The following is a 71,800-nucleotide window of genomic DNA, read 5'->3' on the forward strand; positions in this document are numbered from 1 at the left end:
TAGATGGTTGTGCTTCTGTTTAGCGAGCTCAAATTGTCTTCCATTTCATCCGGATTTGCTATTATCCTTCCTTACTGCTTCAGTCATTTTTGTTGTTGTTATTTGTTTTTGTTTTTCGCCATAGGGTTTCTCTGTGCAGCCCTGACTGTCCTGGAACTCACTGTGGAGACCAGGCTGGCCTTGAACTCGAAGAGATCCATTCATCTGCCTGTGTCTCCCAAGGGTTGGGTTAAAGGATGTGCCACTGCCACCCAGTTCATTTTAGTCATCTTGAAAAGCATTCCTTAAAAATGTTTAGTTACTCCTGTGTGTGTGTGTGTGTGTGTGTGTGTGTGTGTGTGTGTGTGTGTGCGCGCGCGCACGCATGCGCACGCTATGTAGGTATGTATGCATGTGTCAAGGTGCTATAAGGAGAGAGAGCAAGTTTTTGAAGTCAGTCTCGCCTCTTACCTTCATGTGTCTTCTGGAAATTGAACTCAGCCACCAGGCTTCCATGACAAGCACCTTTGCCTGCCAAGGCCTCTCACCCCCCACCCCCACCCCCAGTATTCCCAATTCAGCCTAAGGTTGTATTGTCTTGAAGACATCAGATCTGAGGATGTCCTCAGGTATTTACTAGCTATGCTGACAGCCTCTTTGCTGTTGATACTGTGCTGGGGAACCTGGGGCCTCTATAGGCTAAGGGTGTTCTGTGTACACCCCAGGCCTGAATAGCCTCTTTATGAGCATTTGTTCACAGTTTTGCTTCCTTTTTTTATTCAATTTTCCAGATGCCCAGGGATAAAGACGGAGTAGAGGCTGAGGGAACGGTCAACCCATGACTGCCCCAATTTGAGACCCATCCCAGGTAAGAGAGCCAAACCCCTGACACTATGAATGATGCTCTGCTATGCTTGCTGTCAGGAACCTGGCATAATTGTCTCCTGAGAGGCTTCATCCAGCAGCAGATGGAGACACATGAAGACCCACAGCCGAACATCAGGGAGAGCTCAGGGAGTCTTGTGGAAGAGTGGGAGATAGAAGTGAGTGAGCTGGGAGGGTCGAGGATGCTACAAGAAGACCTAAAGAGTTAACTAACCTAGGGCCATGGGAGCTCACAGAGACTGAAGCACCAATCAAAGAGCACGCAGAGACTGGACCTAGATAGACTGGACCCTGCACCCCCCCTCCCCATGTAGCAGATGTGAAGCTTGGTTTTTATGTGTGTCTCCTGACAATTGGAGCAGGGCTATCTCTCCTCCCCCTAACTGGACTGCCTGTTTGGGTCTTAGTGACAGAGGATATGCTTAGTCCTACTGGGACTAAATGTCCCAAGGTAGGCAGATATCCAAAAGGAGCTGCCATTTTTCTGAGGAGAAGGGGTAAGGGTAGTGGGGAAAGCGATTTGTAAGGATGGGACTGGGAGGGAAGGAAGGAGGGGGTTTTGATCAGGATGTAAAATGAATAAATAAATAAATTATTGGAAAAAAGACTTTTTCCTCTGATTTATAACATGTTTTATATATTTTGGCTAAGATGTGTATTTTTAAAGGTTTCTTTTGATAATGCAAAGTTAGTAATTTTTATGTAATTTCTTTCCTTTTAAGATTTAATTATTGAGAATTCACGTATGAGTATGGTTGTTACATCATTCAAATCTACAGTCTGTAGCTGAGACTTTTCTCTTTTTTCTTTTTTTTGTGAGTAGGTATCTGTGTTTTGGACAGCAAATTCTTTTGGGAAGGTGAATATATGCTTTTATTGTAGTTGCTTGTTTTTTACATTTACCTGTTCAGAAGAAATCCTTGCTTGGTTCTAGTCTAAAGTAGTTATATAGAGCTAGTTATTCAAATTTCCTTGTCTCTGAGCTGTTTTCTTGTTTTATTGGCTTGATTTTTTTTTCCCCTCACCTCTCTGCCTACGCAATGTGTGACCACATTCTACTGAAGTCAATAGACAGTGCACCGTGTGGCTCAGGGTGGGTTTCTTACTCTGAGCTATACTCAAACTGACCAGAGTTGCCAGTCACCTACTCTAATGAGCTAGTCTTCACATCCCTATGTCTAATTTTACCCTCAGTCTCTCTCCTGGTTATGGATTTGCAACAACTGTTGACCAGTTGTTCCAACCTTAGTTGGGGAAGGAGTGTTGCCTTATTTAGAACATGTCATAGCTAAACCTAGTTTTTACTGTGGCATGTCAAGGTTGAGTGAAGTGAGAGCTTTAGAGGTCACCTTAAACATTTTTTTTCCTGTACCAAAACAAGTTCTATCTTAGCATAAGCTACTCCGGCTGAGAGAATGTGAATGAGAGATCCAGGAAAGCTTGGGAACGTGCCGTCTTCACAGCCACTGTATTAGCTTCAAGTATCAGGAAGCATTATTGTGATATGTTTTGGAGAATTCACAATTATCATTAAGTAACACTAAAAATAAAACAAAAAACAAATAACAAAGCAAAAGAGAGAAAATAAAGGAAAAAAATCCTTTGTCTTTTCTCGGAGTGCTAGAAACAATTTTTGGTTGTGCGTGTAATGTGTGCGGATATGTTTGAATATATGTGAGCGTGTGTGTGTGTGTGTGTGTGTGTGTGTGTGTGTGTGTGTGTGTGTAGCTTTAAAGTTAACATCAGGATTTCTCTCTATTTGTTGAGGCAGAATCTCTTCATAAACCCAGAACTCACCAATCCTGGCTGGTATAACTGGCCAGTTTGTCCTGAGGATTCTCTATTTCTGCATCCTGATTTCTGAAATTATTGGTACCTCCAAACCTGCCTGGTTTTTCTGTGGGTTCTCCAGCCTCCACTTTACCCAGGGAGCCACTTTTATTCCCTGTCCTAGACAATTAATTTCACTGAACATTGAAGAATGTGTAGGCACCTATGCGATGATTCGTCTGATCACCATTTCCATCAGGATAAGCAGCCAATGGGCTGGGAATAAAGCTCGGTGGAAGAGAACCTGACTAGGAAGTGTGATGCCCTAATTTCACTTCCCAGCCTCCAGGCTGTGGAGTGGGGATGGAGGTGAATGCAGCAGATACAACGTTGAGTCCTCTTATGTGCTGTCCTCTACTCATGGCAAGGGGAAATGGTCAGGAAATCTTTATGTTATCAGTTAAATCTATATTGGTTCATCATCACCGGCCATCACTGAGGGCTTGCTATGGGCTAAGCGCCGTTCTTCATATTACTATGCTAATCTTCCCCCAAAGCCTGAGTTCTAGAGTTTACTTTTACTATTTCAGAAATAGGAAATAAACAGGGAGGCATTCTTCTGTGGTAATTTTGTTAGCGAGTAGAAGACTTGGGACATCTGGCATCAGTCCTGGCTTTTTAATCCTTTCATCTCACAAAAATTCCTGTTGTGAAGATCGGTGGTATGAAAAGAGAAGGAGGGGAACTCCCAAGTTCTCTCTGTAGCCGATGCTGTTCTAAACAGGTTCGATGCAATATTTCTTAATTTCAAAACTAACACTGAAACAGAGCTGTGGTTTCTATGTGAGGATGAAGACGGGCTTACAGAGATTAATCCACAACCTTCTATCGTAGTGCATAGGGAGTGGATGGTCTGACTGCAGACAGCTTGGCGTTCTAAGCTACTAACTACTATGCTCCATGAGGGAGATTTTGTCCAAGTCCTTTGGTAGTCAAGGATGAAAATTATATGTTGCTAATTGTGGGGTAGTGCTAACAGGGGGCGGAAGGTAGAAGAGGCCTTCCCTGTTATGATCTGTTGGGCCTCATCTGAAAGATGAGATACATACTTATTAGGTGAATGGACAATATATCTATATCTATATCTATATTTATATCTATATCTATATCGATATCTATGATTTTTACCTGAAATAATGGAAATTCAAAAAACCTTAAAGAGTATTTTTGAAGCTATATCCCAGTTTAATAAATTCCTTTGAGGGTAGGTGGACATGAATTTCCCAAGTTTAAATAATTTTGGGAAAGTACTTCTTTCTTAGGTGCCTGTAGGAAACTCTGTTATTAAAATATTCTCCTTAGTTTTTATTTACTCTCTTATATACTTATTCACGTATTTAGCCTTAGACAGGCTCTCCCGGTGGAGCCCTCATTGGCTGAGAGCTCACCGACCCCCTGAGCATCGTGTTTACAGATGAGCGCCTTCACAGCCGGCTTCTTAGTTCTTTCTTTCAGCTAACTTACAAATCAGCTTTTTAGACAAGACCTTAAGAAATCCAGTTTTATAGGTAACGAACTACTGAATGAGTCTTACATTTTGCAGATTTTGTGTCTCACGAGACTTTCAGATTTAAAGAGCATATAGTAATTGAAGTAGTCCTTGGGATGCAACCCGTCCATCCATGATGATTCTGCTAACTGAACAGTGACGTAAACAGTAAAATTAGGAGATGTGTGACGGCCACATTTTCATGCACTTTACATCCTGATTGTAACTCCCCTTTCTCCTCTCCTCCTGGTCCCATCCTGAGTTCAATTCTCAGCAACCACATGGTGGCTCACAAACATCTGTAATGGGATCCAAGGCCCTTTTCTGATATGCAGGTGTATGCACATACATAAAATAAATAAATCAATCAATCTTTAAAAAACAAAACAAAATCCACCCCCCCATTACCCTTTCCCCTTCTCAGAGCAGGGCAAGCCCCCCCTTAGGTATCATTTCACTTTGGGATATCTAGTCCCAGCAGGAATAAGCACATCTTCTTCCACTGAAGCCCAACCAGGCAGTCCAGTTAGGGGAAGGGGATCCAGTGGCAGGAACAGCTCCTGCTCCAATCATTAGGGGACACACATAAAGACCAAGCTGCACACCTGCTACATATGTGTGTGTGTGTGTGTGTGTGTGTGCGTGTGTGTGCGTGTGTGTGTGGTGGGGACTAGGTCTAGTCCCTGCATGCTCTTTGGTTGGTGGTTCAGTCTCTGGGAGCCCCCAAGGCCCCAGGTTAGTTGACTCTGTAGGTCTTCTTGTAGCATCCTCGACCCTCCCAGCTCACTCGCTTCTATCTCCCACTCTTCCACAAGACTCCCTGAGCTCCTCCTGATGTCTGGCTGCGGGTCTCTGCTTGTGCCTCCATCTGCTGCTGGATGAAGCCTCTCAGGAGACAGTTATGGTGGGTGCTGATGGGGCATGCCTTGCATCCCAGCACTCAGGAGGAAGAGGCAGTTGTGTCTCAGTGAGTTTCAGGCTAGCCTGATCTTCATAGTGATACCCTGTCTCAAAAAACAGAACAAAAAGGAAAGCAGGGGCTGAAGCCCAGCAACATACTTCTCCGTTTGCTGGAGGAATTGCTTATTATCAACACCTTTATCAATTCCGATGTAGTTTTTTTTTTTTTAGTTTGTCTGAGCATCTAGTACTCAATTTGTCCATGTTGCTGGTGTGTTGGTTTTCCAAGACACCTACACAGCTTAGAGGCATCTCGTGGTGACACCCACCTCAGACTCCTATGCATGGGTTTTCCTCCAACCTTTTCTGTCATTAACTCATTAGCTAGTTAATTAATAGCGAGCACTCTCCTTACAACCCTCAGAAAGACATTACTTCCTCATTCTAAAATGAGAAGCTAGATAGTCCACGAGCTTTTTTGTGAGTATACATTAACAACTGGCCCTGGGATTTTCATGACCAACAGTCTAAGCCATGGAAAAGCTTAGAGAGGTGCGTGGAATGAAATTCAGAGGGAAGAACGCTTGCTTTCCTAGTTCTCTATGAGGAAACATGTGCTCTGTCCCTCCTTCCCCTTCCAATCCAGACTGTCTTTAAACAGATAAAGGAGTATTTTATCTCACACAGCAGGGAGTCAGAGGCATAACTGATACAGTTGATTATCTGCTTTTTCCCCCTCATGGTCACGAGTTGGCTGCTCAAGGCTGAAGGCGGATCGTGACAAGGGCACAGGTCCGTCTTATCAGTGAGATTTCATTTGTCCCTCCTGATGATCTACTTTTTCCTCCTTCCGTTATTACCATTGGCTTTTGATTCTTGCAGCTTTGAAGCAAATCTTGACGATCGAAACTCTCCATCTTTCCCCTTTGTTCTTCTTCACTTTGCTTCAGAAGCTGTTAACAGAATTCCCCTTTCATTTTATTTGCCAGTATTTTAATAAATGAACTCCTTATTGAAAGTTTCAATGAGACACATTTAATTTTTAATTTAATATGAGAAGGATACACATGTTGGACTCATCATGTATGGAAGACATGATATCTACTATAACTGTAGATGTCAAGAAACTTCTGTGTGTGGAGGTCTATGGCATTGACAGCAAACATGCAAATGTACCCGTGAATGAGTTAGCCTGCGGCTCTCCCTACTGAAGGCTATCAACAATGGAAATCTAGACGCAGAGAAGAACCCAAACCGAACCTGTAGCAAACACTTGCCAGTTAGGAAGTCTTTTTTTTTTTTTTTACTCTGCAAAACTGTCTGTTTTTTTTTTTTTTTTTTTTATTAACTTGAGTATTTCTTATATACATTTCAAGTGTTATTCCCTTTCCCGGTTTCCGGGCAAACATCCCCCTCCCCCCTCCCCTTCCTTATGGGTGTTCCCCTCCCAACCCTCCCCCCATTGCCGCCCTCCGCCCATAGTCTAGTTCACTGGGGGTTCAGTCTTAGCAGGACCCAGGGCTTCCCCTTCCACTGGTGCTCTTACTAGGATATTCATTGCTACCTATGGGGTCAGAGTCCAGGGTCAGTCCATGTATAGTCTTTAGGTAGTGGCTTAGTCCCTGGAAGCTCTGGTTGCTTGACATTGTTGTACTTTTGGGGTCTCGAGCCCCTTCAAGCTCTTCCAGTTCTTTCTCTGATTCCTTCAACGGGGGACCTATTCTCAGTTCAGTGGTTTGCTGCTGGCATTCGCCTCTGTATTTGCTGTATTCTGGCTGTGTCTCTCAGGAGCGATCTACATCCGGCTCCTGTTGGTCTGCACTTCTTTGCTTCATCCATCTTGTCTAATTGGGTGGCTGTATATGTATGGGCCACATGTGGGGCAGGCTCTGAATGGGTGTTCCTTCAGTCTCTGTTTTAATCTTTGCCTCTCCCTTCCCTGCCAAGGGTATTCTTTTTCCTCATTTAAAGAAGGAATGAAGCATTCACATTTTGATCATCCGTCTTGAGTTTCGTTTGTTCTAGGGATCTAGGGTAATTCAAGCATTTGGGCTAATAGCCACTTATCAATGAGTGCATACCATGTATGTCTTTCTGTGATTGGGTTAGCTCACTCAGGATGATATTTTCCAGTTCCAACCATTTGCCTACGAATTTCATAAACTCGTTGTTTTTGATAGCTGAGTAATATTCCATTGTGTAGATGTACCACATTTTCTGTATCCATTCCTCTGTTGAAGGGCATCTGGGTTCTTTCCAGCTTCTGGCTATTATAAATAAGGCTGCAATGAACATAGTGGAGCACGTGTCTCTTTTATATGTTGAGGCATCTTTTGGGTATATGCCCAAGAGAGGTATAGCTGGATCCTCAGGCAGTTCAATGTCCAATTTTCTGAGGAACCTCCAGACTGATTTCCAGAATGGTTTTACCAGTCTGCAATCCCACCAACAATGGAGGAGTGTTCCTCTTTCTCCACATCCTCGCCAGCATCTGCTGTCACCTGAGTTTTTGATCTTAGCCATTCTCACTGGTGTGAGGTGAAATCTCAGGGTTGTTTTGATTTGCATTTCCCTTATGACTAAAGATGTTGAACATTTCTTTAGGTGTTTCTCAGCCATTCGGCATTCCTCAGCTGAGAATTCTTTGTTTAGCTCTGAACCCCATTTTTTAATAGGGTTATTTGTTTCCCTGCGGTCTAACTTCTTGAGTTCTTTGTATATTTTGGATATAAGGCCTCTATCTGTTGTAGGATTGGTAAAGATCTTTTCCCAATCTGTTGGTTGCCGTTTTGTCCTAACAACAGTGTCCTTTGCCTTACAGAAGCTTTGCAGTTTTATGAGATCCCATTTGTCGATTCTTGATCTTAGAGCATAAGCCATTGGTGTTTTGTTCAGGAAATTTTTTCCAGTGCCCATGTGTTCCAGATGCTTCCCTAGTTTTTCTTCTATTAGTTTGAGTGTGTCTGGTTTGATGTGGAGGTCCTTGATCCACTTGGACTTAAGCTTTGTACAGGGTGATAAGCATGGATCGATCTGCATTCTTCTACATGTTGCCCTCCAGTTGAACCAGCACCATTTGCTGAAAATGCTATCTTTTTTCCATTGGATGGTTTTGGCTCCTTTGTCAAAAATCAAGTGACCATAGGTGTGTGGGTTCATTTCTGGGTCTTCAATTCTATTCCATTGGTCTATCTGTCTGTCTCTGTACCAATACCATGCAGTTTTTATCACTATTGCTCTGTAATACTGCTTGAGTTCAGGGATAGTGATTCCCCCTGAAGTCCTTTTATTGTTGAGGATAGCTTTAGCTATCCTGGGTTTTTTGTTATTCCAGATGAATTTGCAAATTGTTCTGTCTAACTCTTTGAAGAATTGGATTGGTATTTTGATGGGGATTGCATTGAATCTGTAGATTGCTTTTGGTAAAATGGCCATTTTTACTATATTAATCCTGCCAATCCATGAGCATGGGAGATCTTTCCATCTTCTGAGGTCTTCTTCAATTTCTTTCCTCAGTGTCTTGAAGTTCTTATTGTACAGATCTTTTACTTGCTTGGTTAAAGTCACACCGAGGTACTTTATATTATTTGGGTCTATTATGAAGGGTGTCGTTTCCCTAATTTCTTTCTCGGCTTGTTTCTCTTTTGTATAGAGGAAGGCAACTGATTTATTTGAGTTAATTTTATACCCAGCCACTTTGCTGAAGTTGTTTATCAGCTTTAGTAGTTCTCTGGTGGAACTTTTGGGATCACTTAAATATACTATCATGTCATCTGCAAATAGTGATATTTTGACCTCTTCTTTTCCGATCTGTATCCCCTTGATCTCCTTTTGTTGTCTGATTGCTCTGGCTAGAACTTCAAGAACTATATTGAATAAGTAGGGAGAGAGTGGGCAGCCTTGTCTAGTCCCTGATTTTAGTGGGATTGCTTCAAGTTTCTCTCCATTTAGTTTAATGTTAGCAACTGGTTTGCTGTATATATGGCTTTTACTATGTTTAGGTATGGGCCTTGAATTCCTATTCTTTCCAGGACTTTTATCATGAAGGGGTGTTGAATTTTGTCAAATGCTTTCTCAGCATCTAATGAAATGATCATGTGGTTTTGTTCTTTCAGTTTGTTTATATAATGGATCACGTTGATGGTTTTCCGTATATTAAACCATCCCTGCATGCCTGGGATGAAGCCTACTTGATCATGGTGGATGATTGTTTTGATGTGCTCTTGGATTCGGTTTGCCAGAATTTTATTGAGTATTTTTGCGTCGATATTCATAAGGGAAATTGGTCTGAAGTTCTCTTTCTTTGTTGTGTCTTTGTGTGGTTTAGGTATAAGAGTAATTGTGGCTTCATAGAAGGAATTCGGTAGTGTTCCATCTCTTTAAATTTTGTGGAATAGTTTGGATAATATTGGTATGAGGTCTTCTATGACGGTCTGATAGAATTCTGCACTAAACCCGTCTGGACCTGGGCTCTTTTTGGTTGGGAGACCTTTAATGACTGCTTCTATTTCCTTAGGAGTTATGGGGTTGTTTAACTGGTTTATCTGTTCCTGATTTAACTTCGATACCTGGTATCTGTCTAGGAAATTGTCCATTTCCTGAAGATTTTCAAGTTTTGTTGAATATAGGTTTTTATAGTAAGATCTGATGATTTTTTGAATTTCCTCTGAATCTGTAGTTATGTCTCCCTTTTCATTTCTGATTTTGTTAATTTGAACGCACTCTCTGTGTCCTCTCGTTAGTCTGGCTAAGGGTTTATCTATCTTGTTGATTTTCTCAAAGAACCAACTTTTGGTTCTGTTGATTCTTTCTATGGTCCTTTTTGTTTCTACTTGGTTGATTTCAGCTCTGAGTTTGATTATTTCCTGCCTTCTACTCCTCCTGGGTGTATTTGCTTCTTTTTGTTCTAGAGCTTTTAGGTGTGCTGTCAAGCTGCTGACATATGCTCTTTCCTGTTTCTTTCTGCAGGCACTCAGCGCTATGAGTTTTCCTCTTAGCACAGCTTTCATTGTGTCCCATAAGTTTGGGTATGTTGTACCTTCATTTTCATTAAATTCTAAAAAGTTTTTAATTTCTTTCTTTATTTCTTCCTTGACCAGGTTATCATTGAGTAGAGCATTGTTCAATTTCCACGTATATGTGGGCATTCTTCCCTTATTTTTATTGAAGACCAGTTTTAGGCCGTGGTGGTCCGATAGCACGCATGGGATTATTTCTATCTTTCTGTATGTGTTGAGGCCCGTTTTTTGACCAACTATATGGTCAATTTTGGAGAAAGTACCATGAGGAGCTGAGAAGAAGGTATATCCTTTTGCTTTAGGATAGAATGTTCTATAAATATCTGTTAAGTCCATTTGGCTCATGACTTCTCTTAGTCTGTCTACATCTCTGTTTAATTTCTGTTTCCATGATCTATCCATTGATGAGAGTGGGGTGTTGAAATCTCCCACTATTATTGTGTGAGGTGCAATGTGTGTTTTGAGCTTTAGTAAGGTTTCTTTTACGTATGTAGGTGCCCTTGTATTTGGGGCATAGATATTTAGGATTGAGAGTTCATCTTGGTGGATTTTTCCTTTGATGAATATGAAGTGTCCTTCCTTATCTTTTTTGATGACTTTTAGTTGGAAATTGATTTTATTTGATATTAGAATGGCTACTCCAGCTTGCTTCTTCTGACCATTTGCTTGGAAAGTTGTTTTCCAGCCTTTCACTCTGAGGTAGTGTCTGTCTTTGTCTCTGAGGTGTGTCCCTGTAGGCAGCAGAATGCAGGGTCCTCGTTGCGTATCCAGTTTGTTAATCTATGTCTTTTTATTGGGGAGTTGAGGCCATTGATATTGAGAGATATTAAGGAATAGTGATTATTGCTTCCCGTTATATTCATATTTGGATGTGAGGTTATGTTTGTGTGCTTTCATTCTCTTTGTTTTGTTGCCAAGACGATTAGTTTCTTGCTTCTTCTAGGGTATAGCTTGCCTCCTTATGTTGGGCTTTACCATTTATTATCCTTTGTAGTGCTGGATTTGTAGAAAGATATTGTGTAAATTTGGTTTTGTCATGAAATATCTTGGTTTCTCCATCAATGTTAATTGAGAGTTTTGCTGGATACAGTAACCTGGGCTGGCATTTGTGTTCTCTTAGGGTCTGTATGACATCAGTCCAGGATCTTCTGGCCTTCATAGTTTCTGGCGAGAAGTCTGGTGTGATTCTGATAGGTCTGCCTTTATATGTTACTTGACCTTTTTCCCTTACTGCTTTTAATATTCTTTCTTTATTTTGTGCGTTTGGTGTTTTGACTATTATGTGACGGGAGGTGTTTCTTTTCTGGTCCAATCTATTTGGAGTTCTGTAGGCTTCTTGTATGTCTATGGGTATCTCTTTTTTTAGGTTAGGGAAGTTTTCTTCTATGATTTTGTTGAAGATATTTACTGGTCCTTTGAGCTGGGAGTCTTCACTCTCTTCTATACCTATTATCCTTAGGTTTGATCTTCTCATTGAGTCCTGGATTTCCTGTATGTTTTGGACCAGTAGCCTTTTCTGCTTTACATTATCTTTGACAGTTGAGTCAATGATTTCTATGGAATCTTCTGCTCCTGAGATTCTCTCTTCCATCTCTTGTATTCTGTTGGTGAAGCTTGTATCTACAGCTCCTTGTCTCTTCTTTTGGTTTTCTATATCCAGGGTTGTTTCCATGTGTTCTTTCTTGATTGCTTCTATTTCCATTTTTAATTCCTTCAACTGTTTGATTGTGTTTTCCTGGAATTCTTTCAGGGATTTTTGTGCCTCCTCTCTATGGGCTTCTACTTGTTCATTTATGTTTTCCTGGAATTCTTTCAGGGATTTTTGTGTCTCCTCTCTATTGGCTTCTACTTGTTTATTTATGTTTTCCTGGAATTCTTTCAGGCATTTTTGCGATTCCTCTCTGTAGGCTTCTACTTGTTCTCTAAGGGAGTTCTTCACATCTTTCTTGAAATCCTCCAGCATCATGATCAAAAATGATTTTGAAACTAGATCTTGCTTTTCTGGTGTGTTTGGATATTCCGTGTTTTCTTTGGTGGGAGAATTGGGCTCCGATGGTGCCATGTAGTCTTGGTTTCTGTTGCTTGGGTTCCTGTGCTTGCCTCTCGCCATCAGATTATCTCTAGTGTTACTTTGTTCTGCTATTTCTCACAGTGGCTAGACTGTCCTATAAGCCTGTGTGTCAGGAGTGCTGTAGACCTGTTTTCCTCTCTTTCAGTCAGTTATGGGGACAGAGTGTTCTGCTTTCGGGCGTGTAGTTTTTCCTCTCTACAGGTCTTCAGCTGTTCCTGTGGGCCTGTGTCTTGAGTTCACCAGGCAGCTTTCTTGCAGCAGAAAATTTGGTCTTACCTGTGGCCCCGAGGCTCAAGTTCGCTCGTGGGGTGCTGCCCACGGGCTCTCTGCAGCGGCAGTAACCAGGAAGACCTGTGCCGCCCCTTCTGGGAGCTTCAGTGCACCAGGGTTCCAGATGGTCTTTGGCTTTTTCCTCCTGCGCCCGAGATGTGTGTGCAGAGAGCAGTCTCTTCTGGTTTCCCAGGCTTGTCTGCCTCTCTGAAGGTTTAGCTCTCCCTCCCACGGGATTTGGGTGCAGAGAACTGTTTATCCGGTCTGTTTCCTTCAGGTTCCGGCGGTGTCTCAGGCAGGGGTCCTGCCGCTCCTGGGCCCTCCCCTACGGGAGCCCAGAGGCCTTATACAGTTTCCTCTTGGGCCAGGGATGTGGGCAGGGGTGGGCATTGTTGGTGGTCTCTTTTGCTCTGCAGCCTCAGGAGTGCCCACCTGACCTGGCGGTTGGGTTTCTCTGTCACGGGGTCTCAGGAAGTCTTTTTTCTAACTGGGCTCTCCCTCTGTCCACTGAGTGTCCTGACCATAGAGGAATAGAAGATGGAGGAGAAACTGGGAGTCTGAGTCACCACATGTCCGTCTCCCATCGATTATCCTGGAGAGGTATGCCTGAGCTGATGGAAGAGGAGAGGCTCTGAATTGGGTGGAACATTGATACTTCTAACTGTAATGGACTTTCTCTTTCATATTTTCTCTTCTCTTTTTGTTTTGTTTTTGTTAATGATACTCTGTTCTGCTTGCAGACAGGAGTCTGGCATGGCTGTCCTCTGAGAGGCTCAGAGCAGCTGACTCAGACAGATGGAGACAGCCACAGCCAAACAATGGATAGAGCTTGGTGACTGCTATGGAAGAGTACAAGGAAGGATTGCAGGCCACAGAGGGGATAGGAACTCCATAGAAACACCGATAGTGTCAACTAACCAGAACCGTTGAGGCTCTCAGAAACTGAACCATCAACCAATAAGCACACACGGGCTGGACCTAGGCCTCCCTGCACATATGTAGCCAATGTGCAGCTTGGTCTTCGTGTGGGTTCTGAACAACTGGAGCAGGGGCTGTCCCAAATGCTGTTGCCTATATGTGAGATATGTTCTTCTAGCTGGGTTGCCTTGTCTGGCCCCAGTGTGAATGAAAGAGCCTAGGCGCCTAGCCTTGCAGAGACTTGAAGGACAGTGTGTGTGTGTGTGTGTGTGTGTGTGTGTGTGTGGTGTGCCAGGCAGGATACCTAGCGGAGCCCCACTCGCTCAGAGGAGAAAGGGAAGAGGGAAGGGGGAAAGATTGTGGGAAGGGGCAACTGGGAGGTGAGCAGTGAGCAGGATGTAAAGTGAGTAAGTTAAAAGATTTAAAAAAAGGTAATGCGCCATCACCACCCGGCATTCTTTAGTATCTTTTTTTTTTTTTTTTTTTTTTTGGTTCATTTTTTCGGAGCTGGGGACCGAACCCAGGGCCTTGCACTTCCTAGGTAAGCGCTCTACCACTGAGCTAAATCCCCAGCCCCATTCTTTAGTATCTTAAATGAGGAGAAAGTGATGGTTTCTGCTGGATACTGTTAAAGGATAGGATGACCGCCACAGTATCACTCAGGAAAGGAAACCCATAGTAGTGTTTGAGCTTTGTCTAACAGGAGAAAAACAGTTCTTACAGTGTACATAAGAGGAACCGATGGTACCACGATAAAAATTTCTAGTTGGTTATCGATGGCCTTTGCAACTTTCTCTTAGCATTAGTCTAAAATAAATGGTTTGAGGAAAATGATAATTTATGATGGGGTTGTAATTTACTTAGTAGAGCGCTTGTTAACATGCACCAAAGCTGGGTTTGATACCTAACACCACAGAAAACAGAATGTCACGATTAGAACTTCGAGACTATCCTCAGCTACAGAACGAGTTTTCAAGGCCAGTTTCTGGTGAGATGTTGTATCCCAGAGGGAAGGAGAGAGAGGGAGGGAGAGGGAGGGAGGGAGGGAGGGAGAGAGAGAGAGAGAGAAAGAGAGAGAGAGAGAGAATATGAGGAGATATATATGTCTTTGAGAGATTGCTTTAGTTACTACAGCTGTCTCACATCTGAACCAGCTGATCCAGCCTCCTGCCAAGAGCTATTAACCAGGAGAAGATGTATTCTCCATGTTCGGCAGGCTAAGTCTCCTAGCAATGTTGAGTGAGGGGAGAGGAGTGCAAGCCGAGGGATGCTGGCACTGAGTATAGTCAGTAACTAAGAGAATGCTCTAACCCTGTGTTGTTGTAGGGCCCAGAAATGTCCTCCCCCATTTTTTCCTTTTTCTTGAGCCTGATGTTCAACTTGTCTTAATTTTCATAGGATTCTGTAAAAGGGACATTTATTTGCCACATGTAATTGTCGTCTCAGAGGCTTACTGCTGAATAAACTCACCATTTCTAGCTCTTTCTGACCTCTGGCTGTTCCAACTCAGTTGTTCTGGCTCAAAACTCCTGTCCAAACCGATGGATTCAAACTGGCTTCTCACTGAAGCCAGTGGCTCCTTCTCCTTCTCTGGCTCCTTATGTGTTCACCTGTGTCTAGCTTGTTCTCTCTGGAAACGCTGTCTTTAAAACTGCACCCCCTGACCCCCCAGATTGCTCTCTGAAGTCCTCTCTTTCTTTCTTTCTTTTTTGTTCTTTTTTTTCGGAGCTGGGGACCGAACCCAGGGCCTTGTGCTTCCTAGGCAAGCGCTCTACCACTGAGCTAAATCCCCAACCCCTAAGTCCTCTCTTTCTTGTGCTGTTCTCATGAGAGTTGGGCAATCTTTTCTGATGTGTCACTTTCAAACATGGCTTCTTCCTTCTATAAACTAACCTTACTTTCATTGTTTGGGATTTAAGGTGTACACTAAGGGCATGTCTGTGTTCCAGCCAGAGGGATTAAAGGTGTACCATGCCAGCTGGATCACACAGACCTTGGAGGGGATCCCTTGCCAGAGCACCCATGTTGCTGAATTAAAATTCTTTTTCAGGGTCCAGTAACTTCTTCACCTTGCTTAAGCATCCCAGAATGACTTACTATTTGTACTGGAAATTTCTTAAGAGTTTTTACTTTATTTTTTGTATCAATCATCATTTATTATTATTATTACTATTATTATCACTTGTTATTATTAGTCTTAGTCAAAGTTCTGTTGCTATGAAGACACCATGACCATGGCAAAAACATTTAGCTGGGGCTGGCTTACAGTTTCAGACGTTTAGTCCATTATCATTGTGGCAGGAAGCATGGCAGCATGCAAGCAGGCATGGTGCTGGAGAGGTCGCTGAGACTTCTACATCTGAGTCCACAGGCAGCAGGCAGAGAAAGCAACATGGGGCCTGCCTTGAGCATAAGAAACCTTAAGCCCCAGAACTTCCCAGAACAAGGCAACACACCTAGTTTGACAAGGACATAACTCCTAATATTTCCACATCCTATAAGCCTATGGGAGACATTTTCATTCAAACCACCACCACCACCACCACCACCACCACCACCACCACCACCACCACCACCACCACTACCACCACCTCCCCCATGTCACTGTCATCGTCGTCATATTTGGGGGCATGCACACACAGGCACATGCTTGCTAAGGCAGTCAGGTGATGGTTAGAGGACAACTTCTGTGGGTGTTGATTCTTTCTGTCACTGTGTGTTCTGAGTATTAAACTCAGGTCATCAGGTTTGTGTAGCAAGGACTTTCACTAACTGAGCGATCTTTTGGGCCCCCAAATATTTTTATTTTCTTCAAGTTTTTCGGTCCACTTCCCTATCAGTCTTGACCAGTGACAGATTTCCCCAGATGCTGTGAGCCACAGAGAACTGGCAGCTCCCACACTGGCGACCGGCAGTTTAGCGTTGCTGACCAGTAGACACTTCCTTTGGTGACATCAGGTTTTTATTTAGGTAAGTTTGCACTTGGAGGGTATTTTCAGTGCAATAGTTTTATATTTACTGGAAGTGTGAATGATGCTGATACTTAGAGAAATAGATTTTCATTTCAAGTACAAGAAATAAGGGGCAAGGTCGTATTTTCCCAGATCCAACATCAAAGGTGTTATTACCAAATACATACTGAGTAGAGTTAAGTAGATTCTCAGACTGACTTAATCACGGAAACCTCATGAGGCAGTTACATTGCGCTGATTGGATTTGGTTGGTATTTTGACTGAGACCAGCATTCTCTAGTTAACCCTCCTTTATAATTCTGAACATTAAACAGGTTAGATTCAAGTCAGGCAGTAGTGGTGCATGCCTTTAATCCTATCACTTGGGAGGCAGAGGCAGGTTCAAAGTCAGCCTGGCTTACAGAGTGAGTTCCAGGACAGCCGGGGCTACACAGAAAAACTCTGTCTCCCCACCCCACCCCCCAAATAAAGGTTAAATAAAAGTCCATGTGTTTTATACGTCATATCTTATTGTAATATAATTTGATTCTGAGAAGCTATTAAATGACTATTAATAGGCTATTAATATTATATTAGGCCAGGCAGTGTGATGGCTCAAGTGGATAAAGACATCTGCCACCAAGCCTGAGGATCCGAGTTTGAAACCTGGGAGACCCACAGTGTGGGAGGAGAGAACTGACTTCCATGGAGTTTTTCCTCTGACCTGCATGTGAATACCAAATCACATATACATAAGCTCCGGTAAATAAGTGAGATTAATTTAGGAAAATAACTTTAGACAAAAAAGCCTATCCAGAATACTAAAGTTTAAAAGTGCAACCATCCCCTTTAAAATGAAACTGGTTTTTCTTGCACTCTTCATTGTTCTTAAGACAGTTATTATAATGGACTTGTCAAAGTTAAAGGCATGCTACTCGGTGGCTAGGAAGGAAAGGAAACACTTTCTGTGAAGCTGAGTATTTAAGACTTTGAGCTGTAAGACTCTCAGAGAGAATCTTCCCTCAAGAGGGAGATCTTTAAGCCCAATGACCAGTCCGAGTCTACAGGCTGTAATCAGCAAGAGGATTTTTATTGATCAGGATATATAGGTATCTGTGGGCGTCTCAGTCAATTTGGAAGACTGGCGCGCCTAGCAGAGCCAGGGTGGGCTTTTTATAGTATTTTGGGGAGCAGAAGCAGGCTTACAGAAGCAGATGTATGGTTATAGGGATGTGATTGGTGGAGAAAATGAGGCATACGTGTATGTTACCTATTTTGGCTATAATCATAACAGTGAGTTAGCAAAAAGTACATGGTAGTCAGGGCTTCCGGGGGGTCAGGGACTTTTTCTTTTTCCTGCCAGGTGGCCCATGGAGCAGTGTCCATAATTTAGTCTGGTTTCTGCATTTTGTTTTCTTTTCTGGTCTGTTTCGTCTAAATGATGGGTCAGCTTGTCCCACATATCTAAAAACTTATTTTTTATTTTTATAGTTGAGGGCCTTGGGCTTGTACAATTTCCTTTCTGGGAGGGGGTCTTTCATTCTCTTATTTTTTTTTTTTTTTGTCTTTGAGTGGAATCTTCTATTTAACTTGGTTAAGGTACCTCTGTTTTTTTTTTTTTTTTTTTTTTTTTTTTTTTTTTTTTTGTTGTTTTATCATCTGATATTGTTGTCTCAGCAGTTGTTTCCTTTCTGAGAGGGGGTCTTTCAGAGCCAGGGAGAGACATGAACAAGCAGAGACTAACATGGGCTATGAGAGTAGTTCCGGAATTAACCTTCTGGCTAACTTTATGGCATGGTCCCAGTGTTTGTATTAATGGAGGCACTTTCCTTTATTCATTCACCAGCATAGCTCTGGGCTGGGCATGATTTTGTAATCCTCCTCATGCTGGGAACATTTCGAAATAACTGGAGATATTTTTGATCATTACAACTGGTGTGTGTGTGTGTGTGTGTGTGTGTGTGTGTGTGCATGCACAAGATATACTAATAAATATCCTATAATACCTAGGGCAGTCCAAAAAGAATTGTTCAGTTCAAATGCCAATGGTTCTACTGTTGAGAAACTTGGTTTAGAAAAATACTAGTTTCACATGTTTCTCAAAAAAAAAAACCCAAAAAACAAACAAACAAACAAAAAAAAAAAAAACCAAAAAACCAACCAAAACCAAAACCAAAAACCCAATAAAACATTAAAGAACTGGAGAGTCAAAGATCCTTAGATATAATCTGATTAGCCCAGCTTTGTTTTCTAAGATGTATACCTTGGATTTATTTTATCAGCAACTTTTGTAAATCACTTTCAGGATGTCAGGAAAAGTCTGAATAGTCCCAGATGAACTATCCCTCCTTTCTTTCTCCTTCTAAGTTTTCCCTCCGTCCATTCCTGTTTTCCTCAACTGCACAGCATTTCAGTAGATCAAGTAGTCTATGTAGTGACCAGAAGCAAATATAATAGGCACATACAAAGTCTGGAGAGAACATTTATGTGTTCTTTTTTGTGATCTTACTAATTCATTTCTTTTAGATCTTAAAAACATTGTCCTCAGGTGCTAGGCAGAGGTGAGCAAGCTTACATTTTACACTCATGTGCTGAGTCACGTGTCAGGGAGCCTGCGATATCTATGAGAAGGGCCAATAAAGCCTTGAGTGTTTCTTATTCTGTTATTTTTATAACGAACAAAGTGTGCCAGAAGCTAAAAAGAAATGTTTCTTTATAGAAAGTGTTTGCTTAGAAAAGCAGATCAAAATGTACTTTTATCAAGGCCAGCGTTACTTGACAGGTTACAAAATGAAAGTTGCTACCATTTTCTTACATTTTAAGTCTGGTGTTTAGGACGGTGCCTCCAGCCAGTAAAACTCTGGGTACAAAGCATGGATGTAAATAACGTTTGCTAAGTGGGTTAATAGTGAAGGTTGAATTCAGGAGAAACCGGCGTATGTTCTCTCTCAACAGCTCATGTGTTACCTATTCCAAGTAACAGCATGATCTGTTGACATGTCAAATAAAAAGGTGCCGAACTTACTTTTATTTTCCTACCCAGCCTCACTTTTTTTTTAAATCTCAAGTTCTTTTTGCAACTAATTTCAGCAGATTGCTCCTTTTCTTGTTTTTCCGAAACCTGGCTCCGTTTGCTGTCTTTACAGGTGGGGTTTGCATCCACTTTACTCCGCTTGCACCTGGGTGCCCTTAAGACCCACGTTTACAATCCTACCTTTTGTCTTGGACCAGTGAGTATATTTTTGATTTCCCTAGTCTCTTCTCATAAATCTTTGGTGCTGGATTGCAACTTCAGCCACCCGCCCATCTTCTTCACTGGATCAACCACTCGGCACAAAGATTGGGCTTTTGGTAAACAAGATTGAGCACAGTGTAGCGATTGATCAAGAGCTTAAACCGCCTGGTTTCACTGTGGAAGGTTTTTTTTTTTTTCATTTCTTTTCTAACTTCTTTTTTCAGGTTATAGTCTAGCCAAAATAACTTCTAACATTTATAGACTAGCTTTTAAAACCTTATGCATTTCCCTGCAATGATCTTCCGTAACCAACTGCCTGGGCATGGCATCCATACTTTTTGTGCTTTGTGAAATTCCGTCCTTAAAAAAAAAAGGTTCCCCTATAATACCCTATAATACCTAGGGCAGTCCAAAAAGAATTGTTCAGTTCACATGCCAATGGTTCTACTGTTGAGAAACTTGGTTTAGAAAAATACTAGTTTCAATGCATAAAGCATTACCATTTTATTTTTCATATCTTCACTAAGTAACCAATGAGTTACATCGTGTTAGTTCACGTTGTAGAAGACGAATGGCACCGGTTTACACAGAATCTGACTCTGAGCGTCGCCCCTTGGGTCAGTTGGCACTGACTGCAGCACTCAGAAAATGTCATACCTTTATTAGGAGAACCAGAGCCAGGGTATAATCCGCTGGCCCCGCCTCTCGTTCCGGCTCCCGCTCCGCCCCCGTCCCGGCCCCGCCCCCTAGGCACCAGGGCGCACGCGCAGGACTGGAGCTGGCGCGGCCGTCCCCTCCCCCATCCCCGCCGCCGGAGGGGAACCGGCCGCCGCGGCTGCTGGGGCCGGCGGGGTCGGTAGTCGTCATGGAGTACCCGTGGGATGATCTGACTCTGGCCTTCTCCCGCACGTCCATGTTTCCCTTTTTTGACATCGCCCACTACCTGGTGTCGGTGATGGCGCTGAAGCAGCGGCCAGGTGAGTGAAGGGGCCCGACGCGCTCCTGGTTCCGCGTCCTCACTGCCGGAGGCAGGGGCGCCGGGATCCCCTGCGGCCCACCCCTCAGTACAGGGCACCCGACTCAGACCCAGTCTTAGGAAAGTGATGTAGACCCCTGAACAGAGCGTCTCAGGTGGGACTTAGCACCTTGCTAGCGTGTTAAACCCGGAGAGTGGGTGGCTTTGCGTTTTCTGTCACTCGAGACGTGGTACAGGTAACAGTCACTTGGCTTTTGTAGTTCAGCATCCGTGAAACGTGTGGGATGGGATGTGATTTTCACAACGTTGAGTTCTGGGAACCATGTGATCAAAGAGCAATGTTTGTTCTCCTGTCTCTCACACTGAATGTGGCTTGACTTTTAAAGTTACCCACTTTCCCATCATTTTTCTGAGTCTTTCTGTCTTTGAGTTCGGCATTTCTCGGCCTTCTGCTCTCTGCTGCCTTTTCTTGTCCGTAGGTGAAGGGTGAAAGTTTAAGGATGGTATGAATGTCTTACCTTTTCCTGAGTACCAATTCTCTAAATCCTTGACTCTCATAGGTTTTTGACAGTTTCTATGGAGCTCGTTGAACAGGTCATCTGCATGGGATACTGTTTCTGTGATTAAGGAGAACTATAGTTTTGTTACTGCTCCATATCCAGAATCTGATAGTACCTTGTATTGACTAAATCAGACGTTTTTAAAGTCTGATTCAAAGGCTCACTTTCCACGTACTTCCCGGTCACGCACTGTAAAATTCATTATTTTCATAATGTACCTAGAGGTTATTCATCGTTTCTTGCCTTTATGAGCGTACAGCGAAGTTTCTCAATGACCATGTGACTTAGTGTCGTAAGAGATGATTGAGGCAGCTGATAAGTCCGAGCTAGATATTAAGATTTGCCTAACTGGACAGCAATGTGCCTTTTCTCACGAAATACTTTCTTGCTTTGGATAATAGTTATTTTGGTAAAGAACACATTATTTACATTTAATGCATTATTTTAAAATCCAAATGTGAAAGCTTTAAAAACTGTTTATGTTTCTAAATGCTAAATATAACAAAAAACTCTAGGCCCTTCATTGTTGTTACTGGAGATGGAAGCTACTGAAATGCTCTCCCACCAAGTGTAGCCCCTGGCCAAGGAATTTTAAAAGTAATTTTTTTAAAGGTATGCTTTCCATAAGTATATTCACTATTTTTTTAATCACAAAGTTATATGATTTTGGATAAAAACAGTAATAGAACGACTGTCATGATAAAAATATAAAGTATTTTCCTACTCCAAATCCCCTTTACCCTTCTGTAGTCTCTAATCCCCAAATCCTGGCAACCCATTCATGCCCTCTTTAAATTTTAGGGGTCTATATGGGTCCAAAATTTGAGAATCACTTGGGTAATTGAATGCTAATTACCATGGAGGGAAACATGCTTTTCACCTAGTATTAGCAAATGACAGCAGTCACAGGAGAATGCCTACATAAGCATCCAGGGAGTGTGTTAGAGGACCTACTATTAACTTTAAAAGTAGTGATTATTTTCAATCCTCACCATCTGGCCATTTTCATAGAAAGCCATTTTCATTTGCATTTTTATGGTTATTAATGTGTATGCTTCCTTGGTTTATTGGTCATTTGTATTTAATTCCTGTAAATGCCTAGTATCTTTTGCCTATGTATCAGGACATAGATTGTTTTGTTTTCTTCATACTTCATGGACCTTTCATTGTAAGTGCTGAAGGGTTTTCCTCTCATTAAGTTTTAGCTTTTAGTGCAGAAGTTTTAAAAAGATTATGGTTATATCTATTTATTTATTTATATTTTTTAAATTTATTTAGTGTATGAGTACACTGTTGCTATTTCCAGATAGCACCAGAAGAGGGCATGGGGCCCTGTTACAGATGGTTGTGAGCCACCATGTGGTTGCTGGGAATTGAACTCAGGACCTCTGGAAGAGCAGTCAGTGCTCTTAACTGCTGAGCCATTTCTCCAGTCCTCTATTTACTTTTTTATAGACAGATCTTCTTTATGACTTTTAGGATTTATATATTGTTTCAGGAAGGTTGGTCCAAAGATTATAGCAATACTGACTTATGCTCTTTTACAAATATATTTATTTTTATTATTTTTAAGTGTGTATGCGTGCGTGTGCATGCATGTGCGTGTGTGCACATATTAGTACAGGTGCCTGCAGAGGCCACTGGGTCAGATTTCCTTGGAGCTCGAGTTATGTTAGAGTTAGAGGTATTTCTAAGCCATCCATTGAGGGTGCTGGAAACTGAATCAGATCCTCTGTAAGAGTAATAAGTGCTCTTAGCCCCTGGACCATACATATCTCCAGCTTCTTAGGTATATGTCTTTTTCATGTTTTAGACTTCTGCCCTAAAAGACAAAGCTGAGTATATGGTCACAAAAGGAAGCTCTCGGGGCTTGAGATTAGATGGCTCAGTGGGTAAGACAGCTGCATACACAAGCCTGAGGACCTGAGATCAAATCCCCAGACCTATGTAAAAGCTGAGAGTAGCTACCTGTGCTTGTGACCTAGACTCTATGGCGGTTTGGGAGAGACAGGATTGCTGGGTCTTGCTGACTGCTAGCCTAGCTTCAGGATCAGCTGGAGATCCTGTCTAGAATGAGTAAGATAGACCATGATAGAGTAGGACGTCTGATGCTTTCCTCTGTTTTCCATGAATTCGAGTACACACACATAACACACACACACACACACACACACACACACACACACACACACACACCACACACACCACACACCCTTAACCTTTCTATAACAGTTAGGTGGCGGATGGGTATTTCATTGCAAGCCTTTGCATCTCAGTGATGAGTTAGTGCAGAGAACACTTGGAACTCAGTGATCTTGGCAGAGCGGCCAACTGAATTGGTCCTGTCCTATCACAGAGATCCCTCTTCTGATGGCCATTTGCAGGTCCCTAGTATTTACGTGCTATCTTTAGCTTTGGATTTCCTTTGGGAGTTGCTGAAATTCTTCCAGTAAATTCTCTTTGGCTTAAGTTTGTCGTGTTGCTTGTAGCCAAGAAGCATATTTCCTTTTCTAGCCTCATGTGAAACAGCTGGTGCAGAGTGACCAGTAGTAGCACTGGCTGTAGTTTTCCTTGCTCCTGAATTCACGAGGATGCTTCTAAAGTTTAATGAAATGTGAGGTTTGCCATGGGCCTTTTGGAAGGGTCCTGTAAGAAAGCCTTATTGTGTTTGTTAACTTCCTGGTCAGCCCCTATTTATTTACCAATTTTACCAATTTTATCAAGTTTCTGTTTGTTTGTTTCTTTGCTTCTTTGTTGTTGTCTTTAATCAGAAATCTATTGATCAGCACTGCTGAATAATGTCTATAATCCTAGCACTTGGGAAGCAAAGCCAGGAAGATTGGAGAAAATTCAAGTGAAGCCTGGGCTACATAGCAAGACCTGGTTTCAAAAACCAAAATAGAAGACATATATTGAGATAAATAATTACACATATTGCTTTTCCCATGGAAATGTAATGTCGACTACATGAATGTAATTACTGAATTGAAGAACTATAAATCATTCTTTCATTCTTGGAACAAACCTGACTTGCTCTATGTACTATTTCAGTGTAGCGATTTGATTTGCTAGCACTCCATGTCAGTTGTTTTCTTCATGTTCATGATTGGTGTTTGCACATTAGATTGTTTTGTTGGGCTCTCCATTTCTGGTTTGGGCAGTAAGGCTCTGCTGCTTTCATAAAGTAGGTTTGGGTCAAGATGATGTATTTAATAGGCATTGCCTGATTTTAGGTCTTTAGTAGACTTCAACTATGAAGTCTGTGAATTTCTTTCTTGGTACATTCTTTTGTTTTGTTTTGAGATAGTTTCTCTCTGTAGCCCTGGCTGTCCTGGACCTCACTCTGTAGATAGAGGCTGGCCTCAACCTCACAGAGATCCGACTGCCTCTGCCTCGAGAGTTCTGGGATTAAAGGTGTTCCCCCCACCCTCATCCCCTCAACCTGGTCTTAATACATTCTAATGGGTAGGCGTTTCCTTCTTTTCTCATTAATTGTAAGTTGCTTGGTAATTTACACTTTTCTGAGGAGTCACCTGTCTCCTGTAGATTTTCTGTCAGAGCACATGTGCACATGTCTAGGTCTTTCAGTAGTTCAGACTTATTGTGTATGTATGTGTTTATGGAGATGTGTACATTCATGCTTGTAGGTACCAGTGCATGAGGAGACAAAAGTCAATGCTGGATTATCCTCCTTGATCCTGTTCCTCCTAGTTGAGACATGTTTCCTCAGTGAATCTGGAGTTCACTGTTTGTCTGGGCTAGCTGACTGTGGGTTGCAGAGACCTGCCTCTAAGTGCTGGTTTCTGGATGTGAGCATTGCTATTCCCAGCTTTTCTGTGGTCACTGGGGATCTGACTCAGGTCCTCATGCTCACATGACAAGCAGTTTAACAGTGGAGACACCTTCCTACCCCGCCTAGTTGTTTATTCTTAAGTGTCTCTTCAACTTTTGTGCACCTGTCTTATGCCTTATGATAATTTTTATAGGTTTTTGTCTATCTTTTATCTTTTTATTTTTATTAAAATATATTTGTCCAGACTCTGTCTGTAGATAGAGTGATTAGCTTCTGTGTGGTCAGCATTTCTTTCCCTTAATTTAGAATGGAAGCCCTGGTATGTGTGTGTCTCATCCAAGGTTTAATTAGATCATCGCTTAGTATATCCATGCTTTACCAATCGACAGTGCTTTGTGATGGCCTAGGAAAACTCCACTTTGTACTAGGCACCCATGGTAGCCATTTGACTCTGGCCTAAATTCCTGAAAGCTAAGTTCCCACCAACTCTGACTTCTTGCCCCTTCCCAAGGATGGTGTGACTGCTGTGAAATGACTAACTGCTTGCTCTGGCTTCTGTAAACTTGCTTATTGCTGTGAGCATGTGGAGTAAGGCAGTTGCTCACATCCCTGTAAATTCCACAGCTGTGAAGTATTTGTGGATTTTGCCTTTCAAAGCCCTTTGTTCACCTGCTTCTGGGCAACATGTCTCTAATTTGGGTTAGAGATTGCAGCCGTGCTAGCAATTTTAATAAATTTGGCTAATTATAATCTGAATGGAATCTAGTGGTCTTTTCCAGGTGGTCTTGAACTTCATAATACTTTCAGTTCCCCCCATGACCAGTTTTCCAGAGCTCTAGAGCCCACAGTACAGTAAAGCTACATACAATTCATGCATGTGCAGATAGCAGAGTCCTTCCCTCACCCACCACATGGCCCTAGGAATTCAAGACTAGCCTGAGCTATATAGGAGTTCAAGGCCATCCTGGGCAACAAGAGGCAATGTCGCAACACCCCTCTTCTTCCAGCAAACTGAAAACAGCTTATCCACCTAACATTAGAGGATTATTGGGTAGTCATTGCCTTTTTTTCAATGTAATTTTTCTTCAGCCATTAAAGTAATTCAGGCAGTTTTAAAATGACACATCATTAGAACACCGTGGAATACGCTCGATTGTGTGTGCACAACACAACACAACAACACACAACCCACACAAATCTACCTTAAGTATGTGCTATAAAAATGAGTTCTGCATCTGGACATCAAGTGCAGGAAAGAATGCTATTGGTGTTGTGATGGAGGGAGTGTGGGTGGTTTTAGTTCTGCTACCACAGTTCTTTCTAGCGTGACCATCCCCCACCAGAGGAAGATATGACAGGCTCCTGTTGGTGTGGCTGACACATGTTAAGTTCCTCTTCACACTCACAGTGACAGCTGTGGGCAGCCCACAGTGCAGGCACACCTCCATCAATCTGCTCAGAGGTGGCTCAGGGGCAGCCATAAGCCATGCCTGTGAACAGAGGGGTTCAAGAGTTGGTGATATTGAAATATTTTTGAGGAGAGACACAAAGAAGTCTTCATGCTTACTCTCACAGTAAGTGGGGTATAAAGGAGAGTTTAGATTGGTATTTTAGCAACAGCTGATGAGCTGTTTTCGGAATACTCTACTGGATTATAGCAGATACTAAAATACCATTGGTTCTGGATCATATAGAAGAGTCAGAGACACTAGCAGGAAGATTCTATAACTGGGGACTAAAATAAAAATAAAATTAAAAATGAGACCTGGGGCTGGGGACATAGCTTAGAAGTGGAGTACTTGACTGGCTGGCATGCACTAATGTAGCACAGAAAAACTAGCAAGCAAGCAAACCAGTTTCTGTAGGGTCTAGGGCTGCTCACAGAGAAGAGACAGTGAGACTTGTTTGCTCAAGTGCTTTGCTCACTTCTCTTGAGACGGGATCTCATGTATTCCAGGCTAGCTTTGAGCTTGCCGTGTGGCTGAAGGTGACCCTGGGTTTCTAGTTCTTCTGCCTCCTCCTGGTGAGTGCTGGGATTATAGGTCCGTGTCACCACACCTGGTTTCATGAGGTCCTGGGCATCAAATCCAGGGATTCATGCGCATGCTCAACCAACAGTCCACTAGCTGAACTCTGTCCCTAGCTGGCTCTCTGTTCTCCCTTTTCCAAGACCCTGTTTTGTTTTCCCATCTCTGCCAATGTGTCACTCTTTGGAATCCGCCCATTTGTGTTCTCTTGTGTGTAATCTCTGTGGAGGTTTTACGAAATGCCAGTGTAAGTTAGAGAATAAAAGGTTTTTTGAGAAACTGGTTTTCTCTCAAAGGTGGCCAGCTTGCCATGCCTAACAGAATGTCCCCCAGCTTGTGAAACTTCTATGCCAAGAAACCCAAATCTGTTACCATCCCCTACACTGTAAAACCTTTTGTGACATTCTTAATCTTTCTCACCTGATAACACGTTGTTAAGGGAGGCCCACTGCATTCCCAGACTGGAAGATCCCTTTCCTCTTTCTGACGCCTCAGTTGTTCTCCACCCAGCCAGCATGGGAGACTGTGAGGATGTTACCTAGCTGATGGGGAGAGGCTTCAGCCTCCTTTGAGGGGATTAAAGTGTGTACCACACTTCCTGCTTTGTGTGCTTGCTTGCCTCCTGGAAAGAAAGGGTCTTGCTGGGTTACTTTTGTATTGTTCCTATGTTTCTTTGTGTAGCAATAAGAATATTTGTTCCCAACAGTTTGGAGAACTACCTCTCATATTTGTGTGCCTGAGATTGGAGGGTTCTTTCTTCTTTAGATTTATTCTTATGTTTTAAATTATGTGGATGAGCGTATGTCTGTAGGGGTATGTGTGCATGAATGCAGGTGCCAAGGGAAGCCAGAGGTCCCTGGACTTGAGCGACCCAACATGGGTGCAGACAGTTGAACTTGGGTTCTTTGAAAGAATACCAAGTGTTCTTAACTACTGAGCCATCTGTGCAGCCCAGTAATCATAGTTACTCAAACCCAAGGGAAGGGTACCATCCTTCCCCTCTTCCTACATTACTTTTGCTTCATAATCAAAGACAAAAACATCAGTGTATTAATGTGAATTGGATCTTTCCCCCTTTACCTCCATTTGTCTTATAATTAATTCTAATTCCTTGGCATTTGATTGTCTGCAGTTTAGGGCTGCAGCCTGTAGTGTAAGATCTGTCTGTCTGTCTGTCTGTTGATCTAGCTAGCTATCATCTGTCTATCTCTGTGTAGCCCTGACTGTCCTGAACTCTAAGATCAGCCTACACCTGTGCTGGGATTAAGGGTGTATGCCACCATGCCTGGCTGGTTTTTGTTTGTTTGTTTAATTTGTATTTATCGTTTATGAGACAAGGTCTCATCATGTAACGCTGACGGGCTGGAGACCCTGTGTAGACCAGGCCTGGAGACCCTGTGTAGACCAGGCCTGGAGACCCTGTGTAGACCAGGCCTGGAGACCCTGTGTAGACCAGGCCTGGAGACCCTGTGTAGACCAGGCCTGGAGACCCTGTGTAGACCAGGCTGGCTGGCCGAGCCGCTCAGGTGCTGGGAGGGAAGGTGGACGTCACCACCCTTGGCTACATTGTCAGTTTTATTCCACCTTGTTTTGTAATGAGGATTTTCTCTCCTTTATACTTTTTTTGTTGTTGTTATTTCTGTTTTTAAGGTTTTTGTTTGTATGTTTTGAGAAAGAGATTTATGTAACCCAGGATAGCCCTGAACTTACCTTAGAGCAGCAGTTCTCAACCTCTGGGTCCCTCCATCTCCAAAAAATATTTACATGAGATTCATAATGGTAGCAAAATTACAATTATGAACTAGTAATGAAAACCATTTTATGATTGGGGTCAGCACAGAACGCTGAACTCTATTAAAGGGTCACAAGCATTAAGAAGGTTGAGAACCATTGCCTTAGGGGTCCCCTGAGTGCCAGGTCGTATGAGGGACTCGTGCCACTGTTATTTTCATAAATCTTAAAATAATTTGGCCACGGTGGCTGTGCTATGGTGAAGATTTGAAATCTCATTTCTCAGGAGGCTGACAAGTGATAATCCTAAATTCCAGGCCAACCTAGGTTGCATATAGAGACCCTTTCTCAAAAACACAACAAAAATAACCATCCAGTCCCCTCCACCTCAGAAAACCCCTCCTCAGACAGTTGTCTTTAAGTCTTTGTTCTCATCCAGTAGTCTGTTCTCTAAGACCCTCCCCTCAAGGTCTCATGTACCCCAGGCTAGGTTTGAACCAGAAGACACCTTGGCATTCAGGTCTTCTGGCCTCCACCTCCTGAGTGCTGGCGTAACAAGCATTCAGCATGGTTTCTTTTGCAGTGCTGGGAATTGAGCCTTGTACCTCCTGCATGATAAGCAAGCACTTCAGCAACTGAGCTACACCCCAGCCTTCTGAAATTTAATCTACAATTATTTCTTCTATCCACGACAGCTTTGTTTTAGTCTGAAGTCTTCAACAACCATTTTCCTAACTTTCAAATCATATGTGCTTCATTAAATCACATTGTCACTGAGCAGCGTCTCTTTCAGGAACTGTGTTAGACATTGAGGCTCCCTAAACAAAAGATAGTTATAGCCCTAAAGAAGCGCAGCTCTTTCTTCTCTTTGAGGGGTGCCTCATACTGCGGCACTGTCATTCTTACATGGTAATGATAGTTACCGAATTCAGCTCCATGAAGACCGTTGCAGCGGGATATGTATAAATCCCTATGCATTTCTTTTCTGATGCACTCGTTTGACCGATGTGGAGTTTGGGGAATGAAGTACCCTTCCTAGGGCACGTGGGTAGTAAATTATAGAGCTTGTTCTTGACTCCAGGTCTTGCCTGTTCCAGTTTCTTACTCTTTGCTGTTTGCTTTCTCTTACTGTTCTGGGTTTTCAGTATTTACAAGTCTCAATAAGCTGCCTTGTTGTGTTTTATTCTCCATGATTTTTATAATTTCCACACCACAAAGCAATTTCTCTACTATTTTTTGTAATTAAATCCAGAAACAAAGGATGCCGCTGAGCCTATATCTAGTTTGTGGGTGATGAAAAGTTGATATATCAAGAATTTCCTTGTCAGTCTTGGTGTTAGGGACAGTGGAAAGTGACAGCAGCATACCTTGCAGTTTTTGTGGATGCTTATATATATGCATCAAAAGGACAAAAGTCATAAATGGATGGCCTGGGAGTGCGCAAATGTACCAGTCCATGTAATTAATATCTGGATAAGAAGACAGCATCCATAATCTTCAGAAACACCCTGTGTTGTATGATTTAAAAAGCTAGAATAGATTCTATCTGGTGTGGAGTGAGAAAGGATGTATGAGAAGTGACCTAGACTGGGGCTGGGGTTTTGTTTGTAAAGTACTTGTGACACAGCGTGATGACCCGAGTTCCATCTCACATAAGCCATTTTCAGAAGCTTTGTGCTGTGGTGCCCATTCCTAATCCTAGTGCTGGATTCCTGGCTAGCCAGGCTAGCTGAATTGGTTAGTTTTAAGTTTCATAAAAGACCTGTCTCAAAAAGTAAGCTTAAAGGAGATACCCAGCTTCTACCTCTGCCTCTACATGTGCATGACTAAACTCTACCAATAATGGGGTGGGTAGCATGGGTGAGAATTTTAAACTTAGCATCCTGTTTGCACAGTGAGTGGGTGGGACTGGACACCAGCTAGAGTGTCTCCTCCTCAGGGGTCCAGTTTTGGCTCTAAAGAGATTTTTCTCTATGAATTTTAATGATTTCAACTTATCTTTGTTCCCCCATAGTAACTGCTTTGAGACGCTTATACCTCCTACGCTGTATTTACCTTTGCTTTTCAACGGCTCGTTTGACAGTTCTATATGTACGTCGTTCTTTATATTAAATCCTCTCTATTAAAATAACTGTTTTCTGTTTTCTGACTAGACTCTTAACTGATAGCAGAAACCCTGGAGTAGAGCTTACCTTCACACTCTGGTTTGCATGTGTCTTGTTATTTTGGTTTTGATTTTGTTTTGCTTTACTTTCAAAAAAAGAAAACATGTCTCTATGTAGCCCTGGTGGTCCTGGAGCTCCCTGTGTAGACCAGGCTGGCCTCGAACTCATGGAGATACATCTGTTTCTTCCAAGTGCTGGGATAAAACGCTTTTTTTTTTTTTTTTATTAGCTCCAGTATACTATCTATGTAGGAAAGCCATCTGATGCTGTGTAGATGCCCAATAAGATCATCATCTGTGGAACATGTTAGAATGTAGGAAAGTTAGCATAGATCTGAAGGAAGACGGGTGTGGTCCAGTCAACTGAAGTGCTTCTGCCTTTCCTTTTTCCTTTTAGATTAGTATAGAGAAAAAGGCATTTGATTATTAATTGCAAGCTGCATTATAGGTGCTGGCTGCCGCCAGAGCTACTGCCTGTCTACATAGGATGATTCACAGCCCATCACCAGGAGCCAGTGGCTTATAAAAGACCTAACTGCCAAGCCACGTGCTCGCCATCTCTTGTTTTTCAAACCATTAGTTATGAAGAATGCTGCCAGGTCTTGTTATAACCAAGTTAGTGACGCTGTTTCAGGCTCAGGCTGTGGGTTCTTTTGGGATTTTGTATGTGTGATTCTCGGTGAGTTCATGGACGGCCGTATGATTTGATGTTTAGCTTTCATTCTTAGTAAAATAAGTCTAACTGGAATGTAGTGTTTTCACTCCATTACACATCAGCTATGACTGCTTTTCTGCCAAATTGGAGCTGGATGATTGAACAGACACTGTGTAGCCCACAGTGTCTAAAATTCTTACATCTAACCAATAGAAGCAGTTTGCTAGCTCCTGGTTTCATTGGGTAGAGGGAAATGCAAGCTCCAACTGTGAGCTGCAAAGGGCTTACTATAAATAACCTGGGTCATATGACTGGGCTACTCTTCATGTCCCTGACCACTGCTCTTCCCAGCACAGCCACTCCCCATGCCTTTCCAGCTCTAGGAGGCTATATGGGTACAGGCTTCATTCAGTTAGGCCATTTGCCTGTCACGTCCTCCGCTAGCTGTCCATTTGACATTAAAGTTCATATGTGATTGTATTTCAGCCATCCTGTACTTGAAACTTAATTTAGGTTGCAGTGTGACAGCTTTTGCAAAGAATTTTTGGGAAAACGATTCTGTTGATAGCATATTTGAAATATCTTAAGGTAGGATGGAGAATTTTTTCTCTTGCTCTTAAATGTATGTTAAAAATTAAGTAATTTGGGGCTACAGAAATGTGCATAAAGCACTTGCTGTACAAGCATAAGAAAGGAGTTTGGATTTCCAGAAGCCAGGTAAAAGCCAGACAGGTATGCTGGCCACCTATAACCCCAGTGCTGGGGCAGACTCAGGCAATCCCTGGGGCAACCTGGCTCGCTAGTCTAGCTGGAATCAGTGAACCAGGGTTCAGAGAGAGACCCTGTCTCAATAAATAAAATGGGTGGAAATTAAGGAAGATACCAATGTCAACTGTGTGCTTCCATATACATGTACACACATGTTCACACACACCCATGTACAACATGTATATCCACACACGTGTGAATACCCATACACACACCACACACACATGTACACACACACATGTACACACACACACATCCACCCCCCCCCCACACCCACAGCTCCAATTAGTGTAGTCTGAGCTAGAGAAGCTTTTCTTACTGACAGGATTTTGAAAGTAGAGGGAGGCAATCCCCTCCCCAGAGCTCTCTCTTCTCTCAGAGTCTCCTCTAATCCATCCTAGTTCATTGGCATAAGGATTGTTGTGTTTACTTTCTCTGACATGGTGGGCACACCATGCCCACCCCCGCCTTTCAATAAAATGGTGATATTCTTGGCATAGAGGAGTGAAGGAGCAGCAGCCAAGGCTTTCGTTTAGCACGTGTGTTATTGCTGCTCCCAGATTGGTCTATTCAGCAACTACATCAGCCAGCAGCGTCTACCGTGTACTCAGCATAAACATGACTTTTAAAATATCCTTATAAAGTATATAATATTTTCATTTTGTATAGGATACAAATGAATGCAAAAGAGATTGTGGCTAGAGAGCTCCTGAGTGCTCCTAACTGTGTAAATTGTGATAACACTCGGTAAGGGAAGTTAATGGTGGCATAATTTTAATGCTTAAATGGTTTGAGATATTTCACTTTTTTTTTTTTTGTCATCTGAACAGTTTTAGAGTACCTATTCCTTACTAAGGTCTCCTTTAAAATCTTAAAGATTACGTCTTAAATTGAGCTATGACTTGTGGACAAGATCAAGTATCTGATGAGGTCTTAAATGCAGTGAGTAAATCGAACTTGTGAGAAATGTTAGTTGCTAGGCTTAATGAGAAATGAATAGCACTTAGTATGTTTGATTTGTGTTATCTTGATGGGTAAAGGGAAGTCTGGATGTATATGGGTCCTCTTATTAGCCAGCGAATGCTGAGTGCAGGAGAAAGGTCATTTGTTAGAAAAACACTCTAAATGTGAGCTTATGGGAAGTAGTCGGTTACTTTAGAATATGTCTTCATAGTGATGGCCACATGGCGCACTTTAAATCTTACTCAGGTAGAGCTTCCATTCCTAGAACTCATCTCCACTGCTAACCAGGGTATGCCTCTGTATGTGAGGAAGTAAAAGGGGGGAGGGGAGGGGAGGGCATGAGTGCACACAAGCCTGCATGCAGGAATGCATATGTGAATGAATAAGTAGCCTAGAGGAATAGATAAAGTCACTCCCCAGGAGACACATGTGACTGTGGAGTCACATGGTCATGTGGACATGGAAAAAGGGGCAGGCAGTTTTGCTCTTTTCCCCTGATTTTCTTGTGTGATGATGGAATAACCTACTGCTTACTATGTGCCATTCTCACTGTCATAAAGTTCTGGAAACGTCCGTCTGCTGTGGATCCTTATGACACTGCTGTGAGGTGGGATCGCCCCCAGCACACACACTTTTCCCACGCAGCTGGGCACTGGAGGTACTTGTACGTCACGGGGGAGAGCACTCAATTACTCGTTAACACCAGAGAAGGTACTGGAGCCAGAGTGTGTTGCTAGGAACCTAGGTTCTGTGCTCCACCTGCCTCAGCTGACTCTACTGTCTTAGCCCTAGGTGTTTCAGTGAAGTGTTAGTTATTCATTGATTAGTGAGCGCTCACAGCCCAAAGGAACAGATGAAAGGCCACTTCCTTACTGTGCTAACTCATCAGCATGTGGTCAGTCACACTGCAAGAGAAGATATTGAACAGGTTAATACACTCGTTTGCATAGATTATCTTTACCTTAACTAGCTGTCAATCTACCCACTTTCTTCTTCTTTCTTGTTCAATATATCATTTATTTGACTTAGGAAAAAAAAAGTCATGTGTCCTGTCATTGGCTTCTGAGGCATAGTTTTTATATACTTTCTCTCTTCAAAACCTACGGACTGGTCTGGGCACAGTGGGCTAGTAGCCACAGGACAATCACTCATTTCTCTTTTTCCTTCAGTCATATAAGTCACCTAAGTCCTTTGTAACCTGAGTAGGTTTGGCCAGAAATCTGAAGATTATTCAGATATTCCCCTCCCCACCCCAAAGCCCAGGAGGCTCATGGAAATACTTTGGCAAGAAACACAAGTTCTCATTGCCTGTCAACATGTTAAACTGAGAGTCAGAACTTCAGGTTACAACCAGGAAGGACTAAGTATTTACAAAAAACAGAATTTGTGCCCTGAGAGAGCCAGGAAATGTTTGTGTTCCTCAAACGCACTGGTGTCTCAGGTCTGTGATCCAGAGGTGGTGGAGCTGCAGACTGAGGACATAAAACCTTCATTCATGGGCTGGAGAGGTGGCTCAGTGGTTAAGAGCACTGACTGCTCTTCCAGAGGTTCTGAGTTCAAATCCCAGCAACCACATGGTGGCTCACAACCATCTGCAATGGGGTCTGATGCCCTCTTCTGGTGTGTCTGAAGACAGCTACAGTGTACTCATATACATAAAACGAATAAATGAGTTTTAAAAAAACAAAACCAAAAGCCTTCATTCTTGTATGTGTGAGCTCGGGAGGATGCCCTGGAGGTTGGAGATTTGCTTCCCCAGTTTCCTTTAGAAGAGGAGTTTACTAATGAGAAAAACAAGCGCCTGCCAGGGGGCTGCAGAGAGTACAGATGGCCAAGCTTGTGGCTGTGGTCACGGCTATGGTTACGACTGTGGTCTTGGCTGTGGTCATGGCTGTAGTCATGGTTGTGGTCCGGCTGGTCTCAAAACTCTCAGGAGTTGGGGTCAAGATCGAGGATTTTATTTGTTCCAGTCTCACAGATGACTCTGTAGCTGTGCATGTGATTAATGACAGTGAAGACCTGCAGATTGACTTTAGTCACATCCTCAGAATTAGGAGCTGTCCAGGCTGTCCAGAAGGCCGGGTTGCTTAGGTATGTCCAGTCATAGACACTGCTGTCGCTGCACTTCTGATATGCTCCACCCCAGATGCCCGCTGGGTTGTTGTTCTCCCCAGCACCAACTGACTCGTTCACGGGGACTGTCACTGTATAGATTGTATTCCCACCAGAGACCTCAGCCGTAGTGTTGATTCTCACATTGTCAGAGCTGTAGACTTTATCAAAGACCACGCAGGACCCATTATCACTGGCAAGCGGGGGAAAAGCACAGAGCCAGGCCCAGGAACAGCCCCAGGTGTGGCAGCAAGGAGCAGAGCGCAGGTGCGGTCCCAGTCTGTTGGGGTTGCAGGGCCTGGCAGTAGTCTCTACCCACCTTCTTCCATTTATATGTCTAATATCTAATATTTATTATGTATTATATATATTCAGAGGTACAATAGTATCATATTTAGGATGGATCATCCCAGTTCAAATGATCAAATCAAGAACATTTCTCACAGGCAGGCCCGGCTGCTGGGGTTTTAGTTGATTCCAGTTGTAGTCAAGTTGACAATCAAGGTTAGCCATTAGAAGCAGCAGTGTGTCTTAGCTATCTACCCTCTGTCCCCATTATCTTTGACATTTGAGTTTGTTCTTTATTCCCAGGTTGATATGTTGAAAGCTTAGTTTGTTTACTGTAGGTACTTAGTTTTCTAAAGTAATTAAGGTTATAAACCTTTCTTAAATAAAACAAACAGCAAACCTATTTCGTCATTGGTAGTGGTAGGGTACTACAGCAGATGTGTGGAGGTCAGAGAAGAGCTTTGTGGAGTTGATTCTCTTCTCACATCTTTTCATGGATTCTGGGGCGCTGAACTCAGGTTGTCAGACTTGTACAAGAACCTGTACCCACTGAGCCACCCAACTGGTCCAACTTTTCTTTTAAAAAAATTAATTACACTATTTATTTATTTAGCGCGCGCGCGTGTGTGTGTATGTGTATGTGTATATGTGTGTGTGCGCATGCGTGGTTGTCAGAGGACAACTTGTGGGATTTGATTCTCTCCATCCACAATATCTGTCCTAGGGCTCAAAGGAAGTTTTCAGGCTTGGCTTACTTGCTAAGCCATTTCACTGGTCTCCGACCTTAATATAGTCCTTTGACACATTGTTTCGGAGTGCTCACAGTAAGATTTGGGGTAGAAGGAAACACTAAGTGGGACCTTTTTTAAATGAACCATCTATTATTAGGGGATTGGTAAAAAAAACTTGGATGATATTTTGAGGATGTCAAATTAGTCATTAAAAATACCCCTGTGGCTGTGAGATGGCTTAGTGGGGAAAGGGCCTGATGTGCAAGCACGGAGACTGGAGTCTGTGTCCCTAGCCCCTGTTAAAGCTGGCCATGGTGCTGGAAGGGTGGCAGCAGGAAGAACCTAGGAGTGCTTACCAGCCTGTGGAGTCAGAACAGAGAGCTCGGGATTTTGTGACTGACCTTGTCTCTAAAAGTAAGGTAGGGAGCCAGGCAGAGTGATGCATGCCTTTCATTCCAGCGTTCAGGAGGTTGAGAGAGGTGGATGGATCTCTAGTTTCTAGTATGAGACTAGCCTTGTCTACGTAGAGAGTTTAGGCCAGCTAAGGTTATATAGTGCCCTGCCTAACAAAAGGTAAAAGACAGCAATAGAGGAAGAAGCCCCGGGTCAGCCCCGGGTCAGCCCCACTTCCGTATGTGCACACATAGGCAATTGCATCATAGATTACTCAAGCACATAGATGTGTGCGCTAGCTCTTACCTTCTCCCCCACCTCAAAAACAAACCCTATGTCTGTTTGAAGAAAAACCTATTGTTTTGGGGTTAGAGGACTCGGTGGATAAAGCACTGGCTGCACAGGCGTCAAAAGCTGACTTTATCTCCAAAACCCAAGGAAAAGGCAATTAAAGCAACACATGCCTGGAACCACAGCGGATCCTGGAGGCTTACGGGTCTGTCAATCTAACTTCGGCAGCAAGCTTCGGGCTCAGCAAGTCTCAAAAACTAGTGTGGAGATTCGATCGAGGAAAGACGTCCTGACGTCACCTCTGACCTCCACGTGCATGCACTGGAGAGTACCCTCCCAACATACCTGCACACACTTGCACACACCTGCACATACCTGCACACACCTGCACATACCTGCACACACCTGCAGCCATCTCACTACACTCCACACAGTGAAGCCCATGACTTGAAAAGAACACAGACTTCAATCGCCATGATGAGCTCTCTTATGAGTATAATTTGTTAGAAATAAACAGTTTGTTTCTCTAGTGTATTGGGTGCTTAGCGCTTTTGGTAAATGTGCAGCTGTCTCAGGGCGTGTTCACTTGTCCTTTCAGGAGCGGTGGCCGCGGCCTGGAGCAACCCCCTGTCCAGCTGGTTGAGTGCTATGCTGCATTGCTTTGGGGGAGGAATTTTGTCGTGTATACTGCTTGCAGAGCCTCCACTGAAGTTCCTTACAAACCACACTAATATTTTACTGGCATCTTCAATCTGGTAAGTTGCCTTAGGCCGCACTATGAGGGTTTTAAAGAATTGGTTAATAGACTGTAGTAAAATGGATCTTTTCCCTTGAAAGTTTTTTATGTCCTTAAGTTAATGCATGTGCAGTGAATGTTCCCAAGTAGAGCCAAAGATTTTTAAGTGCAAAGTTTGCCTCTTGCCTTTCCTCCCCTTACCTTCGCCCAGTGGAAATTGTTCTTACAGTTTTTGTGGGAATATTTTAATGTAAGAGAACATCAAATATTGGCCCAAATACTTTGTTTTGTGAAATAAACAAATAGACATGATAAGGAAGTGTGAACAACTAAAAAGTCCAAATGGTTATGGCTTATACATAACTTTTCTCATCTTCTTTTCTGTTGGCTTTGCATTTGCTTGTTTATTGATTGATCGATAGGTTCACTGTGTAGCCCTGGCTGTCCTGAACAAAACTCAGTATGTTCCTCGGGCTGTCCTCCAACTCACAGGGATCTACCAGCCTCTGCCTCCCCAGTGCTGGGGTTAAAGGTTTGCACCACCACATCTGGCTATTGGATTATTTAAAGGCTTCTGACGTCTTTAAACATGAATTTGGAAAACGATAGTAGGAATTGGCTTGGATTCTTCTTCATGCAGATTTAGATGTTCTTAAGATTGATTAATTAAGTTAAAAATATATTGATTATTGATACCAATGTATTGTACATGCTATGTTTTATTTAAAGAAAACTATGCTTTCTATTAAAACCCTATCTATTTATTATATATAGGAACATTTAGTGTTCATTGTCCCTGGGACTGGTGAGAGGGCTCGGTGGGTAAAGGTGCTTGCCACCCAAGCCTAGCAACCTGAGTTCGAGCCCCGAACTCACACAAAGCTGGAAGGAGAGGACCGATGCACAGAGAAGCTTCTTGTCTTCCACACGTTCACTGTGGCATGCAGCCCTCTGCTGCTCATGCACATGCAACACCGTGAGAAAAAGAACCAAAAGTACTTGTGAATGTATTAGGTAGTTGTAAGCAGGGTGAATGTTAAAAACAACATTGTAATGGTGAAGAAGTAGAGGGAACCTGTGGCTGTGGGAAGTAGGTGGGTGGAATTACTCACTTGATAGCTAGAAATTATTGAATTAATATTATATATCAGCTAAAATTCATTTCATATTATAACATGAATCCTGTGTTAGTATATTAGTTAGGGCTTTACTGCTGTGAACAGACACCATGGTCAAGGCAAGTCTTCTAAAGGACAACATTTAATTGGGGCTGGCTTACAGGTTCAGGGGTTCAGTCCATTATCATCTAGGTGGGAGCATGGCAGTGTCCAGGCAGATGTGGGGCTGGAGTTGAGAGTTATGTTTCTTGTTCTGAAGGCAGCTAGGAGAAGACTGGCTTCTGGGCAGCTAGGATGAGTATCTTAAAGCCCACGCCCACAGTGACACACTTTCTCCAACAAGGCCACACCTCCAGATAGTGCCACCGGTGCCCTGGGCCAAGCGTATTCATACCACCACACAAGTAGCTATTATAATTTTTTCTTTATTGGTGACATTAAGAGAAAAAAATTACTTAAATACCATGAAACTGTATGTTGTATCTCTCTGATCTGTAGCTAAAGGTTGAATTTATCTACAACTATTTTAAACATCCAGTAAATATGTAAGCTATCTAGTCAGGTATGGGATGACCGAGTGCATTGAACTGTTCTGCAGGATAAGGCTCCTTTATATATGACCAGGATTCCAAGTTTTACTGTGCTTTTGTTTTTTAAAATGCAGTGCGATAGTAAATTGGGATTTTTTTGGGGCTGGGGATTTAGCTCAGTGGTAGAGCGCTTGCCTAGCAAGCGCAAGGCCCTGGGTTCCGTCCCCAGCTCCGGAAAAAAAGAAAAAAAAAAAAAAAAGAAAAAAAATTGGGATTTTTTTTTACTAACAACAATTACACGTTTCTCTCTCAAGTAGTTGGTATCTAAAATCATGACTCACTCTGTCAGATGAGAACAGAGGAGAGCGTACTACCAAACTCAGACAGGAAGTCTCTAGAGATTGTATAGGCTGCTGCTATATGATCACTACCTCCCTCTTTTAGTAGTTTGTGTTTTTGGCTGTGGAAAGTGGGTGGAGTGGAGTTAATCACTGGATAGCTAGTATGTATTGAACTATTAGGTAAATTCTTTATATTTATTTTCATACTTATGAGTCCTATGAAGTAGCTATTGTAATTATGCTTTTAAAGATCTATTGATTTTTATTTTATGTGTATGAGTGTTTTGCTTGAATGTATGTATGTATGTGTGTATACATACATATGCATGCATATATGGTGTGTAACATGAATATGTGTATGTGCCTGGCACCTCAAGAACCCAGAAGGGAACATTGACTACCCTGGACCAGAAATTAGAGATAGTTGTGAGTACTCGTGTGGGTGGGTGCTGGGAATTCAGGCCAGGTCGTCTGGAGCAGCAGGAGCAGCAGCCAGTGCTCTTAGCTGCTAAGCCATCTCTCCAGTCCTTTATCACTTCCATTACAGTGAGGAGACAGACCCGGGAACAGTTCCAGAATGTCTATCTAGGTAGGTGTCGAGGCCAGCGTCAGAGCGAGTGTGACTGTAGGGCCCTGCGCATGACAGCTGCGCTGTGTCTTAGACTTGCTTACTCATCGCACAGCACCGCCCTCCACAAGCTCTGCTGAAGGACTCCCGTTCTATAGCGGTACTTTACAAAGGCACTAGCAATCTGGTTTGTTTTAATGTTGTGTAAATGCTGCAACTGTATAAAAAGTCAGATAGCCAGATTCTGTTAATGTCCTGTCTCTTCTGTTCCTAGCATTAAATACTCACCCCTTCCACTTCTGGTCTGGACTTTAGTAACTTCCTAAGAGGGCTAGTTGCTTTTTTCATTACCCCCATATCTATTCCTCACATAATGATGAAGTAATTATCTGAAATAAGTTACAGCGTGTCACTCCTGTGTGTAGTAATTTCTTTTAGGAACAACATCCTGAATTTTCCCATGACCTACTGTACATCCCTATAAAGTCTCCCTCTGCTCTCTTCCCTGTGCTGTTACTCCCGCTCCTCTTACTCCTTCCTTTCCAGCCGCACACGCACATTTGTGGACACCTCTGACTTGCCCGAGTGTTGTTTAGCTTGTTGTACCACTGTAGAGAGGTGGGGTTGCTGCTCATCCTGCAAAGATGATCAGTTTTAAAACAATGGTAGCAATAAGAACAAACCTATGTATGAACTCAGATTAAAGGATGTTTTGGGAGATTATACAGAGTGCAACTTTTGTGTTTATTTGAAACTAATTGTCCCATCTTTGGCCTGTGGGAGCCTTTTCAGATGATTCCCTCAGCCCTGGGTATTATAAGAGTCTTATCCTTTTTTCTGGAATTAGTTTTAGTTTCTTTTAGGGAGAAATAGCTTTTCCAAGGTTCACTCAGAGCATTGGAGACACTGCTAGGGCATCCATTGAACTGAGCTGGGGTAAAGAAAGAAAAAAGTGACTCAAGTTCATACTAATATTTATCTCTAATTCAAATTCAAGACTATTTATTATTTATCTTGTCTCTGTTATATATGTAATACTTGGAATTTAGTTACATACAAAGATTTGATATTTGTTGGGCAAAGGATGTTACAAAATTAAAATATTCTGACATTCCTAATTAATTTTATTCAGTTCTTTGCTCACCTACATTTAATTTTACTCATCTTTTAATCAAGGGTGTTTTCTGTGCTGTCAGAGTTTCACGGTCACTAAGCCATTTTTCCCTGCTTAGTCTTCCCTCTCCGAGTTTGCTCAGTCCGTACTTGATGCTATTATATCTTGGCCCTGTAGTTTGGCTCTTTGGAGCTATGGTGAGTACTGCTTTATCCTTAACAGATCATGACTGTGAGGCACGAAGAGGTTCGCAACTTAGCCAAGGAATTGGAGACCCTGAGTATACAAAGCCCAGATTTAAACTGTGTTTATTTTATCTTTTAGTTGGTGCATAAGCAGTGAATTGCTTTGAATTCTGGAATAGAAACATTGTCCTTACAGTCTCTTAAATATGAGAAATTATGCTGGAGTCAAGACGGTATATATTATTGTTTAATTATAAAAGTTTCAACACTTAGAATAAAATTCAGTCTTTGCTTCTGATTTTGAGAGTCAAATGATTTGGGGAATCATATTCAAGTAAGGTCATCTTCAGAACGGTAGCATGCCTGGGGATTAGCGCCATCTACTGGTAAAGACAAACAAGCGCTTGCTTCTGTCCCTGTGTAGCTGCTTTCTGAAAACTCCACATACTTTCATATGAGTTGTCTGTTTAAAAAGGCATTTATGGGGGCAGTACATAATTTATAATTTTCTATCTATTGATCTTATGTCTCAGAATGTTTTCCTTAAACTTCCAAGCACTCTGTAGGGGGATTATATTTAGATGAGGGAAATACATATGAGTCACAGTTTGCGTCTTTCTTAAGGTATATCCATGAAATTTCTTTGCTGTCCTAACCTCATACCAGTGCTATTGCAGTAGAATAGTGTGGGCAGAGTCTGTGTTCGTTTGGCTCAGTTAAGTGACACTGCCTCTGGAGGTTTGATGGTAAATGAGGAGGTGTTCTCTGTGAGAAGAACCCAGCGGAGCTCTTCCTGCTTGATCGCTGCTTAAAACCTGCTCACTGCTTTATGTTGGCTGTTTCCTATTTTCACTAGTTTCTACTCTCCACCATTTTTCTCTTTATTAATCTGACCCACAGTACTTAAAAGTATATGAGAAATTTATTATCTTCTCATTCCATTTTTTCCTTTCGTGTGTGTGTGTGTGTGTGTGTGTGTGTGTGTGTGTGTGTGTGTGTGTGTGTTAGGTGCTAACAAGGTAAAGGTGTTTTGTATATTACAAACTTAAGGTGAAATCACAATCTTTACAGAAGAGCCGTGCTGTTTAAATAATGACCGATTCCCAGAATTCATCAGAGGGACGTCCACAGCTAACTTACAGTGCAGAACGACTGTTTTGTCTGCAGTCGGTTGTTTTTCACGTTTATTTGTAAGTCTCTTGAACACTACAGAGAACTAACTGTTCCTTTTGCTCCATGGTGACTCAGGCGGGCACAGGGGGTTGTAACAAGTGAGGTTGTAGGTGTACTTTAGAAATATCTGATGTTAGGCAATGCCTTTAATCCCAGCCCTTGGGAGGCAGAGGCAGGGAGATCTCTGTGAAGTCAAGGCTAGCCTGGTCTACAGAGCTGGTTCCAGGATAGCCAGAACTGCAAAAGAAACACTGTCTTGAAAAACCAAAGGGGGTGGGGGGAGAAAGAGAAATATTCAATTAAAAAGGATAAAAACATAGGACTCAGAAGTAGCAGTAATTATAAATTATAGACTGAAATTATAATATCGCATAGTAGAATGTAAAAGTTGCTGTTGTGGTAATAAGTTTTAGCACATGTTGAAGATGGAATTATGGAAGGCAAATGGGGCTGTTATTACACTGGTTTTCTGCGTTTGAGCATGTCATTTTTAACATGAATTACTGCTGAAGGGAAACTATAGCATCTGTTCTTTACTCTATAAGAGGTGCCAAGCTTGCCTAGGAAGCGCAAGGCCCTGGGTTCGGTCCCCAGCTCCGGGGGGGGGGGGTTCCTCTTTGGAGGAAAGAACCAAAAAAAAAAAAAAGAGGTGCCAAAGTATTGTTTCATTTTATTAAGAATATATATACAATTCATTATTTAAGTGATTTTTTTCTCCATTGTCCAACTTCCTGGAAATCACTTCTACGTTTAAAACTTTCAAAATATCATATGTTCATGTAAACAATTTTAAACCATACAATTTTATTTCAGATTGCATAAAATTGTCTCCAGAGACTTCATTTCTTTCTCTCAGACTCTGTCTGAAGTTAACTGATTCTTTGCTATGTTTTTATTTTGTTTTATTTTGTTTTTTTTTTTTTTTTTTTTTTTTGCCTCCAGATTGACTGTTAATAGACTATTCAGTTCAGAGCTCTTTTTCCTTGTGCTGAATTTTTGGTTAGAGAACAGCTGATAAGATGTAGGATTCCTGGGGTTGAGGATTTAGCTCAGTGGTAGAGCGCTTGCCTAGGAAGCGCAAGGCCCTGGGTTCGGTCCCCAGCTCCGGGGGAAAAAAAAAAAAAAAGAACCAAAGATGTAGGATTCCTGCCATCCAGTGACCAGTCTGTCCACCTATGAGCACGATAGCCTTTATCTTTATGTTGTAAAGAACACTGTATACAGAGCCCCTCTGAGGTGTAAGAACCAACTATTTCAGCTGTACAGAGCCACTGCTTTCTGAGCTGAGCTGAAATGAAACAGACATTCTGTGGACTGTGAGTACTTGAGTAAGAAGGAAGGTAGTGGCTGACCATTGCTTCCGTATTAGGTCTCTGGAGCAGTGCTAGCAAATATTTCATATTCAGTGAATGCATGTAAGGTTTTTTGTTTATGACTCATGAATTAGAATGAAACTAACACTTGTTTTCAAAAGAACCAAAACAAGTGCCTAGTTTTCTGTGTCACTCCATTAGAAGGTGTACTGTGCTTTGTGTACCTGTCCGGGTATTAGGAATGGGGGACAACTGTATATTCTATCTCGTAATACTATTGGTAGCATTTGAGGGGTGCTGAAGAACAAAGGAAGATTCAAACCATAGGTCACCAGAGAATGCTTAGATCACTGGCTAAAACTAAGCTATTCAACCAGATTAAAGATTGAACTCTATTCTTTCAGCTGCATGAAAATACATTTTCCACAACATAAACCTATTTCCTCGTGAGTTGTCTCTGTCTTTGTATAGATTTTAACTTATGCTATAAGCTAAGGATCACACAGGTCGAGATGTTGGTAGGAGTTGGAATGCCACTCTGGCTTATCTGCCAAAAGGCTGGTGTGTCTAACTCCTTTTCCCTACGAACAAAGACACCGGATGCTCATAGCCCATCCCTGCTGGGACTGCTGAGGCACTTGCTTCTTTCTCTGGATGAATCATGCACCTAACTTTCTTTTCAGACTGTGTGGGTGAATGAAAAGCTGTATATAGCATTGCAAAATGTGTGCTCCTCCTTGTGACACAGTCTTATCATATATGTATCGTGTGACTCGAAAAGTAGTCTAGTGTCCAGACTCCCTTTTTGAAATCATACTCCAAGCTCTCATGGATGATTGCTTTGGTTGTGTAATGCCATGTTGTTAGTGGTGAAGACTTAGATTTTCACTTCTATTCCTCTGATATTATTTACGTATTGAAATATTTAAATTTTAATTTCAGGTATATTGTATTCTTTTGCCCACGTGACCTAGTTTCCCAGGGCTACTCATATCAACCTATTCAGCTCCTGGCTGCGGGAATGAAGGAAGTGACCAGAACTTGGAAAATAGTAGGTGGAGTCGCGCATGCTAATGGCTATTACAGGAATGGCTGGATAGTCATGATAGCTGTTGGATGGGCCCGAGGTAAGATTAACAGTCTGTTCACACGTATTGTGTAGCTCATGAAGATTCCTTTGCTTACAGGAATAGGGCTCACATGCGGTAATAAAGCCTTTTTGAAAGTGAGAGACTTGTCTGGTTTCTTAGCTAGTAAAGTTAAAGTTCTTTACGTGAATACTAGTGATTAGCCATTATTATTTTAAAATTTTATTTAGTATATATACAGTGTTCTGCCTGTATGCCTGCCTTTGTGCCAGAAGAGGGCACCAGATCCCATTAGAGATGGTTGTGAGCCACCATGTGGTTGCTAGGAATTGAACTCAGGCTCTTAACCACTGAGCCATCTCTCCAGCCATTATTTTGAGCCTCATGGCCTTGTAAAGTTTCTTAGGAATAATTTCTTTTGTTATTTCTGAAACAGATGGAATCAGAAGTAATTACTTTACCACATATGAAATATGTTTAATATGAAATTTTATCTCATTAAATTAAGCAACATTGCTGAGGCAGGCCTATAATCTGAATACTTGGGGACAGGAGAATCACAAGTTTGAAGCCTGCTTGAGCTACACAGAGAATTCTAGAAATGCCCTGTCTAAAAATGAAAACAAATTGTTTTATATTCTTCCCTTTCTTGTCAGTTGTTGGAAATAGCAAATATTCATATTCACATTGCTCTAATTGCTTTCTATTTATTCTATATTTCCTCCCTCCCTCGGTCCTCTCTCCCTCCCTCCCTCTCTCCCTCCCTTCCCTGTCGGTATCCCGAGGAGTCCCTGCTGACCTCAGCCTCACAGTGCAGTTGAGATGATCTTGAACTTCTGGTCTTGCTCTGGCTCCTGAGTGCTGGGGTCACAGGCCCGTGCTGCCATGCCTGGTTTATGCATTGTTGAGGACTGATGTGTGCTAGGGAAGTGCTTCTAGCAATGCCACTAATCCTGTTTTATGTAGGTATTGACAGAGTTCTATACCCTTTGCTCTGGTGTGCTGCACCTAAAACTAGTCATATCAAGGAAAGACATGGACAGAGGATCTTACTTTTCCTAAAACAGTTCTGTATATACATGTCTGTGCCTGAGAGCCCAGATTTAGCCTTAGGTCACAGTAAGGCAGACAGTTGTCATTCTGAGGAGGGAAAATGCACTCGTCCCAGATCTGTGTACGAAGACAAAGTTTTTCTTCCTTTTGAGAATTCTGTTTCGGTGATCTTGGATTTTAGACCGGGAGGGGAAACTCTAACTTCCCCTACCATGTATTTTCTTAAGCAAATCGGTTAAATCTTCGTTTCTTCTCTATTTTATCTTTAGGTGCAGGTGGTGCTATCATCACAGCTTGTGAGCAGTTGTTAAAAGGAGACTGGAAACCAGAAGGTGATGAATGGCTGAAGATGTCCTTGTAAGTGGTCTCTGTTATACTGAGGTGTGGGCTTTCAGCCTCAGATATCACCCACTGGCTTTAAATGAATGCACTTGGAGCTCTGCATGTGACTGAGACACAAGCACAGACACAAACAGAAACAACTAGCTGTCCCATTGGGAAGAAAACCAGCAAACTCATTAAGAGTTGTTGATCTCAGATGAACTCTGAAAGGAAACATCAATTTTCTGTAGATTTCCCTTCTTTATAAAAACAGCTTGGCATGGGCTGGACCTAGGGCCCCCCATATGCATCAGAAGTACAGCTTTGTCTTCATGTGTGTCCCCAACAACTAGAGCAGGGCCTACTATTCCCCTAACTGGGCTGCCTTGTCTGGCCTCAGTGGGAGAGGATGTGCCAGGTGCTGTGATATGGGGGGTGGGGTCTCCCCCTTCTTGGAGGAGAAGCGTAGGGAGAAGGGGGCTGCAATTGGGATATAAAGTGAACAAATAAATAAATTAATGAAATATAAATAAAGCCAGCTTGGAGGCTGAAGAGACAGTTCAGTGGCTAAGAGAGAGCACTTGCTGCTCTTCCAGAGGACCCACATAATGCCTCATAACTCTGTAACTCCAGCTCCATTGGAGCTGATGGCCTCTTCTGGCTTCTGTGGCACCAGCCATACATGTGGTACACAGTATATGCATGCATGCAAAACAACCATATACATAAAAACCACACCAACAAATGCTACCAGACACATGATGTCTTAGCTTATATGCAGGCCCTAGCTTTTAGTATATATAATGTGTGGCCATGGGTAGGAATTGAGTCCTGGAACTAGGAAGCAACCAAGAGAAGGGAAAGTAGTTTTGAGGAAGGATGGGGAGTGTGACAGGTTAGGGGCACAGGCTAGAGCTGAAGTACAGAGGCCAGGGTCATGGTGTACAAGGTTAAAACATGGAGTCTGAAGCCAAAGCCCTTGCATCCCTGTGGAACTTGATCTGCTGGATTTTGAAACGTCTTAGTGCCAGGGCTCTCTCGAGTATCTGCTATCATCTGCTCCACCATTGTGGTTTGGAAGGAGGATCTTACTTCCTGTTTCATAGGAAACAGTGACAGAATTTTCCAGTGCACCTCAGTCTTCGTGGGTAACAAGTCTAATCCTGATTTAACTCTTCTTTAAGTCCTCCTCCGGTGCCCTTTCCCAATTGTCTCCAAACTGCTTATTTTTAGAGTCAGTCTTTAAGAAAACATAATCCAAAATGGCCAGTGTGTATGTCAAAGCCGTTTCCTTAGGAGCCACTTTAGCGTAGGAACCAAACTATTAGAGTAACAAAGTAACATCAGATAAATCCTACTCCATTGGGCAGAGCTCATATGTATGTATGTGTGTAAGCATGTTCACATGTATGGGCTCATGTGTATCATAGTGCATGTTTGTGCCTGTGGAGGCCCAGGGCTGGTGTGGGATGTTTTTATCGACGTGTTTCCACCTCATATCTTGAGGTGAGGTCTGTCAGTGAACGTGGAGCTCCCTGTTTCTGTTATTCTGAGTAGCCAGCCTATTCCAGGGAGTTTTGTCTGTGCCTCCTGGGCCCTGGGATTACTGGTGGGCTTTTATGGACTCTCAGAATCCAATATGGTTTTCACGCTGTACAGAAAGCGCTTTACCCACTAAGCCATCTCCACAGCCCCTCATTTGCCCTTTATACTGTAAATGTTTAATTTGTATTCATTTTATAACATAGTTATACGTATATAAACTAAGTATATTAATATTAGTAATTGTTTTAAAGTATTTTTAAAATGTAGGAATATACAAAAAAAAGTTTAGAAATCTCTATTCCAAGCCATGATTGTTATTCAGTTATATTAATATGTCAAGTTCAGACCTTATACTGTTTTGAACCCATTCCTTAGTTTATAACACTTGAATAACCTTTAAAAGTAAATTGACATATAAAAGCCTCTTGTCATTTTTGCAGCGTGGCATTCTCATAGGTTATAATTTATCCTCTGTAGGCATAGCAAAGCTGGATGGAGATCTTCTACCGTCATACTTTAAGCATGTCACAAGTGTGTGACAAATCCCTGCTGCTTATGTAGGTTAGCGGTACAGTGGATTCATAATTTCACTATTAGTCCTTGAGATGTTGGCAAACGCTGACCTGCTGTGCTCTGTGGTATGCTAGGGTATATGGCTATGCTGCTGTCTAAGAGAAAGGGCCTCACTGTGTAGCTATGCTGGCCTCGAACTTACGGAGATCCACCTGACTTTGCTTCCCAAGTACTGGGTTTATTATGGGTGCCGCCCTACTGCTTTCTGAGAGTGACCGTGTGATCTTACTCTCGGTTCTGTACAGCAGCCTGAGGTTCTCCAGTGGTGGCGTTTACACCACAGTGCAGGAAAGACGTTTCCCCATTTCTCTCATCTGTCTTGGGTCTTGTTTATCACAGAAGGTTTTCAAGTCCTTTAAAAAAGTCTTAGATGGATAAATATGTTTATGCAATACTGTGCTATGGAAGCATAATGGACACTCTAAGAAGTTTTGTGCCCGAGGGCTTATCTCAGTGGTCAAGAGCACTTGGTGTTTATCTTGATTAGGTTTATTGTTGCTGTGAGGAAACACCATGACCAAAGAAACTTGGGGAGGAAAGAGTTTATTTGGCTTATATCTCTCCATCAGTTTTCATCTGCAAATGAAGTTAGGACAGGAAGTCAGACAGGGAGGAACTGATGCAGAGGCCATGAAGGGGTGCTGCTTACTAGCTAGTTCCACCTGCTTTCTTAGGGAACCCAGGGCCACCAGCCTAAGGATGGCACCACCCACAGTGGGCTGGGCCCTTCCCCATTGATCATGAAGAAAATGCCCTCCAGCTGGATCTTAGGGAGGCATTTTCTCAACCGAGGTTCTTTCCTTCCAGACAAGTCTAGCTGTGTGAAGCTGACAGCAGACAGGCAGCACAGTGCTCTTCCAGGAGAGCTGAGTTTGGTTCCCAGCATCTGACTCAGGCAGCTTACAACTGCCTGCAACTCTGATCTGATATCTCTGCGCGCGCGTGTGTGTGTGTGTGTGTGTGTGTGTGTGTGTGTGTGTACGCAAGATACACAAAGTCAGTAAAAATCTCTAGTACTTTATGCTGTGAGAAAAGATTTGTAAGTTTAAATAACTCAGCATTTCTGAAACTTTAAAAATATATTACATAGCTCATTTTGTGTTAATGTCTGCTAACAGTCCATTGAGTTGATGTTTACAGAGCATTCAGACAGAGCACTTGTTTTGTTTGTTACTGACTTAAAATTCTATTTCCTTTCAGCCCTTGCAAGGTAACCCTGCTGGGGTCAATTATGTTCACTTTCCAGCACACCAGGCATCTGGCAATATCAAAGCATGATCTCATGTTCCTTTACACCATCTTCCTCGTGACCATAAAGGTAAGCACGTTCCGGGTGTCCACCAGCCTGCACTATACATCCTGTTTAGGCCTTTCGTTCTGATGGAGTCCCTCAGGCAAAGCTAGTACCAAGAACACTTGTTTCTACATTGTTGAATGTAGAAGGACGGTTCTGGGGGAGTTTGCTCGATGTATCAGGAATTCCTGAAGCTCCTCTGTGGTTCTTCATTTGCCACCAGGAGGTGTTTATGGTTGGACAGGATAGGCAGGCGGTGTCTCGGAAGCCAGAGAGTAGTGGGGAGGAAGGTCAGGAGCTGCACAGGTAGGCCTACTTCATTCTTAAAACTAGGCTAGGACAGAGGTTTCAGTGAGCACTACTCTTTGTTGTTGTGAAGGGTAAGTGTATTGAGTTTGCAGGTAGAGGAAACCACACAACCTGCTCTTCATTCTGGGCCAGGTAGACAGGTGTGGATATTGATGTTTTTCTGTCTCTGCCTGTGGCTGTCTTCGTCCTTGAGAGAAATATATTCAGCTTCTTCCTTTCCTCCTTCCTTCATCTCTCCTCTGCAGTTTCCTTTCCCTCCTCTTCTATTCACCCAGAACTCATGTTCAGCTGTGCTTAGCCAGGTTCATTAAAGGAAAAATCATTATTTTTATAATTCTCTCAAGTACTTTATGATCACTAAAACTCAAGCCACAGGGAAAGAAAATAAATGGGGAAGATTATCAGTAGAGGAGAAAGCCCTATTGTGTTGTTGCTACACAGACTTATGTTGAAATGGAGGCTTTGCAATCTCGGGCAAGTCTGTGTTTTCTGAACTAGGGTTACCATGCCCCAAGGGATATGTGGCTTCTGGCATTTTCTGTATAAAATCATATTATAAATGTGATGTATTTTCTACCATTGATCTCAATGGTAATTAACTTTAAATATGTTAAATGCATTATTGGGTAAAATTCACATGTCCTTTATTTTTTATTATCATTTTACGTGCATTGGTGTTGGTCTGCACCTATCGTTGTGTACCTTGTATAAGTCTGGTGCCCAGTGAAGCCACACGAGGATGTTGGAGGCTTTGGAGCTAGAGTCACAGTAATTTGAATAATTGTGCCATGTGCATTATGGGAAATGAACCCAGGTCCTGTGGAAGAGCAGCCATCTTAACTGCTGAGCCATCTCTCCAGCTTTCTGACTTAAGAAAAAGGTTTTAAGATAAATCTTTTGTCCGTTTTGAACTGTGTCAAATTTGGATCCCTTCTTCATCAGTGGATACTTGAAAGGACTCTGAGGAACATGTATTACTAACTGGCTGTTCACTTGAAGGAACCACAGTGAACTAATTCCTATGAAACAGAGCAAAGGTGCTGAGTAGTACTAACTAAAACTGTACAGCAGCTCTGCGGTTTTAAAATTAACCATGCATGATGACCTTGGTAAAAGCACTTTCAAAGATTGGTGGAACTGCAAAATGATTTTAGTTAGTTGAGGTAAATAAAAGTGGAGACGAGGAGTATACAGGACTAAAGGGACCTGGGGAGCATAGACAGGAGCGGCCGTGGGAGAGCAGATTGAACTGTCCTGTGGCCTGTGGCTTCCACTGTTGGTACAACCAGCAGCCCTACCCCGGGTGAGGTGTAGACACCAGCTTGTCAAGGTCACTTAAAAGACCATGTAGCTAAGTACTGATTAGTGTGTTTTTACAAAAACTTACAAATGAGTACTTCTACATTTTAAAAAAAATCAGTATTTTACTAGAATAATTTATGTGTACTAAGGCCTGCTCAATCAGGGAATACATATTTATATTAAGATCTCTGGCTGCTCTTCCAGAAAATCCAAGTTCAGTTCTTAGCAACTATATAGCAGTCTTCTGCAATTCTTGTCCCAGATAACTTCTGTCCTCTACTGGCCTCCTTAGGTGTCAAGCACTCATATACATGCAGACAAAGCACTCATATATATAAATAAACTAAAATAAATACATTTAAAAATGTTTAAAGTAATATGGGTGCACCGCCAGTGGCTACAGCACTGAAGTAAACGTCTCTCCCTCTTCCAGTAACCATTAAGTACATATAAACTCTCCAGGGATCGTGGCGGGTCATGAGCACCTACCTCTTCCACGGCAGAATGTTGGCAGGTCCAGTCTTACATAAACGTTGTGCAATCCATCACCGGTGCTGTGAGGTAAAGACTGCAGCAGCGCGTCACATATCATGTCGACTTTCCATACCACCCCCCTCTTCTTCTGTTTCTTGGTTCTGACATTTCTGACATTTCTCTGAGGTTTCCTAAGTCTTGGAGTAGGATCGATGTCCCAGTTGTGCTGAGCATTAAACAGTCACTTATTCTCATTTCTTTGACCAGTCACGAGTCCCTGCACTTAATGCTACCCATTGCAAAAGGAAGCTTCAGACCGAAGCTCGCAGCAGCACTAACTGAGGCCATAACATAGCTATTGTGGATAGGCACACCTTGTCCATTTAGCAAAACTGAAGCAGTAACCTCCCCATTAGGTCTCATGATGGCTTCTGATGAGGTTTTAGAGTATGAGATGTGACTGCATCCCCTCCTGAGGAGTGGGTCTCAAATCCAATGAGAAAGCTGCTGTATGCCCCTGGATTGCACCAGCGGGCAGTTTGCCTCACTGTTCAGTAAAGTAGCACCAGACTCCACAGCTGAGTAATACTCCATGTCAGTCTCTCTCATCAGCCTTCTGGCACCATCAGCTCTAGCAAGCATCAAGGACATTGTCCCAGTTCAAGCTTGCCTTCTCCGTGTTCTGTGACCAGAGTCTTCAGTGTCTTCAGCAATTGGCTCTTACCATCTAGTTTTGAGAGGCAACAGCAGGGGCACTAGCTTGTATTTTTGTCAGGGGATGGGGTAGGGAGGAACTTCAGACACCTCTCCAACCAACAACTTGTAGGGAGGTTGCCCTCCCCAGACACTGGACTTTGCACTTATCCTGTGGATTCTGGAAGCATCTTTATCCACTCACATAGACTATTTTAATTTTACTCATAAAATGTCATGCATCTCCATCCCTTGTCTTACTCTCCTCCTTCTGTCAACTTCCTACTTCTAGGATTCTCCTTCTGGTCAGACATCACAGATGTTATAAAAGTAGCTGTTTGGGGGCAGAAGAGATGACTCAATGGTTAATAGCATGGACTCTTCTTCTAGAGGATCCAGGTTCAATTCCCAACACCCACATGGTGGCTCATAACTATCTGTAACTCATGCATGTGATACACAGACATATGCAGGCAAATACATAAATACACATAAAATAAAGTTAGAAAGAGACAAGGGTTTTTTGTTTTTTGTTTTTTTTTTTTTTTAAATATAAGGTAGCTGTTTAAAAGTATACATGTCAGACCATTTAGGGCCTGCACAAAGTTGTGTGCAAATGAGCTTTGCTTTATATATGTGGTAGTGTTAGTAGCCTATAGATTATATTGTGCTATTTTCATCTGACAATGTGTTCTAATTAGTTTCTAATTATTTCTGGCTACTTTAACTTGTATGCACGCATCTCATCTATCTGTTCTTGAGATGGACATGGACTCTTTGTACCTTCCCAGCCCCTCGATGATACAGTTACGCTGAATGATACTTTATTCCTGACGTCATGTACCCTAAGCAAGTGGGTTGTGTAGGGCCTACTTTAGGGGTGTCACTCCAAATGCCTCTAGTTTGATTTTTCTGTGATCCAGAAGAACTGCCTGTTACAGAGTCTTAGGGCTTGAAACTAAGTTAGATCCTGAGTTCTCCCTGCAGATCCACTTTGGGATTAGTCTAATTTCTTGGTCAAGTGTGAACATTTCTGAGCAGTGTGACTTAGAAGGTAAGTGGACTTTTCAGTCCAGATTCTGAGGTCTTTGTTCTATATTTAAGTAATTCAGACAGACAGGACTGGTGGGGAGGTTCTTCCGTAGTGTCTTTCGGGAAAGTTCAGCAGCTCCTGAATGCCTGCACCATTGGTTATACTTCATTTGGTATAATGTTCTTTAAATTCATAGTGATCTGAAATTTTTCCAGAATTTAGCTTATTTTTTTCTCCTACAGATTAAATAAAAAATACATTTGAGTCCCTTTGTCCATTATTTATTTTTCTCTCTCAGTTTTAAGAAACAAAAAGTGTTTATACTGACATTCAAAGTGGATTTTCCCCTAGGTGACCATGATGATGACGAAGGATGCTGCTGTGACTCTCACGCCCTTCGAGGACACCTTGACTCGGATGCTGTTTGGCCGGCAGCAGCAGCAGTTTTCGTTGAGTGAAAAGAAAGCTGAAGTCAAACCGTCTTCCAATGGTTCTGCCTCCTCAGCGTCCAAGCGGGGCACAGAGCCTCCAAGTAGTGCTAAGAGACACGCCAAGAAAGAAGACTGAGGATTGTCCCTGAGCTCCAGAGGCAAAAAGAAAGAGTTACTTATCTCTCAGAGTGTGGTCTAGTTCTATGTAAATGATGTGAAATAAGGCTTATCTGTAGGGATGGAGGAGACAAAAGGAGAAGCGCTTTGTTTCAGGGACACCGCTCGCTCTGCTGATCTAACTCTTGGGGTCACGAGTGTATCATGTGAATTTTTCTGGTGTAAGAGATTCTCATAATTATTTGAATAGTTTTATATTGATAAAAGAATACTTTTTTAAATGTTAGAAAAGTTCACTTGTTACTAAAAAATTATAAGAATTTAACACAAAAAATTCAGTATTTTTTTTTACTTTTTGAATGACTATAATTGTGTTTTAATTCTGCAGAATTAAACTTTTACTTCATATTTCCAATATAATTCCTGTATATAGAAGACAATTCCTATTTAATTTTGAACATGGAGAACTTTTCCTAAATACTTTTTGACCTAAAATAAACAAATAGTGTATATTTGGTGTATACATTTGTTTTATATATCTTACACACATTAAAAATACCCAAAATATAATTTATTTTATTTTCAAGTATTATTTTTCATTGAGGTTGCAATGTTAATATGAGTCTCAGTTTGAAGTTCGTTTCATGCCCTTGTTTTAAAAACTACTTTTTCCTCAGAAAACTAGGGTTACAATTTGTGAGTATCTTTTTCTTTTTGCAACAGCAATCTCACTCTGTAGCCCAGGCTGGCCTCAGACCTCCTACCTCGGCTTCCCAAGTGCTGGGCCACCATGCCAGGTTGGGACGCAGTTTCTATTGTTAATAATCCTGTGTTTGGAGCCTGGGTGGTTTTGTGTCTGTCCTTACCCCGTTTCAACAGCTGGAGAGATTCTTCACACGTTGAATGTTCCCCCTGACTCGGTCTGTCTGAATATGCTGGTGGCATGTGTCTGCGACTCAAGAAGAAGCCCCGTCGTGGCTGAAAGTGTGTCCCGTACCTCTGTTCCGGTGATCACTGCTTCACGAGTTTATTTGACTGTCTCTTGTGAGTTTGCAGTTTGGTATCTCTACTTAATAGACGTGTGTATATTTCTAGTTGTATTGGAAATGAAAGCTGTTTTCCTGCAAAAACGCTCAGCTCTCATGAGGACTGTCGTCCCACAATTGACGTGAACCACAGAACCTAACATCACGAGGTAGACTACTGGAGTGAAGCAGTACAACGTTAAGTCTGCCGACTAGTTGACCAAAAGCAAACAAGCAGACATACTAAATGATAGGTTTTATTTGCTTTATTTGGTACATACAAGTCGTGTTATAACATTCATATTCTGTGGTGTGACTTTCATACCAAGAATGTGAGCTGTCTGTGTTAGGCATGTTTGCTTGGTTAAGCACTTAAATGACATCCAATATATAAAGTTTTCCTTTTTTCCCCTTTTTCCTTTTTTTTTTGTTTTGTTTTGTTTTGTTTTTCAAGACAGGGTTTCTCTGTGTAATAGCACTGATGGTTTCCGTTTTAATTTTTAACACACATGCACAATAGCAGGTAGTTTTACTTGATTAAGAAAAAGATTTTGAGTGGGGCACTTTTGATAACTTTGAGAAAATTGCTTATTTTTGATATTGTGACAAAAAGCACTAAATTGCATTCTCTATTATATTTGATAATCTGTAGTTAAAAACTTTGCAAAATTCGTATGTTATTGGTCTGAAGTTGTAGTTGTCGTTAAAATGGTAAGAATCTTGTTTTTCATTTGTGTTAAAAACAAATTCATTAAACTAAGTACTTTAGTACTCGAGGGGTATTTCTTTTTTCCCCGTTTGTATTATTTTGAAGAAAGAGGTCAGAATCCTGTGTTGTCTTGACACTTATGGAGCACAGTCTGAAGGGGACATTGCTCTGGAGAATGGACTAGACTTAAGGCCCCCTACCCTGAATCTCTCATAAGCTAGCGCCTTTTTCCTTACCTACCAGGAAACCCGGATGTAGCCATAGGCCTGCTTCACATGGCCCAGTCCCACTGAGGGGAGTTAGGAAACCTGTCAGAGCATGACCCCTGGTGGCAGTGATGGAGCTCTAGCAGAATGTGCCTAAATACTTTCAACCTGGGTCCCCAGAGTCTTCATTCTTCCTTGCTGACAGTTTCCAGTGACCAGTGGCCTTTCCAGTGGGCACAGACTGAGGGGCAATGAGAGGAGTGAAGGGTGCACACTTCACTGTGGGTGTAGCTTGTGTTTCTTTCAGCAAACCACTTTTTAATTAAAATGTTCTTAAGGGATAATAGCTACTTCAAGTCACAAGTTGATTGCAGTAGAGAGGAATGCTGGAAACTGAATCATGTGTTGAAGGTGTTTTAGAAGAGGAGGCAGAAAGATCGTAAGAGCTGGAGGGGATGGATGATGGAAACTTCCAGACACAACAGGACAGACACACATCTCCACTCAGAGACTGGCAGCGTGCACAGAGCCTGCACAGGGCCTGCCACATGGAGTCCCGGTGCAGAGAGAGGAAGGAGACGCAAGACTCCATCCCTAACCCAGAAGCGATCTCCAATTTACAATCAGTTGCAAAAGGGAAAATTAGTTCTGCCAATGGAGTCTCATGTTGCAGTAAATATTAATTAGGGGTTTCTACCCTACCTTAGATCATTTAGTTCCCGAATAAAAGATGTAAAACTGGGGCTGGGGATTTAGCTCAATGGTAGAGCGCTTACCTAGGAAGCGCAAGGCCCTGGGTTCGGTCCCCAGCTCCGAAAAAAAGAACCAAAAAAAAAAAAAAAAAAAGATGTAAAACCTTTATATTTATAGCAAGTTTTAAAGCACCACAGCTGCACAGATATCAACCCTCAGTGCTATTTTGTCTACTTCCCTGTCAGTATCCCTGAGATATCCCTTGTCGTGCTCTGCCTGGGCTGCTTCTACTCCAATAGGCTGGCCCTCGTGGCCATACATTCACTATATGTCCTTACCCTTTTGTGACTTCTTCCTCTCCTCCCTCTTCTTCCCTCTCCTTGCACTCCCTGCCTCAGACCCCAAGCCTTCAAACTGACGCCCCAGCCACCTCTCTTCTGTCCAGCTACAGGCTGTAGGCATCTTTATTAACCAACCAATCATGGACGACAACTTGGGGCAGGCGGATGAGGTTTATATAACAAAAGCTGCCATACAGGACGATCTGCTTATCTTGGAATGACCAGATCTTGGGGTACAGAATTAGCATTTGAATACAAGCAGCACTAGACCCACCCACTACAGTCTCACATGATATGCAAACTACAGTTGGGATCAGGCCCATTCCCAGAGTAGATGGCCAACATATTATCTTTTTTTTTTTTAATCTCATATTGCCTTGTTTGGTATGTATGTATGTATGTATGTATGTATGTATGTATGTATGTATGTAGTATGTATGTATTTTTGTATGTATGTATATACCTTTTTTTTTTTTTTACCTTACTGGTCTTTTTGCTTGCATTTGATGGTTTCTGATTTTGTGTTTTTAATGTGTGTGGTTCTCCCTTCTTCTTTCTTGTTTGTGTTCTAAAGAGAGAAAGAAGACCTGGAAGAAGGGATGTGGGGAGGATGTGGAAGGGGAAACTGATTGGAATTTACTGTATGAAAAACTTTTATTTTCAATAAATAAATAAAAAAAAGCTCTCCTTCCCCTTACACAAAGCCCTCCTCCTCGTGTTGGCCCATGGCACACATGGTCATGCTCATTTGCTTATTATGTGACAGTTGAAAAAAGCACAAGAAAAATGCCTGTTGCTATGGAGTTTACATTCCAGTGGTGGAGGCAGGAAACAAAGGAGTTCCGTGGGGTTAAAGGTCATGGATATTAAGCAGGATAGAGAGTAAGAGTTAGACTGCTGTTTAGGTGAAATCGTTCAAGCAAGGCAAGCATCAGACTGTCTCTTCGTTAAGTTGATTTACTCGGTTTTTGTTTTGTTTTGTTTTTTTTTGAGTATTTTTTTTTTTTTTATTAACTTGAGTATTTCTTATATACATTTCGAGTGTTATTCCCTTTCCCGGTATCCGGGCAAACATCCCCCTCCCCCCCTTCCTTATGGGTGTTCCCCTCCCAACCCTCCCCCCATTGCCGCCCTCCCCCCACCAGTCTAGTTCACTGGGGGTTCAGTCTTAGCAGGACCCAGGGCTTCCCCTTCCACTGGTGCTCTTACTAGGATATTCATTGCTACCTATGAGGTCAGAGTCCAGGGTCAGTCCATGTATAGTCTTTGGGTAGTGGCTTAGTCCCTGGAAGCTCTGGTTGCTTGGCATTGTTGTACATATAGGGTCTCGAGCCCCTTCAAGCTCTTCCAGTTCTTTCTCTGATTCCTTCAACGGGGGTCCTATTCTCAGTTCAGTGGTTTGCTGCTGGCATTCACCTCTGTATTTGCTGTATTCTGGTTGTGTCTCTCAGGAGCGATCTACATCCGGCTCCTGTTGGTCTGCACTTCTTTGCTTCATCCATCTTGTCTAATTGGGTGGCTGTATATGTATGGGCCACATGTGGGGCAGACTCTGAATGGGTGTTCCTTCAGTCTCTGTTTTAATCTTTGCCTCTCTCTTCCCTGCCAAGGGTATTCTTGTTCCCCTTTTAAAGAAGGAGTGAAGCATTCACATTTTGATCATCTGTCTTGAGTTTCATTTGTTCTAGGCATCTAGGGTAATTCAAGCATTTGGGCTAATAGCCACTTATCAATGAGTGCATACCATGTATGTCTTTCTGTGATTGGGTTAGCTCACTCAGGATGATGTTTTCCAGTTCCAACCATTTGCCTACGAATTTCATAAACTCGTTTTTGATAGCTGAGTAATATTCCATTGTGTAGATGTACCACATTTTCTGTATCCATTCCTCTGTTGAAGGGCATCTGGGTTCTTTCCAGTTTCTGGCTATTATAAATAAGGCTGCAATGAACATAGTGGAGCACGTGTCTTTTTTATATGTTGGGGCATCTTTTGGGTATATGCCCAAGAGAGGTATAGCTGGATCCTCAGGCAGTTCAATGTCCAATTTTCTGAGGATCCTCCAGACTGATTTCCAGAATGGTTGTACCAGTTTGCAATCCCACCAACAATGGAGGAGTGTTCCTCTTCCTCCACATCCTCGCCAGCATCTGTTGTCCCCTGAGTTTTTGATCTTAGCCATTCTCACTGGTGTGAGGTGAAATCTCAGGGTTGTTTTGATTTGCATTTCCCTTATGACTAAAGATGTTGAACATGTCTTTAGGTGTTTCTCAGCCATTCGGCATTCCTCAGCTGTGAATTCTTTGTTTAGCTCTGAACCCCATTTTTTAATAGGGTTATTTGTTTCCCTGCGGTCTAACTTCTTGAGTTCTTTGTATATTTTGGATATAAGGCCTCTATCTGTTGTAGGATTGGTAAAGATCTTTTCCCAATCTGTTGGTTGCCGTTTTGTCCTAACCACAGTGTCCTTTGCCTTACAGAAGCTTTGCAGTTTTATGAGATCCCATTTGTCGATTCTTGATCTTAGAGCGTAAGCCATTGGTGTTTTGTTTAGGAAATTTTTTCCAGTGCCCATGTGTTCCAGATGCTTCCCTAGTTTTTCTTCTATTAGTTTGAGTGTGTCTGGTTTGATATGGAGGTCCTTGATTCACTTGGACTTAAGCTTTGTACAGGGTGATAAGCATGGATTGATCTGCATTCTTCTACATGTTTACCTCCAGTTGAACCAGCACCATTTGCTGAAAATGCTATCTTTTTTCCATTTGATGGTTTTGGCTCCTTTGTCAAAAATCAAGTGACCATAGGTGTGTGGGTTCATTTCTGGGTCTTCAATTCTATTCCATTGGTCTATCTGTCTGTCTCTGTACCAATACCATGCAATTTTTATCACTATTGCTCTGTAATACTGCTTGAGTTCAGGGATAGTGATTCCCCCTGAAGTCCTTTTATTGTTAAGGATAGCTTTAGCTATCCTGGGTTTTTTGTTATTCCAGATGAATTTGCAAATTGTTCTGTCTAACTCTTTGAAGAATTGGATTGGTATTTTGATGGGGATTGCATTGAATCTGTAGATTGCTTTTGGTAAAATGGCCATTTTTACTATATTAATCCTGCCAATCCATGAGCATGGGAGATCTTTCCATCTTCTGAGGTCTTCTTCAATTTCCTTCTTCAGTGTCTTGAAGTTCTTATTGTACAGATCTTTTACTTGCTTTGTTAAAGTCACACCGAGGTACTTTATATTATTTGGGTCTATTATGAAGGGTGTCGTTTCCCTAATTTCTTTCTCGGCTTGTTTCTCTTTTGTATAGAGGAAGGCAACTGATTTATTTGAGTTAATTTTATACCCAGCCACTTTGCTGAAGTTGTTTATCAGCTTTAGTAGTTCTCTGGTGGAACTTTTGGGATCACTTAAATATACTATCATATCATCTGCAAATAGTGATATTTTGACTTCTTCTTTTCCGATCTGTATCCCCTTGACCTCGTTTTGTTGTCTGATTGCTCTGGCTAGAACTTCAAGAACTATATTGAATAAGTAGGGAGAGAGTGGGCAGCCTTGTCTAGTCCCTGATTTTAGTGGGATTGCTTCAAGTTTCTCTCCATTTAGTTTAATGTTAGCAACTGGTTTGCTGTATATGGCTTTTACTATGTTCAGGTATGGGCCTTGAATTCCTATTCTTTCCAGGACTTTTATCATGAAGGGGTGTTGAATTTTGTCAAATGCTTTCTCAGCGTCTAATGAAATGATCATGTGGTTTTGTTCTTTCAGTTTGTTTATATAATGGATCACGTTGATGGTTTTCCATATATTAAACCATCCCTGCATGCCTGGGATGAAGCCTACTTGATCATGGTGGATGATTGTTTTGATGTGCTCTTGGATTCGGTTTGCCAGAATTTTGTTGAGTATTTTTGCGTCGATATTCATAAGGGAAATTGGTCTGAAGTTCTCTTTCTTTGTTGTGTCTTTGTGTGGTTTAGGTATAAGAGTAATTGTGGCTTCGTAGAAGGTATTCGGTAGTGATCCATCTGTTTCAATTTTGTGGAACAGTTTGGATAATATTGGTATGAGGTCTTCTATGATGGTCTGATAGAATTCTACACTAAACCTGTCTGGACCTGGGCTCTTTTTGGTTGGGAGACCTTTAATGACTGCTTCTATTTCCTTAGGAGTTATGGGGTTGTTTAACTGGTTTATCTGTTCCTGATTTAACTTCGGTACCTGGTATCTGTCTAGGAAATTGTCCATTTCCTGAAGATTTTCAAGTTTTGTTGAATATAGGTTTTTATAGTAAGATCTGATGATTTTTTGAATTTCCTCTGAATCTGTTGTTATGTCTCCCTTTTCATTTCTGATTTTGTTAATTTGGACACACTCTCTGTGTCCTCTCGTTAGTCTGGCTAAGGGTTTATCTATCTTGTTGATTTTCTCAAAGAACCAACTTTTGGTTCTGTTGATTCTTTCTATGGTCCTTTTTGTTTCTACTTGGTTGATTTCAGCTCTGAGTTTGATTATTTCCTGCCTTCTACTCCTCCTGGGTGTATTTGCTTCTTTTTGTTCTAGAGCTTTTAGGTGTGCTGTCAAGCTGCTGACATATGCTCTTTTCTGTTTCTTTCTGCAGGCACTCAGCGCTATGAGTTTTCCTCTTAGCACAGCTTTCATTGTGTCCCATAAGTTTGGGTATGTTGTACCTTCATTTTCATTAAATTCTAAAAAGTTTTTAATTTCTTTCTTTATTTCTTCCTTGACCAGGTTATCATTGAGTAGAGCATTGTTCAATTTCCAAGTATATGTGGGCATTCTTCCTTGATTGTTATTGAAGACCAGTTTTAGGCCGTGGTGGTCCGATAGCACGCATGGGATTATTTCTATCTTTCTGTATGTGTTGAGGCCCGTTTTTTGACCAATTATATGGTCAATTTTGGAGAAAGTACCATGAGGAGCTGAGAAGAAGGTATATCCTTTTGCTTTAGGATAGAATGTTCTATAAATATCCGTTAAGTCCATTTAGCTCATGACTTCTCTTAGTCTGTCTACATCTCTGTTTAATTTCTGTTTCCATGATCTATCCATTGATGAGAGTGGGGTGTTGAAATCTCCCACTATTATTGTGTGAGGTGCAATGTGTGTTTTGAGCTCTAGTAAGGTTTCTTTTACGTATGTAGGTGCCCTTGTATTTGGGGCATAGATATTTAGGATTGAGAGTTCATCTTGGTGGATTTTTCCTTTGATGAATACGAAGTGTCCTTCCTTATCTTTTTTGATGACTTTTAGTTGGAAATTGATTTTATTTGATATTAGAATGGCTACTCCAGCTTGCTTCTTCTGACCATTTGCTTGGAAAATTGTTTTCCAGCCTTTCACTCTGAGGTAGTGTCTGTCTTTGTCTCTGAGGTGTGTTTCCTGTAGGCAGCAGAATGCAGGGTCCTCGTTGCGTATCCAGTTTGTTAATCTATGTCTTTTTATTGGGGAGTTGAGGCCATTGATGTTGAGAGATATTAAGGAATAGTGATTATTGCTTCCCGTTATATTCATATTTGGATGTGAGGTTATGTTTGTGTGCTTTCATTCTCTTTGTTTTGTTGCCAAGACGATTAGTTTCTTGCTTCTTCTAGGGTATAGCTTGCCTCCTTATGTTGGGCTTTACCATTTATTATCCTTTGTAGTGCTGGATTTGTAGAAAGATATTGTGTAAATTTGGTTTTGTCATGGAATATCTTGGTTTCTCCATCTATGTTAATTGAGAGTTTTGCAGGATACAGTAACCTGGGCTGGCATTTGTGTTCTCTTAGGGTCTGTATGACATCAGTCCAGGATCTTCTGGCCTTCATAGTTTCTGGCGAGAAGTCTGGTGTGATTCTGATAGGTCTGCCTTTATATGTTACTTGACCTTTTTCCCTTACTGCTTTTAGTATTCTTTCTTTATTTTGTGCGTTTGGTGTTTTGACTATTATGTGACGGGAGGTGTTTCTTTTCTGGTCCAATCTATTTGGAGTTCTGTAGGCTTCTTGTATGCCTATGGGTATCTCTTTTTTTAGATTAGGGAAGTTTTCTTCTATGATTTTGTTGAAGATATTTAATGGTCCTTTGAGCTGGGAGTCTTCACTCTCTTCTATACCTATTATCCTTAGGTTTGATCTTCTCATTGAGTCCTGGATTTCCTGTATGTTTTGGACCAGTAGCTTTTTCCGCTTTACATTATCTTTGACAGTTGAGTCAATGATTTCTTTCTTTCTTTTTTTTTTATTAACTTGAGTATTTCTTATATACATTTCAAGTGTTATTCCCTTTCCCGGTTTCCGGGCAAACATCCCCCTCCCCCCTCCCCTTCTTTATGGGTGTTCCCCTCCCAACCCTCCCCCCATTGCCGCCCTCCCCCCATAGACTAGTTCACTGGGGGTTCAGTCTTAGCAGGACCCAGGGCTTCCCCTTCCACTGGTGCTCTTACTAGGATATTCATTGCTACCTATGGGGTCGGAGTCCAGGGTCAGTCCATGTATAGTCTTTAGGAAGTGGCTTAGTCCCTGGAAGCTCTGGTTGCTTGGCATTGTTGTACTTTTGGTGTCTCGAGCCCCTTCAAGCTCTTCCAGTTCTTTCTCTGATTCCTTCAATAGGGGACCTATTCTCAGTTCAGTGGTTTGCTGCTGGCATTCACCTCTGTATTTGCTGTATTCTGGCTGTGTCTCTCAGGAGCGATCTACATCCGGCTCCTGTTGGTCTGCACTTCTTTGCTTCATCCATCTTGTCTAATTGGGTGGCTGTATATGTATGGGCCACATGTGGGGCAGGCTCTGAATGGGTGTTACTTCAGTCTCTGTTTTAATCTTTGCCTCTCCCTTCCCTGCCAAGGGTATTCTTTTTCCTCATTTAAAGAAGGAGTGAAGCATTCACATTTTGATCATCTGTCTTGAGTTTCGTTTGTTCTAGGGATCTAGGGTAATTCAAGCATTTGGCCTAATAGCCACTTATCAATGAGTGCATACCATGTATGTCTTTCTGTGATTGGGTTAGCTCACTCAGGATGATATTTTCCAGTTCCAACCATTTGCCTACGAATTTCATAAACTCGTTGTTTTTGATAGCTGAGTAATATTCCATTGTGTAGATGTACCACATTTTCTGTATCCATTCCTCTGTTGAAGGGCATCTGGGTTCTTTCCAGTTTCTGGCTATTATAAATAAGGCTGCGATGAACATAGTGGAGCACGTGTCTCTTTTATATGTTGAGGCATCTTTTGGGTATATGCCCAAGAGAGGTATAGCTGGATCCTCAGGCAGTTCAATGTCCAATTTTCTGAGGAACCTCCAGACTGATTTCCAGAATGGTTTTACCAGTCTGCAATCCCACCAACAATGGAGGAGTGTTCCTCTTTCTCCACATCCTCGCCAGCATCTGCTGTCACCTGAGTTTTTGATCTTAGCCAATCGCACTGGTGTGAGGTGAAATCTCAGGGTTGTTTTGATTTGCATTTGAGTCAATGATTTCTATGGACTCTTCTGCTCCTGAGATTCTCTCTTCCATCTCTTGTATTCTGTTGGTGAAGCTTGTATCTACAGCTCCTTGTCTCTTCTTTTGGTTTTCTATATCCAGGGTTGTTTCCATGTGTTCTTTCTTGATTGCTTCTATTTCCATTTTTAATTCCTTCAACTGTTTGATTGTGTTTTCCTGGAATTCTTTCAGGGATTTTTGCGATTCCTCTCTGTAGGCTTCTACTTGTTTATTAATGTTTTCCTGTGTTTCCCTAAGGGAGTTCTTCACATCTTTCTTTTTTTTTTTTTTTTTTGGTTCTTTTTTTCGGAGCTGGGGACCGAACCCAGGGCCTTGCGCTTCCTAGGTAAGCGCTCTACCACTGAGCTAAATCCCCAGCCCTCTTCACGTCTTTCTTGAAGTCCTCCAGCATCATGATCAAATATGATTTTGAAACTAGATCTTGCTTTTCTGGTGTGTTTGGATATTCCATGTTTGTTTTGGTGGGAGAATTGGGCTCCGATGATGGCATGTAGTCTTGGTTTCTGTTGCTTGGGTTCCTGCGCTTGCCTCTCGCCATCAGATTATCTCTAGTGTTACTTTGTTCTGCTATTTCTGACAGTGGCTAGACTGTCCTATAAGCCTGTGTGTCAGGAGTGCTGTAGACCTGTTTTCCTCTCTTTCAGTCAGTTATGGGGACAGAGTGTTCTGCTTTTGGGCGTGTAGTTTTTCCTCTCTACAGGTCTTCAGCTGTTCCTGTGGGCCTGTGTCTTGAGTTCACCAGGCAGCTTTCTTGCAGCAGACAAGTTGGTCTTACCTGTGGTCCCGAGGCTCAGGTTCGCTCGTGGGGTGCTGCCCACGGGCTCTCTGCAGCAGCAGCAACCAGGACGACCTGTGCCGCCCCTTCCGGGAGCTTCAGTGCACCAGGGTTCCAGATGGTCTTTGGTGTTTTCCTCTGGCGTCCGAGATGTGTGTGCAGAGAGCAGTCTCTTCTGGTTTCCCAGGCTTGTCTGCCTCTCTGAAGGTTTAGCTCTCCCTCCCATGGGATTTGGGTGCAGAGAACTGTTTATCCGGTCTGTTTCCTTCAGGTTCCGGTGGTGTCTCAGGCAGGGGTCCTGCCGCTCCTGGGCCCTCCCCTACGGGAGCCCAGAGGCCTTATACAGTTTCCTCTTGGGCCAGGGATGTGGGCAGGGGTGGGCAGTGTTGGTGGTCTCTTCCACTCTGCAGCCTCAGGAGTGCCCACCTGACCAGGCGGTGAGGTCTCTTTCCCACGGGGTCTGGGAGCAGAGAGCTGCTGCGGGCCGGGCTGTTTTTTTTTGAGACATTTTTCTTTCTTTCTTTCTTTCTTTCTTTCTTTCTTTCTTTCTTTTTTTCTTTCTTTCTTTCTTTCTTTCTTTCTTTCTTTTTTTTTTTTCTTCTTTTTCAGAGCTGGGGACCGAACCCAGGGCCTGTGCTTGCTAGCCAAGTGCTCTATCACTGAGCTAAATCCCCAACCCGGACATTTATTTTTCTTAATAAGTACAGTTCCACTATGTCATTTAATATAGGTGATGCTTTTTAAAAACATTTTTAAATAAGTATTTACTAGTCCAGGCTGACCTGGAACTTTGGGTGTAGTGCAGGCTGGCCTGGAACTCCAGGCCTTCGCATCCTTGTTGACAGTGTCCTGTGACTGCTTAGCTAACACAACTTATTCTTACTGCCCATCTTTAACACAAAAGTTACATGAAATAAAGGTTGTAAGTGCCTATGCACTTGAGGGTTCTTCCCTGGGTCTGCAGGTGGTCATGTGGAGGGTAGAGGACACCGCTGAGTGTCTTCCTCAATCGCTTTATAACTTGCTAATTTAAACTACATTTTATTCAGTGTGTGTGCGTGTGTGTATGTGTGTGTGTGTGTGTGTGTCCGTGCGTACGTGCTCGCGCATGAGTGTGCCATGGTATGTGTATGGAGGTCAGAGGACAACTTCCAGGAGTCTGTTCTTTCCTGCCATGTGGGTGACCAGGAGTGAACTCGGGTTCAGGGTTGGCAGTAAGTGTCTTTACCTGCTGAGCTGTCCCGCTTCTCTAGTCCCCTTTTTGAGATAAGGTCTTTCTTAAGGAGCTCACCAGGCTGACTACACTGACCAGCAAGCCCTGGGGCTGCTCCTGTGATCCCGGTACTGGTATTGTAGCTTTTTACATAGATTCTGGGGATCTGAGCGTGGTTCTCACTGCAAGCACCATGTCTACCACTCAAGCCGTGCCCCTCACTCCATAAATTGAGTTTAAACAAACGCCAGTGGCTATGCACTCCTAACCAGACCATGAATATTACAAGGACCCCAGGAAATTAGCATCCAGGTAATTCCTTCCCCAATGGATATACTATACAAGAAATCTTGTTCATGTAGATTTCTTAGAAACAACATATTTTTAGATGTCTGTATCTGTGTTTATCCGGTTCATTCCATATTAGTCCCATCATAGTCTGCTTAAGTACCACCATTCAGTCATCCTGCGATGAACACTGGCTGTTTCTAACTTGGGCTGTTTCAAATAAACAACAATGAACACCTTTGTGCAGCTTTGGTTAACCGTGTTCTTCTTTTTGACAGTCGGAGCTATTGTGGGTTGTGCTTGGTTTTATAAAGACAAAACAACTTGTGTGTTTTTTTTCCAAAGTGGTTTTACCATTTAATGTTCCAGGACAGTGTCTTGAAATGTTCTTATTAATCTGTGTCCTTAGCAAGGGTCAGTATTGTCAGCATCTTAATTTTGTTCATTTCCAGGGAATGCTTTTTGGGGCTTGAGGCTTTCATTACCCTGACTAATGATTTTAAACAGATAGTGTGTGCTGACCATCTGACTGGCTTCCTCTGAATTATCGTTCTGATCATTGCCCATATTTTGCAAGAGCTTTCTTTCTATTGGACAATCCTTGATATTTCTCAAATAATCCTGTATTCATTGCCCTAACATGCCAGGCATGTGGAACCATGTTAACAGACAGACATGAGAACTGGAAAGGCTGAGTGAGCTCAGACCACGTGAATCTCAGATCTGAGACCGGTAGGAGTGGAGCTGCTCCCTGCCTGTCTGTGCACCTGCTCTGGAACAAGTAACCACAACATCTCACTGAGGACTGGGATAGCTCCGAGCCTTCGGCCTACGAGCTTCCCTTACCTGGTATCCCTTCCCACAAAAGGTATTTAATCCCTGGTTCACCCCAAATAAAGTGTACGCATTTACATCCACCATTAAATATGATCAAGCAAGGACAGTCTTAGAGAACTGCCCCCCTAATGGATCTCTGCGGGAAGTCCTTTGCCTAAAGAGCTGTACCTAAGACTCTTGAGGAAGGCTTTCCCCCCTCCAGACCCTCCGGTACTCTCAGCTCTCCCTCAAGAGTGAGTTCTGCTTGTCCCAGAACTCCCGTTTCTGCCTGGTGGATGGATGATCCAAGGGGAAGCAAAGACTCTGGTTCCTGACTCTCAGAAGCACACCAGAGACGCCCTGTTTCCCAGAGAGTAGACAGGGGGTGCAGATGATAGGGTGGGGGGTGTTGGGGGAGGATACAGCATTGTACTAGACTTCAGGTACTTCCCCTCCAGTCTGTTGAAGGAAGACATGGGCTGTGGACATCCCCCTCCCTTTCAGATTCCCTTCTCCTTCCTCGCCCAGGCACCCACGGTGGAGAGGCAAAATGAGTATGACACTAACATATTTTCATGAACAATTTTTTTTTTGTGGGGGTGGTAGCTCAAGACAGGGTTTCTCTGTGTAGTCCTATCTGTCCTGGAACTCTCTTTGTAGACCAGTTGGCCTCGAACTCACAGAAATCTGCCTGCTTCTGCCTCCCAAGTGCTGGGATTAAAGGGAAGCACCCAGATCCAGATTTCAAAAATTTTGAAGACAGCTCGTTTTTGTGCACTTTCTTTTTATTGTTACTGCTCTTTCTGACTCATGTTAGGAAGATAAATACATGCCCATCTGAGGAACCCTACATAGTCCGTAGAGCAGACATTCACTTGTGAGTCGACTCCCTCTGGGTTGCACATCAGCTATATACATACAATTCATAATAGTAGCAAAATTAGTTATGAAGCAGCAGCAAAATAATTTTATGGTTGGTGTCACAACAACATGAGGAACTGTATTAAAGAGTCACAGCACTGGGAAGGTTGAGAACCATTGTTCTAGAAAAACAATGATGAACACTGTATGTTGCTATGTATGGCAGGAATTCTATTACTCAGGAAGTCACCCGGGCCTCCCTGGTGGCTCTGAAGACCTTATGTAAGTGGCCATTTTCCCTGTGTTTGTGCTGTAGGCTATGAATCACAAGTCAGAAGTTCAATGGCTCAGTCCTCTCTTAGAAATCCCTCCTACTGGAACTGAAGGGGATTGCAACCCCTAGGAAGAACAACATCAGCTGGCCAAACCACCCAGTAGTCCTAGAGTCCAGACCACCAACCAAGGAGCATACAGGGAGGGATCCATGGCTCCTGATACATAGGCAGCAGAGGATGGCCTTGCCCGACAGCAATAGGAGGGGCAGCCCTTGGTCCTGGAGGTTTGATGCCCCAGCATAGGGGGATGCTGAAGGGGTGGGGCCGGAGAGGGTAGGTGGGTGGGAGACCACTCTCACAGAGCCAAAGGGGAGGGAGGAGAGAGAGGTTGCAGGATGGGTGGTTTGTGGAGGGGTAACCAGGAAGAGGGATATCATTTGAGATGTAAACAAATGGAATGATTAATAATAATAAAAAAAAATTCTCCTACCTGTGGGGATTTCTCCCACTTTTTCCTAATTTCTCACTCTTCCTCAAGTTCTCATTTTTTTTTCTAGAAATCTTAAGAAGCTTGTTTATAATTTTTGTATACCAGTGAGAGTCCATACCTTCAATTTTCATTAATATGAGATAGGAAGCTTGGAGCTACTCCCTCAGCCTGACCTTTGGCCATGGTAAAATGTCTGGCATCTTAGGACCTTGAGTTATGCATAATTGGGCTGTGAAAGGTCACTTTGTACTTTATAGTATACTTTGAGAATAAGGTGGACAGGTTTTAAAAACATGGTTTTATAGTGAAAGGTTAAGCGTGCCCTGGGCACGCCTGTTGTAACAGATACTTAAAGTCTGCAAGTGGGGTGGGCGCTTGAGAGGTTTGTGTTCCTCGTTATATTATTTCGTGTCTTATTATGATTATTCTAATGATGTGGTGACGGTTTGATAATAGACGTTCTTAGTAGGGTATTCTGACTCAGGCATTCAATGATCCTGCCATTTTAATCACACGTAACTCTCATGTTCACATCCTGTGTTAAATCTTTCATGTTCTCAGTTGGATACGAGTCTCAAGAGCCTATCTTATTCTTCCCTGTAATTCAATATGTGTATGTGTGTGTGTATAATATATATATATATATATATATATGTCTCCCCATGAATTTTGTAGTAATTAAATCTATTAGACAGAAAGCTCCCTTCTCTCCCCCTCTGATCCACATGGAGCTTCAGGGTTGGTCCAGTCTCCTTGCCCTGACTGGTGTTTTCCGTGTCATTCACAACAGAAGATAAGCACCAGAATCTTCTGATTAAAACAACTTCAGATGTCCCAACCCACCCAATCCATGGGATGCCAGAATGGCTACTCTATAAAGGTGGCATTGACTTGTGTCGGTAGGCTTTGAAGAAAGAACTGGCGTATTGAAGGAATTGGGAAATGTTGGGAACAGGATGTGAGAGCCAGGAATAGCACAGAGTCTTCTAGGACAATGCCAGGAGGGCTCCAGGGAGACAGATGTTCCCTCAGCTGGCACAGTTACCTGTAAGTACAGGGTCTGGTACCAGAAGAGGTGTCAAAGGTCACTTCCTATACTTCAGGTGCCATTAGAGTCTTCACACTCTCTGGGTCAGAGGCAATGGAGGGTCTCAATTTCCCAGCACTTCCAGCAACTGGTCACTTAACAGCAGCCTCCAGGGTACACACCCAGAACTCCCATTTGTTCATCTTCATCCTCTGTGATTCTCCCAACAGGAGATAATTTGTAAGGCCATCAAACCACTGTTAATTTTGTTTCCCAGTAGAGTATTTTGTCTGCAGCCTTGCTCACCTCAACCTCCTTTCCTTGCACAGGTCACATGGGTCATTCCCACCTCAGAGTTTCTATTCATGCACTCTACTTTTCTGGAATATTACCTTTTACTCCCAGATTTTTTACTTCTAGGGGACAGGAACAAATGAGAGCCTTCTCAGAAAAGAGGAGAGTAAATTTACACAGCAGCCTATCTCAAAATGCAACTGACAGATCACTAAGAATAGACACAAAAAACATCTATATTCGGTCAGGGCACACCCCTCAAAGAACACCACCCTATTCCTGGAAGCTAAAGGAGATCAGTTCAGGCAAGAATGAGAGAAGAAAATCAAGGCAAGCATTCTCTTCTAGAAAGGCTATCATAGTTTCAAAGGAACATTTATCGGGCTTGCATTATGAATTTGTAATGGATGTCTAGCATTCTGACTAGTGCACAGTTCAAAAGTTTTTGTCTGGTTAAATAATCACAAAGGTACCCACATAAGATCTGCACAACACTAGGACCACCAACTTTCATCCCAGATAGGAGAGGGGCTCTTAAGGCCACACCCCTTCCTGAAGATCCAGAAGGTAATGCTCTCTTTAGTGCTATGGCCATTGATAGCTACCAGTGTTCTAGTAAACACCTGCCAATCAAACTCATATGCATGATACAAATTAATTAAACTCAATGGGTCATCAAAACAAAGCAAAACAAAACAACAAAATCCTGAAAGAAAAACTTGTAAAAACAGAAAAGATTTGGGAAAAGGAAGATTTAGGGGGAGAGGGAATTGGATGACAGATGGTAATGTGTGTGTGTGTGTGTGTGTACATGGTCAAAATTCAATTATATACAAGTACAAAATAGAAAAATTAAAATCACAGAAAATGTATTTTTTTAAAAAAAGAGTTATGGATTTTATTGCCAGCATGTGCCCATGGAATCCTGAAGAGGGCATTGAATGTCCTGGAACTGGACTTATA

General features: G+C 42.4%; 1 protein-coding gene and 1 pseudogene across 1 annotated transcript; one reads left to right on the forward strand and one right to left on the reverse strand.

Moving 5' to 3' along the window:
• The first annotated feature begins 20,383 nt into the window (after window positions 1–20,383).
• On the forward strand, window positions 20,384–56,105 carry Tmem38b (transmembrane protein 38B). The gene is made up of 6 exons (NM_001014191.1): window positions 20,384–20,523; window positions 37,597–37,753; window positions 45,019–45,203; window positions 46,487–46,574; window positions 49,857–49,974; window positions 54,113–56,105. The coding sequence occupies exons 1-6, from the start codon at window positions 20,412–20,414 to the stop codon at window positions 54,326–54,328; spliced, it is 876 nt and encodes a 291-aa protein (NP_001014213.1). The 5' UTR covers window positions 20,384–20,411; the 3' UTR covers window positions 54,329–56,105.
• Plet1-ps1 (placenta expressed transcript 1, pseudogene 1) lies at window positions 34,949–37,474 on the reverse strand (annotated as a pseudogene).
• Window positions 56,106–71,800: the final 15,695 nt, after the last annotated feature.

Source organism: Rattus norvegicus, chromosome 5, assembly GCF_036323735.1.
Source record: "Rattus norvegicus strain BN/NHsdMcwi chromosome 5, GRCr8, whole genome shotgun sequence".
NCBI lineage: Eukaryota > Metazoa > Chordata > Mammalia > Rodentia > Muridae > Rattus > Rattus norvegicus.

What these genes read in the sequence shown, in the direction of transcription:
- Tmem38b (NM_001014191.1), top strand. Translation starts at nt 20,412, where the DNA reads ATGGAGTACCCGTGGGATGATCTGACTCTGGCCTTCTCCCGCACGTCC. An exon ending in GGCGCTGAAGCAGCGGCCAG is followed by an intron (nt 20,524 to 37,596) that starts GTGAGTGAAGGG and finishes TTGTCCTTTCAG; the next exon opens with GAGCGGTGGCCGCGGCCTGG. An exon ending in TCTTCCTCGTGACCATAAAG is followed by an intron (nt 49,975 to 54,112) that starts GTAAGCACGTTC and finishes ATTTTCCCCTAG; the next exon opens with GTGACCATGATGATGACGAA.